At 41.7% G+C, this 72,089-nt stretch overlaps 1 long non-coding RNA gene across 2 annotated transcripts; it reads left to right on the top strand.

Moving 5' to 3' along the window:
• The first annotated feature begins 39,970 nt into the window (after positions 1-39,970).
• Positions 39,971-63,306, top strand: LOC119259828 (uncharacterized). 2 transcript variants are annotated; one of them, XR_008554246.1, is made up of 5 exons: positions 39,971-40,022; positions 40,942-41,080; positions 41,551-41,656; positions 62,284-62,354; positions 63,036-63,306. It is a non-coding gene; the product is annotated as an uncharacterized LOC119259828 (long non-coding RNA). The 2 variants fall into 2 exon arrangements; XR_005128578.2 differs by having other exon boundaries at positions 62,284-62,449.
• The last annotated feature ends 8,783 nt before the right edge of the window (positions 63,307-72,089 follow it).

The raw sequence follows: 72,089 nt of genomic DNA, 5'->3' as shown, positions 1-72,089 counted from the left end.
AAGGCCATCTTTCTCCTTCTTTCTTTTGAGTGAAGGCCTTTGTAAAATTCTTTAAATCCCAATCCAGAGGGATTGTCTCCAGGGACCAGAGGATGCTTAACTTTGTTCTGTGAAGCCAATTGTGCTACCAATGAAGATAGCAATTAGCATTCATCATCCTCTGTGATTTTTATCTCCCTCTCTGGGTTGACGTAGTGCTTATCACTGCGGTACCTAAGTGTATTGACATGCTTGCTAACTTCTCATGAAACAATACTGGGAGGAGAATAGTCCCTTCCTCTGAGCTGTTCAATACCTAGCTCACAGATAACCATTTAATTTTCTCAATATTGCGAATCCTCCATCTTCTAAACTCCTGAGTTGTTTATACTTGCCCAACATTTATACAATGGAATTCTTATGTGATGGAGAGCATCCCTTTGAACCACAACAGTATACTGAAAAGTCTATGCCACCCTACTGTCTACATACTGTTTATCATGTGCTCTAGGAACTGTTTGGTATAAGGAAGAGGACCTGCTTGCATAAACTTTTAAAAACAGTAGGCATTTTTATAAATGTTCCATGGACATCTGAGGAAACCCAAATGTACTAATAGAGCTATGGAAATAGAAGTTGGCTGCTACTCATTCCTATCTCTCACCCTATCATTTCTCCTCTCAGCTTCTCTTGGTTTCTGTGTTTTATTTTCATCCCTCTGAGGACTGGTTTCTATTTACATCTATGCTTACACATGATCCATCATGGCCGCCTTCAAATGGTGGCTTTAACCTACAAACCTACATGACCAGTCAGCTCAGATTCCTCACATCAAAGTACTCTGTGGATCCTAGTTTCTTTATTTCAAATTCCTGGGAGAAAGAATCTTTTGTAGCCTGGGTCACATGCCTCCTGGTCTAAAAGTTGTGCTGGGTGTCTGTGGCTGGAGGAAAGAGGTCGTGCATACTGAGCTGTTACTTTCAGGATTTTCTAGGTCTCAGAGCAGGTCTCCTAACAAATGGATTGGGGGTAGAGAGGTTTGTGCTCTAGAATTAAGTTTGGTAAGGATTTTCTGTGGGGAATTAAAGTGGATTTGTACAATGATGGATTTTTGTCACCAAGAGTGTTTCTTTGGAAGTTTCATTTATATTTCCACATACAAACTCATTTGTTAGAATCCAGAAAAAAAGAATAAGTTGAATTGCATCAAATGTTCTCCCCCTATAGCTATCACCAGGTACTGTAGTAGATCTTACGCATCAGACCCCAGAAGTCTTGAATACCCCCTGAAAAGTTGAGTTAACTATTCAGATATTTCTGCCAGACTGTATATCATAGTGAGAGTTTCTAATAAGTAGCTCAAAACTCCACAATAGTAGATGGTTTTGGAAGCGTTATCTTTTGAGGCCTGAGGAAGAGGATTTAGGTATGATTGGAAGGGAATGATCACAAGGGGAGGACACCTCGATCACATCCTTTGAATATTCACTTTACAATTGACTGGGTGGATTCATATGCAGGAGGCAAGTAGATTTCTGTGATTTATTGAGGAATGTTGAAATCATAATCAATTCCTGAGGAAGGTTTGCTTTGGAGATGCCCTCCTTCCATGCCTGGGAGCTCTCTCCTTTTTCTCTTGGCAGAACCATTATGGTCTGGGCTTATATAACCACTTCATGCAGTTCAATTGCTGTTTTTCCAGACTTGAGTTGTACCAATGCAGCCAATCCACTCAGGTAAAATGAATGCATCTGTATTTGAACAGACTGAGATATCAATTTCTTTCTAGCATTCGAAGGCTCTAAGCAGAAGTGTTACACAATCATAGCATGGCCAATATGGCCTATTAGGTAACAAAGGTGATCCCACTTCTAATATCCTATTTGCATATTCCCTTTTCAAAACAGCACTTTTTGCACAGGTAGCTGGCCTTGAAGTGTATGGTTAAGGGTTTATGAGGGGAAGATTTCTATCCAGTAGTGTTTCGCCCTCCGATTGGAGACAGACATTCCTATAGGAGCTTGCAGTGCAGTGTTTTAGTTATGCTGAAAGGAGGGCCCTAACAAAAACACTTTTGTGTTTTCTGCATCTTCTGAAAAGTGTTGAAGAACATTAAATTTTGTCCCTACTACTTCAGTTCTTAGCCTCTCTAACGGATTTAACCCTGGGGTGACGCTGAGAGATTTTCATGCATGCTCTCAAATGGCTCCACTAAGTAAAATATAAAAATGTAATGAACCCAAGCTTGAATGTAATCGTACATCGGAATCACTTGGAAGAGCCACTAACTTCCATTTACTTTTGTTTGAAGCCTTGTTGTGCATGGACAAAAGAGACCAACAGCCCTGAGTCGCAGCCCCTTTCAGGACCATGTAAACAATAACAAAAACATTTTATAGTAAGCACTTTACTAGTCAGTGTTACCTGGGTCATCTCAGTTAATTCTAAAAACCACTTTTACAGGTAAGTATTTCATTTCCCCAATTTTATTGATGACTAAATTGAAGCCCAGAGAGGTTAAGTAACTTTCCTAGAGTCACAGAGCATGAAAGGACTAGGTTAGGATTTGAACTCAGTGTGAGTCCAGACCACTATCTTGCCTTCTGCATATGAATCCACCCAGTCAATTATAAAGTGAATGTGTCCTCCCCTTGTGATCATTTCCCTCCAATCACACTTAAACTCTCCTCCTCAGGCTTTAAACTGATAATGCTTCCAAAACCATCTACAATTGTGGAGTTTTGATGACAAAGGGAAAACAATATCAAAGAAGAGAAGAAAAAGCTAGGAGGAATTGGAGGTGATTAATATTAGGAACACAGAGGATTTTAGGGCAGTGAAACTATTCTTTTTGATACTATATGATCTCCACATATCATTGTACATTTCTCTAAGCCTGAAGTATATACAATACCAAGAGTGAATTTTAATATAAACTACGGACCTTGGTTGATAATGATGTTTATGTAGGCTCATCAGTTGGAACGAATGTACCCCGTGATGGGGGATGTTGATAATGGAGGAGGCTATGTGTGTGGGGGGGTGGGTGAAAGTATATGGGAAATCTCCGTACCTTCTCTTCAATTTTGCTGTGAACCTAAATCTTTAAAAAAAAAATCAATGAGGAGGAGAATGGCAAGAGGAGTGCTGGGAGCACTTTTATGATCATTTGAAAAAGGTGATAGGAAGAGAGGGTGCACACTGCTTCCCTGTTTGGGAATACACACCTGTTTTTTTTTTTAAGATATATTTATGTATGCATGCAAGAACTGGGGTGTAAGCCAAAGGTGTGTGTGGGGTGTGTGTGAGAGGATTCACCAGAGACAAAGTGGGGAGCAGAACAGGCAGATCTACTGAAATACACTGCTGAGGGGACCAGTGGGTAAGACAGGAGAGATGTGCTGCACCATGAGGGTTGTTTCCTAGCCCACTGGGGATTGGGGATCTAACTTCTGCTGTAGTGGCTGCAATAGCTTGATAGTGCTGTCTTTAACTCCTACGCCACCAGGGAGGTCCCACACCTGTTTTAATGACTTCTTTAGCTGTGAAAGCAGTGCCACAGCAGAAAATGCAATAGGTCATCTGAGAATAGGCACTATGAGAGACCCAGGGGATAGGCTTTTCTGGAGGTGCTGAGATACGTTTTGCACTGGAGTTGCTCAGGTTAAAGGAGTTATCCCCACCGGAGAGTGTGAGAAACTGAGTCTGATCCTTCAGGGAGGAATCAAATATCAAAACCTGTGTTTCCATCTTTCCTTCTCTAAACAAGACAATGGGGCCAGTGGCAGAGGAGAGTCAAGGTAGGACTTTGGCCTTGGAGAATTTTAGTGAAAATACTTGAGTAAAAGCTAGTAGCTTAAACAGAAACAGATTCATTGGGCACAAGCCCTGCTCTGTTGGTTATGGGGCATGAATTGTGACCAATGCCCATCACAGCACCCCTGCACCCACACACTTCCTAACTCTCGGCCTATTTCTCCTCTTGAGTCCTTGGTTTCATTGAACACAATGTTCAGTGATATTTTACTTTTTGAGATTATTCATTATTTGTTTTTTTCTTTTATGGAATGTAAGCTCCAGAGGGGCAGGTAATTTTGAATGTTTTCATCATAGTTTAGTCATCTGATATGCTCAATAAATATTGTTGAATGAAAGAATGCTATTGTTGAACATCCGCTAGGATGGTATGGCTGGGAGACCATGCCTTTGATTTCTTGTCCACAATAGTCATTCTGTCTCCTCTCTCATTGTCTCAGCTATTTTATGGCCAGGTGACTGACTAAATTGTTTTTTTTGAGCAACCTGCTGTATTTCTGCTCTGGCTCCCCAAATCTTGATAAAAGATGAGGATGACACCTTAGGTTGTAACAACAATCTAAAGGTAGACAAGGTGACTAGTAATTTGTTCTAGGAGAAAAGTGGTTGGAGAGCATCTTGGTGTCAGGAAAGCAGATCCAAATGGGTACATCCATCCTTCTCTGGGTTCATAGGACTGAGTTACCCAGAGAGAGAATGAAACATTAGCCCACATCCACACTGAGCTATGGGTCAATAGCTTGCCAGTATCAAGCCATCAAGATGAAATGTTTTCCTTTTCATGAGAAAGAAGATTTCAAAACCTCTCTTGATAGCACTTCCTAGACAGCATTTCCTAATGTGTGTATTTATTTAATGAACACCTCTGTAGGGATTATTGTGTGCCAGGCACTGTTTGAAGTCTTTGAAAAATAAATAGTAATATATCTAATAGAAAATATTATTCTATTACCTCCCTCTCCTTATTTTTTACGTGAAGGATTGTATAAAATAAAAGAAACAGTAAGAAGGAAAGTGACTCACTTGAGATTAAGAGATAATAGTGCGAACAGAAATGCATACCTGTGTACTCAGATCTGGCTCCAGACTCAGCACTTACCCATTAACTCGGCTACCTCTCCAATATTGACTAATACTTTTAAAGTATTGGTCTTGGTCTCATTAAAAATATTCCCTAATACTCTAGATCCTTACAAAGGGGAGGGCAAAAACAAAGTTATTTTAACTTTAAAGAAAATAAATTTTTGAATCTGGTCTGATTTGCATTGTTTTAATATATTGATTATCTAGTGTTTGTGTACACAGATATATTAAATATATAAACATACATAGATCAGAATATGTACATGTACATACATATATATTCAAATGCTACATGAATATATTTTGCCTAATCCATTCAGAGCTTCATCAATATTTCTTCTTTATTCTCTTTTATGCCAGCAGCTTTCTTTATGCATTTCCATTTTCCACATTTTTCAGAGTGATTGGATTAGGTTGCATACACTTCCTCTGAAATATTAAGTGCATACAATCCGCATCCACACGCACTGGTTCTATAGTTATGATCTATCATTTCAAAATCCACATGTTAAAAAAGAGCAGAACAGGCCTTGAGTGCTATGAAGTATTAGGTCCAAAGAACCCCCTGCCATTCATCTTCTCACTAATACAGGCACTAACAAGACCCCAGAGTTTCTGTCTCATTGGCTGTTCTTTTGTCCTAAAGCCACTGATGCCACACACACACACACACACACACACACACTCACACTCTCTCACACACACACAAACACACATGTATGCAAACCTATACTCACTTGAACACATTCACTTTGTATGTCTAAGAGAATTTATCCCTTTTGTAATGAGTATGTGTTTTACAGTCATGCAGAAGGGGACTGGGTAGCATGCCATTCCTGAAATTTTTAGAGGGGCTGGATTAACACTTGTTAATCCAGATGTTGAGCTTTGTCCCCAGGATGATTTAGGGGAAAACTAGATACAGAAATGGTTGGACAAGACATCGTCTTCAGCTCTTCATTTCTCTCACCTGATGTTGTTTCTCCCTCCATGCTCATTCTTCCTGTGATCTTTATCATTAAACACCCACAGGGTCTAAGATCTTTTCCCTTTATTTTTTCCTCTCATTTCTTAAAACATTTGATAAGGTAGACTTGCTTGTTTCCCTGTCTTACTGTTTTGGAGTCAAGCTGTGCTTGTTACAGTATAATTTCCTGGCTGGTGAGAGCTCACTGGACACCCCCATGGCCTGCGTTGGGTCCACAAATTCATTTTTCCCCTTTTATCCCAGTAGGTTTCTACTGTGCACATGCTCACACCTCTGAGCATCTGCCTGCTTTACTTGTGCCTTTCCTTGAAGTCCCCTATTCAGAACTTCCAAGTCCCTGTTGGCCGCCTTGTGTGATTTTATGACTGGCCTCAGGCCAAATCTACAAGTGGAACAAATCCACTGACCCCTTCAGTATGCTTTTAGATAAATTCATGAGAAAAAAATCAATTTGATTGAATTAGTTTGCTTCAGATGGAGAAATCTTGTGTCCTGTATAGACATGATGTTATTTGCTGAGTAGCTCAGTAACTAGTTATTTATGCCAATAAAGTTTACAAAGCCCAAACACCCAGATTTGGTCAGTCAGTCTCTATTTTGTGTAATTCTCCAAATGAGGATACTCTTAAATGTGCAAATGATGGCTAATCCTGATGGCTAATATTATAGACCCAGAATCCTGATTATTTTGTGAATTTTTCACAGTTTAGCTGGCTATTTTGGCTCCATGAAGACAGAGTGCTTCCCAATAGGTTTCCCTTTGAATCTGCTTTATTGATGTAGAACAAAGTTTCATTTGCTCACAGGTTTTAATTTTAAAAAAGAAGAGCTAATGAATGTTGGATGCATTCTTCAGTGAAGGTAATATGCCTCATGTATATATACAAAAAGCTACTGCCCTCTGATTGTCAAAGTTTACTTCTTTCTTTTCAGATTCTTCTTTGTATTGTTTTACAATCTAGGTATATCTGTTTAACATGAAATGCAGAAAATGACAGGGCTCAGACAGCTACTGCATCCAGTGACAAAGATTACTGTCATCCTGGCTCATCAGTTAATTCATCATTGGCAATGGTCCATTCCATTTCCTGGTAGCCTAGCAACAGCCAATGATGGGGAGGGCTGTTTGCCATGTGACAATGGTATGTGGTACTTTCCAGAATGCTTTTACATAAAAATAGGATGATAATTTATAAATTTACATTTTTATTTTAATAAATGGGAATATTTGGTTTTAGGGTTTGACATTCAAAAGGGAGACAATTTTATTTTGCAGACCATGACTTTAAAGTGCTGGACTAGTGACTTGATAACAGAAATGGAGCTATCAATTTCACACATAAACAGGGTTTAAAGTTGAGCCTGTGAATGCCTTACTTTACCTTAGAATGGATGCTATTCCCCCAGAGTAACTAAAAAAAATATATATAACTAAATGAGCTGTTCTTATATCATTCAGTGTGTATACACAGACATAGGCACATACAACATAGAATTTTAAGTCTGAACTTTGCCTCCTAATTTTCTTTATCACTAGATAGAAAAGAAAGCAAAGAGATTTCATGAGCAACAGCAATTATTGTTGTTCTCAATGTTAAAAAAAATATCTTTCTGTTTTTCAAAATCCTCCTAACTCTCTATTGATGATTCATGGTTCGACAACTCATTTGAAAATCTGCTCATTTGTTTTCACTGATTGAATTCCCTGATTGTTGGTGTGCATAAATGTATTAGCTACTTTTGAAGCTATCCTCTATTAAAGAATTGATAGAAAATCCTATTTAAATGTCATAATGCTTTTTCTCTTGTTATGACAGTATCATTGAGTAAATAGTTTTATTTTAGTGTTATATTTAAGAAAATCTATGATCACTTCTTCATAAATCCTTTCCCCCCCAATCTATATTTAGTCCCATCTGCAGAGACAGGAGTGGAAATAGGCGACTACCTAAGACATGAATTCTGTTAAATATTAAAGAGATCTCATCAATGATTTTATTAGTCTCCAAGCTCAGGAAAGGCCTCCCTGACATCTAAAGCCTAATGATTTTTTTTTAAATATATTTAAGCCTTGCACTGCACCTTTAAATATTGAACAATATTGAAAAATATTGAAGCCCTTTTTTTTGTATATTAGCTTTAGGCAGAACTGTTGTATGATTTCCACTCCTTTCATGACATTGTAATGATGTTACCACATACAACTTTATCTTGCATGAAAAGGTGAAGTCATGAGTGATTTCTCCAATTTAAAAGCACTCAACCCTCACAGTGCTAGAAATGAATATTTTGCATATATTCATGCAACAATGATTCAATTTAAGATTTCTATTTTCAAACATTGCTTGAAACCTTCACTATGTTAGTAGTAAAATTGCCAAAATGTGTAATAAGATTTATTATAGATGAGTAGCATTTTATTTAGTATTTCATGTTAACACGCTTTTAGGGTTACCTGGTTTAGCAGGAGGATTCATCTTTCTTTTCTAATCAGAGATAACATTTTATTGTATTTTAAAAAATACTCTTCCCGTCCCCATATATATTGTGGCACAAACTGAATTTTCTCTTGCTGGCGACACAAACCCAAACATTCCTCATGTCAGAGCTCAGTGCACCCTCATACAGAGCTGCTCTGATTTAAAAAAAAAAAAAAAAAAGACTGCCATTTCTCCTTTGTAATCCTGTCCCTTCTCTCCAGGATAGCTGTTAAGCCCTTTTGCTTTACATCCTTAAAATGGGTGCAGACTTTCCCCTTTAGAATCTACTTACGCTCTTGTTTATGCTGTGTAGATGTTTCATGCTGAAACAACATAAAAAAACACACAGGTTGTAAGTTTCCTGGACGCCATGTCAAGGCCTAGGTTTCAAGCACAAAAAGTCTAGGTTGGTGGGAACTCTGAGGGGCCATATTTCTGTAAGAGGCTTGCACAGTAGGAGGAAGAGATGTGTCTAAACATGGTTACATGTGGGCTTGGATGGGAAAGAGAGGACTTGTGTAACCATTTCGTGACTGCACCTGTAATTATCACGGGTAGACTCTTGCTCCTTCTGTGTTGGCAATCATCTGTAGGCTCTTCATTAAGTTTTTCTTTCCTTTCTAAATTTTCAGTCATTTCAACAATAAAAAGGAAAGCCTTCCAAATGTGGCTCCACTGTGTGTTTATGGAACATGCAAGGACATACAAACACAATCACATAAACTCATACACAAGAAAAGCTGTGTATATAACGGCCAGTTTATACCACAAATAAATAAACAAAAAAGCTTACACCCAAAGCACACTCTCCCCTTCCAGAAAGTTACTATGAGCTTGATTTTCATTAAAGGAGGAGTCCTATAATGGCTTACAACCAATCCCATATCTCCTTTGTAGATAACACATCCATAATAATGCGATTTGGGGGAGGGGGTATTACCTTAAATTTGATAAGAGAAAAAAAGGTATTGGAAACTGGAGACTAAATATGCTGGCTAGTAGCTTGTTCTGGGTTTGGGGGAGGGAAAAGGAGCAGCAATCTTATTAGGCCTCTGAGTGGGCCAAATTTTCCTAATTACATGGAAATCAGAACCAGCCCCTAGACCTGCTTACCTGCATGGAGTAAACACTCCCCCACTGTCACTAATGTCCTATAAATCATGTTAAAGAGAAGCATAATTAACATTTTTGATCAAATCAGGCTTCAAAATCATGAGGTGCTTGAGTGAATAAAGTCACATCTTAGCATTGGTGGTGAATTGATTCTCTTGAGAAAGCGACTCAGGTCAGTACTGTGCTCCCTTATCCTAGCCTAGCTGTCACCCTCCATCTTTAGACTCCCAGATGAGGCAGTGGGAGTTTGGGTGAGGAAATCTCACCTACCTACCACATGTAGTTTTATGGTTCTCATCTCCTCAGGAGGTAGAGGGTGTGGAATACCGAGAGGATGAGGAATCCCATGTCTGAAGAGAATGAGAGTTTATTTTCTCTATCTGGTGAAAGCATATTCTTCCTCAGCCTGGCCAAATTAGTTCTGCTTGTCTTTCACATCATAAAAAGGACAATGTTCATGGTTAAAGGACAAGTAGTTTTGCACAAATCATTTCCATCTTTACTTTTCATCTATCCTGAGAAAATTTCCATTCCATTGCCAAGGGCTAATTGGACTCCAGCTCATCTGGAGGTGGGTGCCCAAGTGGAATAGTTGAAATATATTTCAAAGGTTTCTAGCCCCCAGGACAATATCCACATCAAACCTGGAACTCCTATCATGGGAGACAGTGATTTTCTTTCTTTCAATGACAGAAGGGACTTTTGTCTGAAATTTTTCCTAGAAGTTACAGGTAAACTTTCATTCCCTCCACTGTGCAAGTGGTTGATAACACAGCCTTGCTGAAGGAGTAGATGGAGGGTGGAGAGAAAAAGGGGGCCCTTGGATGTCTGATCTGACCACTAAAAGGAAGGAGAGAGAAGTGAAATAGAGGGGGCGAGATATGACATGGAATCCTCTTCCTAAACATCACAGGTTTTTAAAATAGTATTATTTTTATTTTAAATTATACTATTTATTTAAGTACTATTAGGCATTGTTGACCTCATCATCATATATGACTTAGGGATATAGGTCCACACCTCTTTAGATATACATTACCACTCCGTGCCCATATGGAATCACTATAAGTCCTCCACTGTGCTTCATTGATGAAGTTCCCACTCCCCCTTTACTCCCACCCTTCCCTCTGCTAGCCTCAATTCTGCCATCCGTTTCTAGGGTTTGTTTTGGTTCAGTCTTGTCTCTTTGATAAACATCACAGTTTTAGTCTAGTTTTGATTCTAGTTCTGAGAAGGTCTCAGTAGGGACCAATGACAACAAAAACAGGTGGTAATGGAGATTTCACTCCCAACATGTCTAGTGTTACTGGAAAAGAAATTTGTCCTCAGTCCCTCCTTTGGCTTGACTGGGGAGGAAGGTGCATTGGCTTCATATGATGCCTGGAGCCTGGGATCAGTGCTTCTCCTGTTCCTCTGACTCCTCCTCAGCACTGTGGGTGGACTTGCCTCCTCCCAACTTCCCATCAGTTTGTGCTGACATTATTCCTCTCACATTGGGTTGGGTAAAGTGATCCACACCACTTCTTGCTCCATTGCCTCGTGTGTGTGTGTGTGTGTGTGTGGTGGGATTAGAGGGATGTTCCTGGTGCTAGGTTATCTAAGACTTGCTTAAATACTTGTCCCCAAGTACAATTCCTGCTAGAGTAATACAGACATTTTGAAATATATTATGGAGCCATAAATTCCAGGTTTCTGGAGACTTTTCCCATTCTAAAATTTCAAATTTAGTGATAGAGATTTTACGTGTGTGTATGTATGCATTTCGGTGAAGTGTATATTTTTAGTTATGTAACTATATTTTCAAGAAAGTCATTTTAAGCTATATCTTTTTAAGAAAGTCCTTTTAAGAAAGTGGTTTAAATTTTATAACTTTGAATGTCTTTTAAATAAATGAATTCATAAATCAGAAAAAGAATTCTTTATTGGGTCCTGAGTTCTAAATTATGACTCAGAAAATGTGCAGACTGCCCTTCTTTCTAACGTCTATGCTTGCTAAGGAAGTTGGTTAAACAAACCAACAAAAGTTGGTTAAACAAAAAAAAGCAGCCAAATTGGTTTTTGACCACTGAGATCACATTCTCCTTCCATTTCCTGCCTGCCTCTCCCTTGTCTCCCCCATCCCCCATAGGGTGAGTCCATCACAATTTAGCTCGTCATTTACTGTATGTTGTGTTGTGATGAATTTAGACAAACTGATCTGTGTTTATAGTGAATGAGAGAAAGATAGCTTGAATTATTCTGAGAAAAGGTGTTTCCTTCCTCTTTGTAAAGATTTTTTTAAATGATTTATTTATTTACGCATACAAAACCTGGGGTACAGGCCAGAAATGTGGGAGGTGAGAGGATTCACCAGAGACAGAGTGGGGAGCAGAACAGGCAGACTGACTGAAATATACTGCTGAGGGAGCAGTGGGCGAGACAGGCGAGGTCTGCTGCACCATGTGGCCATGTGGGTCACCTCCCTGGCCAGGGGTCAAACTCATGCTGCAGTGGCTGTGGCTAGCTTCATAGGTTGCGTCTTAACCCCTTGCACCACCAGGAAGGCCCATAAAGATTTTGTTAACTTGAACTCACACAATTGCCCTGGAACTTCAGTCCATGCACATTTTTCTTGGAATCCCTTGCATTATTTCCTGGGGTTATGCTTTTAAGTGGTTGCTGGATCAGTTGATCATCTTTGCCCAAAAAAGAAAAACAGGAAAAGTAAAGGTCACTCAAATAGATGATTTGACTAAGTTTTTATCTAAATAGGTCCATGGTCTTTACTCAAATATTACCCTCTCAGGAAGGTCTTTGCTGACCAATCTTTTAAAAATTGCACGACACTTTCCCACTCTGTGTACACTTTCTGCCCTCTTTTCTGTGCTTTTTGTCTCCAAGGTCTGTACCACCATCTGACCTACTTATATATTTTAATTACTGTTGTTGTCTATCTCCGGCCCACACTCCCCCCACCTGCTCTTCACACATAATGTAAGGTCTTTGACAGCAGGGATCTTATCTATTTTGTTTGCTGATCCCAGGTCCTAAAATAGTTTCTGATGCATAGTAAGCACTCTAGAAATATTTGTCAAATAAAAAAATGGAATAAATTGGCTTTGATTTATCAAGGCAACTGGTTAAATGTACATAACAAAAAACTTAAATTTGATTAATTTGTCAAGTCTGTTTTTCTTTTTGCTTTCTGTCTCTTCCTGTCCTTACCATTTTGGTCATTTTCTTTTCTATGTCTTGTTCCTTTGACAATTTATATGACACCAACATGTGGGGAAAAGAAACAAAAAATTCATCATTCAAGTTATTTTACCTCATGTAGGCCAGGAAAACTGGTTAATGTCAGCAAATTTTTCACCTTCCAACTGGTTGTTTTGACACTTTGAGGACACCGCTTCTGTTTTATGCATTGTCATTTAGTGTTCATAGCTTGAGACTTTGATCATAGGACACTTGACACATTCCCTAAAGTAAAAGAACCGACGTGGGTAGCTTGAGGCTGCCATGCTGGAGTGTTGCAGGCTCAAGTTTGAAAGTGCTGAATTTTACAGCTTTCTGTCTTTTGACCCTCAGTAGTACAAATACAATTCATATTATACTTAATGATTGACCACACAGTCATTAAAGACCTAGTCACCTTGTCTTATCCTTCTTTCATTTCTGGGAACGGATATAGAGATAGAAGTAGAGATACAGAGATGATGTAATAGAATGTTAACATTATATATAAATTATATATTAATATTATAATAGAATGTTAACATTATATATAAATGTGTATCCAGAAATTACATAGTATGCAGGTAGATATGTTTGTAATATGCATACAGTGTCTGATGTATAGTAGGTACTCAAAAATAATTATCAAATAAATATATCAGTGAGATATAGAGAGAGGAAGCAGGAGGGAGAATATGAAGAAATGATACACCAACTACCACTTGAATCAGCGTGACGGAGCACAGTTCTGCTATTTTGCTCGAGGCTGCTTTTACACTGCATGGCGACTCCATACCTTTTTACTTTCTGTCCCTGTTTGCTTGCTTCTGGATGAGGAAATGTGCCTATACCTGCTGGTGTGTTTTTATGAGATGTTTGGGATTTTCTGGGGTCTTCCCCACAGGTGACTGTGTTTCTCAGTGGTGAGAGAATAATGCAAAACAGTCTAGAGGCAGCAGGCACGAAGTATTCACTGGGAGTTCTTCAAAACAATCTCAGGTTGGTAAAATTTTCTACAGAAAATAATAATAACGGTAACAATAGCAGCAGCAACAACAATAAACAAGATATGCCCTGTATGCTTCCACCCAATTATTAGCTAATAATGCATAATTATGATAAATTCCACTCTTTAAATGCAGCTTCTAAATAGCAATAACCATTTATTTTATGTTTTCGCGTTATTTTCCTGCACGTCCTTCATGTCAATTATGTGTTTTCAGGCACATCTGATTGTACTCTGCTGTGGTTTCGATGGTTTGGTAATTGTACATTAAAAAAATAACAACACGTGTTTAGTATAAAAATTAATTACGTTAAGCATTCCTACTAATTTTGCCAAGCAAAAAATGGCATCCCACAAATTTTCAGCATAAAGCGGGTGGCCAGCCCACTTAGGAGCTTTATGATCTGTGGCTGGGTTTTGCCAATGAGCTCTGTCAGGGCAGTTTTCTCAGAGCTGGCGAGAGGGTGCAGTGGACGGCAGCATGCCCCAGCTCTGGTCCTGGGGTTCCTTTAAAATTCATCTCTGGCCTCCATCTAATAACCACTTCTCAATTACAATTATAACAACAGCGTCAAAAATATCATTTTGATACATCGCTGCCATCCAAATTGACAGAGCTTCTGCCAGCAAGCCGGATGGTCAGGGATGTAGTTTCCTTCTTTTGGTTTGGTCCTATTTGTAAGAAGCTGATCCTGGTAATAAGGAAGAATACCATTAGCTATAATGTAAAAAAAAAAAAAAATCTACCCAGAAAATCCCTAGGAGCAGGCTTGGGGGGTTGGGGGCGTAGGCAGTAGCCGAGGGGAGAAAGAAAAGGAGAGGCATAACCAGAAGGAATTGGATCAAAAGTCTGCTCGATATTGCAATCATTTGGGAATATTTTCTTGTGATGCATTAAAAATATCTGATTCTTAAAACAATTTTCTGCTTCTGTAGCTCAAAATAGCGTTCAGTAAGGGGGAGAGGGAAATGTAGCAATTAGTTGGCTTTATTTCTGAGGTTTTATTACTTTGATTCTTTTTGATTTAATCAGCCACAAACACAGCTACCAGCAGACGGTGACTTTTCCCTGAAATGTGCTTCCTGCCCAGAACAGTGGCTTGTGATTGTAGGTTAATGTTAATGAAACATGAAAAGGCAGACCCTTCTTAGGAAAATTTGTTATTAACAAATAAAGGCTTGGTAACATTTAGAATCACACCAGAAATCACACCATTGAAAATATGGCTGGAGCAGATTCTGGAGCCAGCCTGCCATGCTCAAGTGATAAATTTGTTTACATCCTTTAAAAGTTCTAACTCAGTACAGGCGAGGTGACGTCCTACTTTTCACATTCATGTTCAATTCACAAACATAAAGAGACTCTGAGCCATTAGGGAAGCTTTCATTTTGGCTGGGGAAGGATGAAATGATAGTGATAGTGGCTTTCATAGCAGAAAATAATTGTATACTTTTCTTATTATTATTTTTGGCAAGGCGCGCACATTTCGGCTTTCCGGTGTATTACATCATTACATTGTATAATGCATCATAATGATAGAGTGAATAGAGATGAAGAAATGCCAGCGTCTGCTGCAAGTTAAAAGAGAGAGAGACATTGCATGCATTTTCAGCTGGGAAGGCTGCTGTTCAGCGAAGTGTTCTCTGAGATGAAACAAAGCTGCCTTCCCATTTGGCATTCACATTAATTGTGGACTTGCCAACCGGCCAGTTTCATTGGTGTATAAATTAGTGGGGAATAATTCCACTTGTCTCAAAAACCAGAATATCTGAGGAATGCTTCCTGAGAGGGTGACTTATTTATTTTTCTGTGGTGTGCACCCAGCTCCCAGAAAGCCTCCAGGATCTGCTAAACACACAAAAGCGCAGTGTTCCACCCGGCATACCTGGGTGAGAAGTAATGGCGGTCATTAGGACAAATAGAAGTTTTATTATTTTCAGCGGCATATTTTTCAGATGTATTAAAATAAATCATTTTTCAAGTTCTCATTATTGAAAAATGGAAACCCATTGACGTCTTCTGAGAGGATATTTAAATGTGCTGATTGTTATTAATAGTAATACCAGTAAATGCTAATTGAGAGTCGATGATGGTCCAGGAGCCGCCAGTCACGATGTGTCCAAGGAAGCTAACATAACCAGCTACAAAGGAAGAGGAAATTGTTGTCAGTATATTTATTATTTGCTTGCCATTGTATTGCAAGATAAATGCCTTTTCAGTGACTAAAATATTTTTTTCCATCATCCAAATTTAGCCAAACCTACTTGACTTGCTGCCTTCCAAAAGTGCCCTGTGTTTCTTAGTTGTGCAACAGATAATTATAGTGACAATAAATATAGGGCCCATGGCTTTAACCTTTTACAATTAAAATGAACTGAATCTTAAAAGCCACTCTCATTCCATATTGTGAGTGGATTGTGTACTTTGCATTGTTCTGGCACAAGGGATACAAAGGTGAAAAGAAAAAAAAGAACAAAACAGACATGCACTCTCTCTACTCTGAGTGTGGGGTCTTGAGGTCTACATTTATTTACATTACACCAGAGCCGCTTGGCTATTCCGGCCATAACAGGGTTTGCACACTTGCATCAGGTCTGTTCAAGAGTCACTTTTATTTGAACCAATTAGCCTTGAACTGATTGAGAAAACCAGTGTTTGTCTTAATTTTATTGCTTTAAGCTTTAGCAAAAAAGAGGAGAAAAAAGTGTTGTACCAGTAAGTTGGTGACAAAGTGTGTGTATGTTTCCACTATCACCTGTTTATTGGGGCATCAAGGAGAAGTAGAGAGTAGAGTCTGGATTTTCACCAGTCATATAATGTGAGACTTACAGTACCCAGTAAAAGAGAGGTGTATTTAGTTACTGTGAAAGTAGAACCCCTTAAAAATTAGTGACCTAGTTAGTTAACTAGTCAGTCTGTTGTTTGGATGTCTGACTGTGTCTTCCTATACCCGCACACATTACATCTGCCCAGTGCCTCATTATTTACAAACTGTGTTGTGAATACAGTACCTTGTTTGATTAATAGTGAACATAATGGCTTTGGAGTCATCTGGATGAATAGGCCAGGATTCAAATAGTGGCCTTGCCATAGACTTACTAAGAACTTAAATTCGGCAAACTTCAGTTCCTTTGTAATAAAATAAAGTTAATAGCTATTCCATAGGATTGCTCTGAGAGTGCATGATAATCCATTAAATCTAGCTTATAGGAAACCCTCAATTCATGGTAGCTATTATTTTTGTTGTTTTGTAATACTTTCTAATCCTTACTGTAACCGAATGAAGCAGCCTGCTAGTGATCCTGTTTATTTTCATCTCTGTGGCTGCACAGGTGGACTCCCCTTTACTGAGATCCAGGGAAACTTCCCTTTTCCTCATTTAAGAAGTTCCTACTTGATCCTTAGGGCTCAGTTAACTAGAGGTCTTTTTCCTGACTTCAGCACTTCAGTTCATTGCTCCACAAATATTTACCCTCACAGTATGCAAAGTCGTTGTGTTAAGTGCTGCAAATCCAGCGATAAAAGTGGGAGAGGCTATTGTCCCTGCCACCATGGCACTTTGGTTCCATCAGCGGAAGTAGCCTTTCAACAAATGTTGCAAAGATAAGTGTTTACTGTGAGTTGATGAGCGCTTCCAAGGTGAAGTACAGGATGTTAAGAACATATATCCCTGGAGACTGACATACTCTGGGGTTGGAAAGATTTCCTCATATTGGGCAGAGATCTACAAGATGATGCAAATTAATCTAAGGGAAATAGTTTGGGCTAGGTATGGAGAGAACCTAACTTGTTCTCCACCTGTGCAAATAGGAAATCCAGTGAGATCCCAAGAATAGAAATGTCATGTTTTTCAGGCATTTATTTAACCAGCTATCTCTAGGTTATGTTTTTGTAACTCTAGATCTGGTTCATCAGTTTATACATGAGAGCCCTGAGTGTAGGGATGTGTCTCTCATCACTTGCTGTCCCATCAGTGACTTGCACACCGAGGACACACAGTAGATGCTGATGACCCCATGTGACCCCTGTGCTCATCTCTCACATGGCTATTATCTGCCATATACTTTTTAAATCCCTGGCAACATCCTGTGATGTTGAATGTTTCTAGCTTAACAAAAACCATAATTAGGAAGGTAAATCTGCTGAAGCTGAAACAAATCATTTAATTCATTCCACAAGCCAAATGGAAAATGATTTTGAGATTATCCACTGTATTGGGTTATCTGCTCTACTGCTCCGTACCATTAGCTCAGGCAGTTGGGAATTGCTTGCAATTCACAAAGAAGCAAATTGTGTTTGGTTTGCATTGGCTGTGTACCCTCCTCTGAAGTGGCTGTAAGTCCTCTCCAATTCAGTGAAAGCAGCTGGTCAGGGTGGCCAATGAACCAAGTAGGTATCCCCCACGTTGGAGCTCCCATGGAGTGTGGAGTGTGCGTGTCTTCCTTTCCCCTGCTACACCATCAGCTGAAGGTGGTGCCTGGTAGATCTTAGTCATCCAGATTTCTAGGTGAAATGGTTATAAGGGAAGAAAGCTCCTCTGTCGCTGTCATGCAGAAGTTTCTCTTGCCCCTGTAGATGTTGGGGTGCTGAGCATTTTAGCAGTTAAATTCATATGTCTGCTTTAAAGTAGTCCTACTTCTTTTAGATCACTTCCTGATTCTCTGGCTTTTGAAAGCTCCCCTGTCTGGCCAGGCAGAGTTGGGTATTCCTGTCCTGAGATACCGCAGGCTTGAGGGGAACCAATCTTTAGACCAACTTGTTTTATTCAAGGACAACACTAAAAGAGAAAAGCTGATAAAATCTGTGTTTGTGAAAGGTGCAGTTTTTAGGTGTGCAGCCCTAAGGTGACTGGGGCCTCATGCTGGAGTTGTAAAGATCTATTCCCCAAACCTGGGGATGGGTGCTTCAGTGACACATGGACCTTGCAGGTGATGGGGAAACATAAGAGAGGGCAGACAGGTAGATAGACAGATGATTATTAGACAAATAAACTGCTATTTCCTTTATGAACTCGATCTCAGGTGGCTAAGGATTTACTTAGTCTTGAGTTTTCCTTTAAAAGAAATATAATCAAGAAGATGTGGTATATATACAATGGAATATTACTCAGCAATCAAAAAGATAAACTCATGCAATTTGCAGCAACATGGATGGAGCTAGAAGGGATCATGCTCAGTGAAATAAGCCAGAAAGAAAAAGAAAAATACCAGATGGTCTCACTTATAGAAGGAATTTAGAAAACCTAAATAAGGGACCAGGAAAAAAACTAATTATAATAGAGTAAAATTCAAAATCAACAAGCAACTATAAACCAGAGACACACTATGGGGGGGGAAGGGAAAGAGGGATTAGGGTCAGAATAAGAGGGGTGGGAATTGTATGGGGAATATAACCAAGATGAAAATGCATACATTGTGCAAAAATGAAAAATGATGTAAAAAATAAATAAAATTTAAAAAAAGACAATAAAAAAACCAGAAATAATAGATGCCAAAAAAAGTTTTTTCTTCCATCACTTTTGCTCAGTGGATCTGAGTTCCCTTCCCATTCTTTGGAGCTGAGAAGAGTGGCTGTGCCACTGGTGCTTTGCAGGCTTAGATGATCCTGCAGGGCCACTGAGGGCCTTTCTGGCAAGGTTCCTGTCAGGCCAAGAGTGACAGACCCAGGCATTGGCAGCTGTCATGCTTTATTAGGAAGGCTGCTTATGAGTTTGGCTTCATGCTTTCAGAATGTAGGAAAGCTGAGTCTGGGGGGAAATAAGTTAATAAAAAGAAAACACCTGACTCAAAGCAGGTTACTTAAATAGATTAGGCAATTTGCTAATATCACATTAGAACTGATGCTTTTCTTATGCTCACCCAGATAGAATAAATGACAACTGAGAAGTGTCTCATAAAACGTATCAAAACTTTTATATCAAAAGTATTGGGGTAATCTAAATGCAGCTTGATTCCACCCTCATTAGCATAAGAAAGGCCACAGGCCTATAAACCCAGCATGATGATAGAAAAGTACTTGACAATGAGACCTTTGCCTAGACTTTTTGCTCAGGAACCTTCTAAGCTATTTTTTTTTTTTTTTTTTAAGACAAGCTCCTCTGAATCTCTAATAGCACCCAAGCACCCTGGCTGCATGGGCTAGGCCAGCGACCCACTCTGGATCTCCCGCCCATGTGTGTTCTCGTTCCCTATGCCTCTAATTGGAAGTTGGCTATAAAGATAAACCAGGGCATGATTCTTATGATGACAGCTAGCAAGATGTCATGTCCTCAGTCATACAACCATGAGGAAATGAATTCTGCCAACAACCACGTGAGTTTCAAAGAGGATCCTGAGCTCCAGAAAGGATTACATCCCGACCAAAATGGAGAATGCAGCCATGTGAGCCCACGTAGCGAACCCAGCTAAGTCTCCTGACCTGCAGAACCCTGAGGTAAGTAATGGTTGCTTTTGTAAGCAACAGAAAACCAATATGATGATTCTCTATAAAATATTCTATCATAAAACTTTTCAGTGGGAGTAATGGGGTCTTTTCACAAGGCTCAAGCTACGCATTACAATGGACACACAGTTTCTGGCCCACAAACATTGCAATTACATGCCAGGCGCATCTGTACTCCTGTTGCCACTCCTCTGCTTCAGCCTCCAAGGGCAGAGTGTTGGTGGCAGGGCCGAGTGCTGCCTCCGTACCTGTGACACATCAGGCCTGTCCCACGGCGCCCCTGCTGTTGCAGTTGTTTTCAGTTGTCTTGGCACAGCTACATTTGATCCAAGTAGGGATTATTAGTCCTGAGGGACCTGGGAGGAGGTGTCGATGCTGACAAGTCTCCTTTCTCTGCTAACAGCCCTAACCCTCCTGGAATTTCAACTGAAGCTGTATATTGAGAATCCACAGGGTTATCCAGACAGACTTCCGTGCGGGTCCTTTTCTATTTTGCCCCGGGGAAAATCTGGCCAACTAGATATTCATTGCTATTTTCCCCATTATTTATTACCTAGACAGAATAGCATGATTAATTATTGATCATAGACCAGTAACTGATTAAAGTGTGGTTCTGATCAGCAGTCAGGAGTCATTTGTTTCCAGGCATTCGTAGTTGCTGCATAGAGTGGCAGAACAATACCCTCTTTTCAGTGCATAAAATATGACACCTGTAGGCAGGCTGTAGTTATAAGGCAGCAACAGAGCCCTTCAACCATAGTTTGTCTTAATAAATGGGAAATAATGATTTGCCAAAAGAGAGAAACTGTTTGGAAGATTTACATGTAGAGAGTATGATGTGAAATATAATAGGAGGATTCTAATTAGAATTGTTTCTCATGGACTCAATGCCCTGCTGAAGAGAGACTCCCTCGGAATAGCTCTCTACCATCTGGGAAGCATATCAAATTTTGCCTCATTCTTACTTTATTTCTGGGTTTATTCTCCCTCTTCACCTTTTCCTCAATCTCTCCTTCTCTCTCCCCACAACTTCCTTTCTTGTTTTCCTCCATCACTTTCTTCTTTACATTTTTCACTGGATAGTCTGCTAGGATTTGGTAAGCTGTGACCCAAGAGTCAAATCTAGTCCACTACCTGTTTTTATAAGGTTTTATTTTTTTAATTTATTTTTATTTATTTATGCATACAAGATCTAGGTTGTAGGACAGAGGTGCGGGGGGTGAAAGGATTTACCAGAGATTGAATGGGGAGCATAATGGACTGATCTACTGAAATATACTGCTGGAGGTAGCAGCGGGTGAGACAGGAGAGGTCTGCTGTGCTATGTGTGTTTAGCTCCTGGGCCTGGGATTAAAGTCATGCCACAGTGGCTGGTGATAGCTTGCTAGTGCTAAAGCTATAATCCTTGCGCCACCAGGGAGGCCCCCTGTTTTTATGATTTCAAGCACAACCAGACTCTCATTTTCACATTGTCTCTGGGTAACTTTGCGCTAAATGCCAGCTGTGCAGTGACAACAGAGACCATATCGTCCATCAAGCTTAAAATATTTACTACCTGACCCTTTACAAAAGAAAGCCTGCTGACCCCTATTCTTTATGCCAGGGTCAGGTTACCTCAGTGACTTCAGAGTTATGTGAACAGATACTTTTATTACATTGTAGAGGGTGGGATGATGGACATCTGAATGATGTATCATGGTAACCAATGGGCAAATAGTATGTATTTAAAAGTGGGATTAGAGGATAATATCTCAGTGAAGCTAATATTTGAGTTGGGAGATTTATGACATTTTGAAAGTGGAAAAAAAATTAGGACTTGAATACTGTAGTTTAAAAATATCTTATTTCAGCTCCCACAAAATGCCCAATTCGAAGTCATAATTCCTGCACTGAAGGACATTCTTTTTTTTTTTTTTTTTTCCCCTAGCGAGTACCATTTGTCCTTAGCTGTCTACTTAGAAACATTTTCCTACATGGGCAACTTTGTGGATTCTAACTCTTCTCTTGGATGTCGGAACCTTCCAAACTGGTGAAGATTTGGGAGTGACAAGAGATCTTGATTGGCCAAACTCTCTCTGATCTCCAGGGTGATGCTTCAGAAGTTACTGCATTTGTCTTGAAAAATATAAGATCTTTGCCCCTTTGCTCTGATCCTTGCAAATGGGAGTCAGTCAGCACCACCTCACCTGCCCAGAGAATGGTCTTAGGATTTCCAGCAATTCTGATGCAAGAGAGAGTGGTCCGTGAAGTTGTGGCAGGAAGCCTCCCTCCCTTTGAAGTTGTCTGGAAGCTAAGCTCATTTCAGAACAAACATTGCTGCTTTCCTCTCTTCTAAAAAAAATGTTAAAACTCAAAGTGGACAGTTCATTTTAAGAACCTAGTTTTGGTTCACCTCAGATACATTCCAGTTCTGACAAAGAAGAAACCCAATTGTCAAAAATCAAGTAAAGACCAGAAGCCAACTGTATCAGACTTATGAACTCTCTTTTCATCAGAGCAGAGATTAGAATTGGTAGCAATTTACTTTCTAGAAAGGGGGAAATATAGGAGGAAACCAGGGGAAAATTAGTTTTTAAAAAAATTGGGCAGCAAGAGCTTAGCAAAAAAAAAAAAAAGTTTACCAGAATAGGTGAAACCATCCCAATTCATCTCTTAGTTATCAAGATGTCAATTCATCTGTGAGAGTATTTAGTTCAGAAATTCTAAGGCAAAAGGAACTTCCCTTTTTTGAAGGCGGCCAGTTGAGTGAGCTGGCTCATTTTGACTTTTAGACTTTCACATAAAAATCTGGAATCCAAAATGTTCCTGGAATACCTAGGAAAGGTAAGGTGTCAGGTTATGAACCTAAGACTGGAGCCATCTGAGCCTGTGCTTCAATCCTTGTTCTCCATTCCTTAGCTTTGATCAAGTTACCTCACTTCTATGAACCCTGGCTTATTCATCTGTAAATTGAGGATAATAATAGATATGTGATGTGACATTTGTGAGATTTTCATGAAATAATATATACATAAAACAGTACCTTGCCTAACACAGTTGGTGATTAAGAAATTTTTGCAATTTTTATTTTTAGTTAAATGTTATAAGTAATTTGATTTCCCTTGAGGCTTGGGAATGTTACAGAATAACTTTGATTTCCACTTTCGGCCACACACATTTAGAGTGTGCTCACTCAGTCAATAAAAATTAGAAGGGTGCTTACTGAGCAATTTGTGAGCACAAATTTCTGAATGTCTGCTTAAAGAATGGACAACAGAAAGGACAATAGATCTTTAGGAGACAAGTCTATTTACTCAACATCCAGTGAATAAGCATTATGTGTTAGACACTAGGCATTGGCTTGGGAGACAAAAATGAATAAAATATTGTTCTTGGCTCAAGATTTTATAGTTTACTTACTCTGTGGACTTGTTAACAGAAGATTATAATTCTGTGTGAAAAGTCCCATAGTGGAGTCTGTGGGATTCACATGGCAGCAAGGGCACTGGAAGGGCCTATGGAAGAAGAAACTTTTGAGCTGAAATTCAGAGAACAGGCAGGTGTTTTTTCAAGCAGGCAGGCAGGCAGGCGAAGGGAGAACATGCCAGACAGAGGGAACCATGCAGAAGGACACTGAGACATGGAAGACTGTAGTAATTCAGCACTGCTGGATCTTAAATTACAGACAGAGAATGGAGGAAATGCAGCTGGACAGGTTGGCTGAGTCCATTCTGCCTAAAAGGCATTTGTTTTTAACTTGGTAGGTGAGCGGGACTCATTGGAGGAAGAGAGTCAGGGACATAGATCAGTTAAGAGGCTGTTGCAAATACCCAGGCAGGAGATGATGAGGTTCTGAACCAGAGTTGTGGCAATGAAAAGGAAGAGGAGGAAAAATTGTGAGTGACATCAAGGAGGTAGGGACTGAAATATTGACCAGTTGAGTGAAGTCTTGTTTAGGTGTGCAGATTACTCATAGCATTGTCAGAACTATTCTGCAGTCTAAGATGGTATTTAGTTCCCAGTATGGACTCTTGCTGGTGTCATCTGGGAGACCAATGCTGGCCTACTCATATTAGTTCCTTGAAGCTCTAAATAGGACCAAAGACTCATTCTTTCAAATCAATTCTTGTTGATTGAAATGTGGTTCCATATTCTGTGGAGGGTCAGCCTAAGTCATAGTTACACTGTGTCCACAATCTATTGACATTAGTTTCTCATGAAAAAGAAATAGCTTACCAACAAAAAAGGACAATTCACATTTTTTCCCTACAAATTCTGGTTTCTTGGAAATGCTAAATAAAAATTCTGATCTCTCAGAGATCATATCTAAATACTCTGCTCAGTGCCTCTCCATTCATCCTTATGTCTGTTCATCCATCATTGATTATCTTTGACTAACCACAAAAACTACCTTTGAGTTTTAACAGGTACTATGAATCAACTTACCAACCACAGCCATCATAAAAGAATCAGGAAAATTTGAGATATAGATTTGGAAACATCTTTTGACAAATTTAAAATCCACAAAGCCCGCTTGTTTGCTTGCTCTCATAATGCAAATTTTGTGTTTGTTAATATCTGGTATGCAATTTCATAAATGTGACATAAGCATATAAGATAGTGGGTGTATGTATGAATAGAATGCTCCTTTTTAAAAATAACTTGCTAAGGCAGTCTGTAGTAGAGACATCTTTTTGGTATGGGTGTGTGTATGTGAATATGTATATATGTATACACATATAAACATACCACACACACATATATTCCAACCAGTCCTTAAAATATGCTAATCTACATAACACATGTAATATTAAAAGAAAATTTGGTAATACTTTAGATTTCCTATCGGTTTGAATTCATTTTATATTCATTGTAATAGCATTGATCAAAATGAATTCATTTGGTATTCATGTAGATGTCACATGTACTTCCATAGGTGTTTCATTGTAAATTAGCATTTCTCAGAGGACACTTAAAATAAGTGTTACTGAAAGTCCTCATTACACATATTGCCGAGATTAGTACATTAAGGATCATGTACTTACATAGTACTAATGCATTTCTGCCACTTAAAATACTACATTACCCATTTCTGATATCTAGCAAATATCTAAGGCAATTTTGAGAATTACTGACATCCAAGGGAAGTGGTACTTTTATGATTAAACAGGTTGCCTATATTTTGGTCTGGATTTTTAAAAAACGAACATTCTGTTAGATACAAAGAGGAGGATTAAAAATGAAATTTATATGATGACAACAGCCATTTTAAAATGACTATTATAGTCAGGCACTCTAAGAAAGTAGAACCTTATCTAATTTATTTCTGACCAATTACCTTGTTAAAGTAAATCAAGTGAAGTGGAGAATTTGTGGACCAGACGATACATTTGCCAAGAAAATACTAAATTTCTGGATGTACCAATTTTGAGGTTAACTTATCTCAGCAGAAACAAACACACAAGCAAATGAAGGATCATTCATCTTTGTGACTTATGCTGTCCTTGTAACATACCCATTACTATTTGGGACATAATTTTTGTCATGATCATTGTGGATAGCCATTATAGGAGGGAACAGTAGTGACACAACTGGATAGGAGCTATTGCATGTGAATTCATGAGTAAGTCAAAAAATAGTGTTGTTGGGGCTTCTCAACTTCCTGAGAGTTCTGACAAAGAAAGGGGAGTGTTTTGATGAGATGTATGATGGTAACAATGGGCTGTTGGATCAGTCAGGTGTAACTTTGGGATTTATTAGGCTAGTTTGAGTGCTTGTGTGCTAGATGTCTGTCCTAGAGTTGTACTTCCAAAAGAAAAAAATACTTTGAAGAATGAAGTTTGCCAATATGCTGTTGCAAAATGGTGCCGCTGTTATGGAAAGCAGAATGGGGGTTTCTCAGAAAATTAAAAATAGGATTACTGTGTCTTCAGCAATCTCACTTCTGGGTATTTATACAAAAGAGTTAAAATCAGGGTCTCAAAGAGATCATAACAGTCCCATATTTATTACTGACACACTAATGAAAATAACTAAGACATGGCAGGACCTAAATCTTCATTAACGGATGAATAGATAAAGAAAATGTGGCAACACACAATGGAATATTATTCAGTCCTGAAAAAGAAGGAAATGCTGCAATCTTTGACAATAAGGACAAATCTTGGGAACATGATACTAAGTGAAATAAGCCATTCACAGAAGGACAAGTACTGCATGATTCGTGTGTATGTATCTAAAACTGTCAAATTCATAGAATCAAGAGTGAATGGCAGTTACCAGATAAGTTCTAGAGTTCTGCTATACAGTTCCGAACCTGCAGTTAACAGTACAGTGGTGTTGAAAACTTGTTAAGGTAAATTTCATGTTGAATTCTAAGAGAGAGAGAGAGAGAGAGACGGGGTGGGGGTGCAGGAGGGGGAGAGAAAGAGAGAGGGAGAGAGAGAGAATGAATATATAGGAAATATAATGTATTTTGTATATAGGAAATACAAAATATAGGATTTTGTATATAGGAAATACAAAATATAGGATTTTGTATATAGGAAATGCAAAATCCCTTCAGTATTCAGTCTAGGAATACTGAAGGGATAAACTGTCTCACAAAGGAAAACCCCTAGTGTTTCTAGAACATGACCAGTCATCAACAATGTGTCCAAAGTTGTTTTTACTTTCTACTTTCACATGTTTTTACCCTCTTGTCTGCATGGCCTTTTGTCTGCTGTCTACACCTGGTACTGAATGGAAGGGCTGTCGCTGTGAAGAACTTTCTCTTCTCAGTGGCTCTGTCAGGAGACAACACCTTATTTGGCACTGACTCAGTGGGAACCAAGTTTCCAGCATGCTACCAACTCACACCTGCAGAATTTGCCGGCATATCCGTTTTGCAAACACACAAAATGGGTAATTGGGCACACAAATGCCTATTTGCATTGCAATTTGGCATTTGTATACACAGTGATGGATTTTTTTTCATGTGCAAATGTGGGGGATGCAAGTGCAAAATGAATGTCCTCAAGAAGGAGGGATGCCTTTTAAAACATATATATCTTTTCAGAAACCTGCTTGAAATTTGAGTGCCAGGAAAATAGCTAGGTACGTGGATATATTTTACTTTTCATGCTCATTCAGGGAAAATCCTGATGAAACACAGTTCATTTGTTACTTTTGTGGGAAGGCTGCTTTTCCCCATATAGGTAAAGGAGCATCCCAGGTTTTTCTCACCCTAATAAAGGACTTATTTAAGATATCATGTAGTCACCTAGTAAAGATGAATACTTCAGCTCTAATGAAATGTGAGGAGTTTTTACATTCTTAGAATTTGGTGTTTTATAATGAGTGTCACACACTGTTTTTGAGGTGCATTGTTTTATTTAGTGTGAATGCTATAAACAGGGAAACATGCAGAACCATAGATATTTTTTATAACTAATTGGAATGATGTAGAAAATTAATGATGGCCTTTGTGCAGGAAATGGGTGTAGAAGGTTGAGCTTTTCTTTGGTTTCCAGCTTATTCTCTGATTTCTTTGTCCCTCTGTCTGCCCTTGGCATGTTAACCCTCCGTGGTGCTCACTCAAATCTCATTTTATCCAAAGGGGCTCAGGAAAGGTAACTATAAGCACCCACCTGAAGGGGCCTTGGTCCACACCTTCCTTTGCTCATCATTGGCTCACGTCTTCCTGTTGTGTCTGGCTCTGGCCCCTGGTCCCATAGCAGAGCCTGTGTCTGATCCCTTTACTCCTGGGAAATTTATAGGCCCTCCTCTTGGCTGTTTTAGACACTGGGTTCTAGCTCTGTTGTGGCTCCATTTCCTCCTTTGTTTTGGCAGTGCTTGTGAAGCTCATTGAAATCTGAGTCTGGTCAAGAGTCCCATCTCATTGGCCAAGAGTCTGAACAACTACGGGTATTAATCAGGGTTTGTTCCTGACTCTCGTTCTGAGCAATCTTCCTTTTTCTATTCTTAGACACACCCATGACTTCTAATATCAGCTGTAGTCTTATCTGCATTTCCAACCTATTGTTTGCACATTATTTATTCCACAGGCAAAGACTCCAATTCAGTGTAAAATGAAAACTTGGGCACCATCACTTTCTGTTGACCCCTTCATATTGTTGTGTGTTCATGCCTGTGTGATAAATTTTGCCCAGTTTCGTGCTACCATTATCCCTACTGTAACATGCCTACCACCAAATCTGGTTTTCTCTTTGCGGTTTTTGCCTTCCAGCATTTGACTTGTCCCAATCTTCTCTCCTCTCTCACCCTTCCTTTGCATTCTCACTGGTGCCTTCCTTTGCTCTTCCACTCTCATCCTGAAGACTCTCAGGTTTTGTGGAGACTTCTGTTGAAATATCACTCAGGTTGTCAACCTTTTTCCCTTTACTGCAGCTGTCACCTTCCTGGATTCAGTGTTTGAGGGGTCTCCTTGCTGACTATTATTTCATAAACTGCCCTTCTCACTGTCCCATTCATCTGATTATGCATTAACAATATTCCATATTATCAGATCAGGTTCAAGTTCTCCATCACAGCCTTCAGGTATTCAAAATTATTTTCCACAGAAAGAGTAGGAAATTCTTCAACAGATACTTTACTCTGGAACTTTCATTTGCCTCATAGTCTTCTCTTCTACCTGCTTCTGTCCTTTAACATGTAGATTCCCCAACCTGGAAAGTTTCCCCCCTTCTCATATTTGTCTAGGCCCCCACACCACACATGAGGTTCCCATAAGCCCTCTACCCTTTAAAGAAACTACTTTAAATTATCCCAGCCAAAGACAAATTTTGCCCAGTCTGACCCCTCTGGCTTGGAGAGCCTCATCCCAGGGCCCTTCCATGGAGGGAAGGGTATCTCCCAGTATTATTTTCTCAGGTCTTTCATTGGACTGGAAATTCCTGAAATATGATCTTTATGCTTTATAATTTTATGTCATTTACAAATACTCAGTACATTGGTAGTCATATGGAAAATGCTTGTTTAATACTTCTTGACTTTGTTTGTCTTCACATCTCTGAGGGTTGGAGGTTAGAAGACTGAAGAATAAGTGGTAGGAGAAAGTCATGAAGCTCCATTAAGTATTCCCTATTTACAGTGCTGCAAGCACACCAGGTTATTATTATTGTTTTATATTTAAACTCCAGTTCCTCCCCTCTCCTCCTCCTCCAGAGTAACAAGGGACTAATAGGCTTCATGTATAAGTGCCTATTTTTATTAAAGACAAGTGTAATCTTTTGTAGACCAAATGTCCCTATCATAAATGCTAACGGAGAAAAATATTAGGACTCATTTATTTATGAACCTGTTAATAATGAGGTGCAGTTATGAAAAAAAGGCTTCCTCAGCAAAAGCTCCTGAACAAACAATGCACACTGGGGAAAAAGAAGCTAGTTAGCCTTCTTGACTTAGATAAAGCTATGGAGAAATGACAAGTGCCAGTAATTAGCACAGCCTCTTCAACAAGATAACCCTATACATCTCTGTCTATTTCAATCACCAAAGACTCCGATTCAGTGTAAAATTAAACCTTGGATGCCATCAATTTCTGTTAACCTCTTTATATTGTTCTGTGTTCGTGCCTATGTGATAGATAGATTTTGTCATTTTATTAAATGGTGACATCTCTACAGACACGTGACCTAAAAATCTGTTTGCTCCTTGTAAAGTATTCTTAAGCATCTTCTGGTGTGTTTCTCAATTGGGAACTAGATTTATCCCCAGATCCCACTGGTGAGCCCCTAGTCTTTAAGAATGTGATACTTATTTACTTGAACTACCTTACATGTGAGTTTTGGCTGCTTACTCCAAACCAACTTTTCCTAAGCGATCTCGATAGGACAGAGGTCAAAGTCAATTCCGGATCAGACTGTTTGTTATATTCATACATCTATTACGAAACCTGTGATTTGAAGCATCTTCTTCCATGTTTATTTCCTTCTTCCCACTCAATACTGCCCTCTAGCCTATTCTAAAGTTTCCTCAGTATCTGCAATTTGAGGTTAGTTTTAATCTGGGCTGGTCTGAAATTTTACTATTTAATATTTGCTGCCAATAGGTTTTTATTAATTAATTCATTCATTATTACAAGAAATAAGAACAGAAGTTATCATCCAAACTGGGAAATAATTGGAAATTATAATCGCAATTAAACTTCAGGGTCCAGGTTTGTCTGTAGTAAATCTTGTGTAGACTTGTGATGAAGCCAGCAGAACAAGGAGCATGTGTGTTTTAAGCTCTGCTCCCAGGTACCAGCCCAGGCCAGTGTGCTGATGATGTCTGAGGCAACCCTGTGAGTGGGGTGCTGAGGAATGTGAACCAGCTTGGGAGAAAACTATCCAGAGCTGCTTCCTTCTCAATGTGTTCTCAGTTCCTTATTTCCCTTCACAAGCTTCCTTTAAGATTTTATTTCATCATGGGCCTCCCTGGTGGCACAAGGGGTTAAGACGCAACCTATGAAGCTATCTGCAGCCACTATAGCACGAGTTCGATCCCTGGCCAGGGAGCTACCCACATGGCACAGCAGATCTCTCCTGACTCGCCCACTGCTCCCCTCAGCAGTGTATTTCAGTAGTTCTGCTCACCACCTCTGGCCAGTAACCCAGTTCTTGTATACATCAAATATCCCTACCATTTAATTTTGCCTAGGTGTAGTTCCTCTTATCCTCTTCCGAGCAACTTCACTACTCTGGATGAACAGCAATTTTTGTTCCAATGTGCTCTCCCTGCCTTTTCTTAAGTATGGGTCTCCTCCCCTCCCCCATTCAGGAGATGGTATCACATGTATAGTCCCTCATGATGAGAACGATGCCCCGATTCAGCTTCTGTAAACTTCTTTTCACTCTGAGCCCTGATTACAATGGGTCCCTGGGAAATATGACAAGCATTTAAATATGTATTTATACAATATTTTAAGACCCACATTTTCTAGCTAAAAAAGCAAAGGAGTTCACAAGTCCATGGAATAAAGCACATTTAGATAGTGTTTTTAAAGCATAGGTTGCTGTGTGGTAAATGGCGAGGGAGTCCTTGAGACAGATGTTCAGGACTCTGTCTGGAGTCTTCACCTTCTTGTTGCGATTGTTTCCACGACCTGCAACTTTGCTCTGTGGGGTAGGGAGAAAGGGCTACTCCCAAGTGAAACTCATGATGATCTTTCAATTTGTGACATTTTTGGTACTTGAGGGCAAAGCTAGTGCTGGAGAGGGGAGAGGCAGAAAGAAAATTGGAAAATAGGCAAAAGGAAAAGACATTGATACTTTAGAAGCAAAGAAAACCCACCTTGGCAGCTATACTGAGCTCAAAAAGAGAAGATTTCCTTGGGAAAGACACACAATAATGTGTTCTTTGCTTGTAAGTGCCTGCGACGGGGTACTTCGATTCTTAGCCAGTCCCTGAGAGCCATGCCAACCAAAAGCATGAAAGGAAACCCTGACCCAGCACAGATAGGAGTTTTCTTTCTGAAAACAACAACAAAACAGTATTAACAGTAAGAGTAACTTTTAGAGGGAATTGTTACCCAATATCTAACTGCTATTAAAACGTTACAGAATTCAACACTTCAAGTCATATTTATGTTTTCCTCTTCTCGGTTCAGGTATTTCCCACTTCATATGATTTTCTCTGTCTCACATTTTAAGCCTGCAGTGCTGGCTCCGTGATGTAACTGTCTCTCCTGCCCAGCTACCTACATTCACTCTCATGTTTTCTGCTCTGTGTTCTGAACCTCAACTTTCTTCTCCAGACACTTCCAACTTCTCAGATGTTTTAAGTATCCCTTTCCTGTTTAGAAAAAAAAAAAAAAAGAAAGGAAGAAAGAAAATCTCATGTGGTTTAATTTTCATTATTTTTAGGTGTTAAGTTTTAGATTAGCACACTATGTCTTAAACTACTGTATTAGAATGCTGCTTGACTCACTTCCAAATTGAAGACCTTTTAAAAAAATTGAAGCAGTCCAATAATTTTAAATCACTCTACACTGTGCATTGCAATTTAAAATTATTGGAGTGCTTCAAATTTTTATAAGCCCTTGAATTTGGAAGTGATCAAGGTTCTAGGCATACTCAGTGTAGAGCAATTTAAAATTATAAGAGCTGTCAAATTTTTATATAAGCACTTCAGTTAGAAAAGGGATTTGGGTTCTGGGCATGTGCAGAGAAGAGCCATTTAAATTATTAAAGGTACTTCAATTTTTTTTTCCCCAAGCACCTGATTTTGGAAGAGTTTTGGTTTGTGCAGCCCAACTTCCTTTGAGAGAGTCTGTGTAAAGAGACTTTCAATCTTGCCAACAGGGAACGCATTCTGGGGATAGGAAGCAGGCAGCCGTAGCTGGCTTTCTGGGGTAAGTGGGAAGACACCTGATGAGTGTGTTACCCCTGAACGTGTCCTCTGAGGTTTGGCATCTTTTCACCTTTACTGTTCTTTTGGGGTAAAGGCATTTCCAGGAGTCCTGATGAAAATGCTAATTTCTCCTCTGAATCCCTGAGGAATGAAGACTCACATGTTTTGGTGGTGAGCAGCGGAGAGTGTCCTGGGGGATAGGTGTGGGCCTGGGCTAACAGCTGCAGCCTCTTGGTTCCTAAGGATGCAACTGAGACTGTTCCAGATATTCGCATACTAAGAAGTGAGCAAAAGCATAAAATTCACTTTGTGTATCAAGGTTTTACTGAGCATGATGCCCTCCCCAACTAGAACTAATCATTAAAAAAGGTAGATTCTCTGATACTTATAATGCTCATTTGCATTATGATTTGCCTGGGATATCAATAGTGAAATATTATTCATCTAAAGCATTGAAAGGAAGGTAGAATCGATAAGTTCATCTTTAAAGGTTGATTTTCCTTATTTCATCTTTTGGTTGGGAGATTCAAGAGTGTGGAAGAAAAAGAAGGGGCATATCTAAAAAAATGAGAATAATGTTACCCTTTCAAAGGGAAAGGGAGGAAAACAATGTAAAATTTAGACACTTTACAATTGTAATTTGTCTTAATTTCTCACCTCAACAACACTTTAGGTAGTCATTTCAATTATTTGCCATTGTATCATTTGGAAAATGTTTGTGGGTCCTTGAATTTCTCACTGGGGAAATGGCTTTAAGTTAGGAAATGTAAACATGGAAAAAAAATGATTCTTTCCTCTGAACTTCTTGAGAGTGATGTTTCTTGAAAGTTGAAGTCCACATTGTTGTGCGTTTGCAGCACTGAGTTCATCCAATGTCTCCATCTAGATGCGAGGTGAACCTTCCCAGAGATCCCCATGTATTTATCGTTCTCTATCCCAAAAACACACAGCCAAATGGGCACCAGACACCTTGACCTCCCAGAGAAGCCAGCTGCTTTGGGTGTCCCTTCGCTCGCCTTCAAGTGAAATGCGCTCCTTGTCCTTGCCTTTTCCTTGGAACTGGGGGTAGGCGGTTGGGCGGGGGCTGAAAATGGAAACCGCTTCACTCTGTAAACTGTTCATACTTCCTTAAATAGTAACGGGAGTGTAGCTTGTGTCAGTGCCTTTGTTAGAAGCCAGCAAACTCATCTGGGGCTGTGGAGGTTTGATTCAGAGGTCAGAAGACTCTCCTCTGCCCAGGCCATGGGAACAGGCCATTATCTAGGCGCGCCAGTCTTTATCAGCAAACCAAAGACAATGTCCTGTGTCTTTCAGGCCAGATGAATTTGACGTTAAAATGTCATTCCGTCACATTAATCCAAAAGTTAACACATTAATAAATATATTAATTAGTTAAATTACCATCTGTTTGTTGACTATGAGTCATTGTGTTAGGTACTAAAAAATACAAAGATAAATGAGAAATAGTCATTCTGAAGCATAGAAGTAGAAAGATGTATATAAATGACTAGAATAAAAGGTATCATGTTATATTGTAATGCATTTTTATAATAGATTATAAAACATGATAAAATATCTAATCCATACTCCCCATTATTATTACATGTTATATTGGGTCTGACTTGTAGTATTTCTACACAGAGCACTCTTGTACATGGTGTATCTGCTCAATAAATAAACACTAATGAAATGTGAAAACTAGAAAAGAAGCAAACCCAGCCCATGAGCAGGGTTTCTCAAACTTGGGTAATCTGAAAATAACCTAGGACCCTCCTAAATAAAGCAGATTCCCAGGCCTCATTCCCAGTTTTTTGATTTAATTAGAACAGGAATTCAGCATTTTTAAAAGTTTTGAGAAGCACCTTTTGGGGGGATCTTGGGGTGAACAATGAACTGCATTTGAGGGTGGTAGAGGCTGTTTTTCAGAGGCAGTTATGTGGGAGTATGATGGATGGGTATGATTTAGACAGGGTTTGATGGAGGCTGGGAGGAAAGAAACTGTGTTCTCAGGAGAAGGAGCAAGGGTAGAAACAGAAAGTGTATAGTATGTTCTGAAAGTCAAAGTCTGGGCTGACCCCTCCATCGGCTTTGTGAGAGGGTGTAGTTGAAAAAGAGAAGAGCCTGAAATCCTGTAAGGTCAGGAAGACCACAGGGCAGGTTTTCTTTGATCCCATGCAGACCTGGTAAAGGAGGAGTCAGAGTCCTCAGTGGTTTTTTTGCAGGTCTTTTATTGGTATTACCAGGTACACGGCAGGCAGGGGTGCTGGGGGACAGGAGGCTGGCAGGCCTCCCAGCCCCCAGCAAGTCTTCACTCTATCTGGGCTCTCTGGCGTTCTCGGCTTCTCTCTCGGCTTCTGCTACTTCTTTCTCAGCTTCTTGGCTTCTACTGGCGTCCCCGTGACACCACCCTTAAAAGCACAGTCTTAGCACAGGTGTACCCACTTCAGGTGCCCGCCATCAGGCATGCATTCTGGATCACAGGGTTCCCTCATCTATCCTGATGGCGGGAGGGCAGAAAAGCCTGATTTTTTACCTTATTCTACAAATCCTTAGCTGGCTGGTCACATGTGAGGAACAAGTATGCGTCTCCAAAGAGTTGGGAATCATTCTACATGTGCTATGGAACCATCACGGTCTGAAAGTCAGCAAGGGCCATGGTCATGTGTTTGTTTTAGGAAATCACCTGCCCATCATAGAGAATAAACTGGAGATAGGGAAATCCAGAGGAAAGGAAACCACTTTGGAAGCTAAGGCCTCTGGAAGACCAGGTGAGGGAGGGGAGGTCTGCATTAGACCAGTTTGAATGGGATGGAGAGAGGAGAGTGGATCTGGGAGACATTTATGACACAACCTTGAGTAGGCTTGTTGGATAGTTGTGTATTGAGGTTGACAACCAGGGTGCTGTTAATGACTGCAGGGGGAACACGAAGGGAGGGATAGTTTCTGAAGGAGACAATGGTATAGGAGGGGTTACCTGTACAAAAGCCTAAGGAACATTGGATTGGTGATGGTAGTTCAGGAGCGAGGTTCTTTCTAATACACAGAAGTCATGACCCAGAACTGTTCTCTCATCATGTAGCTTTTGGTTTCCTTCTGTCCACATTACTCATAACAGGTACACATCCTTCATAACCGTGTGCAGCAAGTACAGTTCTCTATTTTTGATCACTAGAGCTGTGGTTAACTCGGGGCTTCTAGAAGGCCATTTGCAGCTCTTACACCTTCCTCAAAAATGAAAGTTTTGAATAAAAACAAGTCATAGAATTAAGCCAGGGCAAAGTGGTGTCAGGGGTGAAATTCAAAAGACAATATGTAATAATTGGTTTTAAAACAGGAGCTAGCTGAATCTTAAGGTCAGACATATGAAAGGAAAAAGCTTTCTCAGGAAGACTTTGGGGCTAAGGCAACAAGAGGCTGTTAGAAAACAAAGTGGCAACAATTGTGGCCCAGCCTCCAAATGAGACCGGCCCAGGAAGCCACTCAGCTTCTCCAAAGTGTCTGAAAATACTTGGTGAGAAGAAAGAGATGGGCATTTTCTAACTTGTTATTGAGTCCATAGCAAGCTGTTTTGACTATGTCCACCATCATTGCTGCTTTATCCAGAGAGCCCACCTGCCAGGAAAGTAGCAGATGGTGCCCTGGGAAGTCAGAACCTCCACCTGACTGCCCGAGCTGCTGCTCACCAAAGGGAACAACCACAGGACCCGGGTGTGGGGGCTTTGAGAGACACACAGGTTTAAAGCTCAGAGGCAGATGAGATATTTCTCCAGGTGTGGGTGCTGAGGCCAATATGTGTAGTGACATGCTCAGAGTCAGATAACTAAATAGCAGAGGCATCAGAGTGGATACAAGAACTCCCCTTCCCCCCAGGTTCCAGGCCAGAGTGAGCCCATCACGCCACTACCCCAAAGGGAGGCTGCCTCAGCACCGCATCCACTCAAAACTCATTTTTTGTTCTTTATTCTTTCATCCGACCCACTCCTCATTAGCTTTTACTCTCTGTTCTTTGACCCGAAGTGTAAATTTCGGACAGCCTTTTGGAGTTGAGTGCAGGAGGCAGAAATGAGATTTTCCTATAAGAAACAAGTCCAGGGCCTCCCTGGTGGCGCAGGTGGTTGAGTGCCGCACTGTGAAGCTGTCCACAGCCTCTGCAGTGCGGGTTTGATCCCGGCTGGCTGGCGAGAGTCCCACATGATGCGGCAGACCTCTCCTGTCTCACCCGCTGCTCCCCTGAGCAGTGTATTTCAGTCAGTCTGCCTGTTCTGTTCCCCGCCATGTCTCTGGTGAATCCTCTCACTCTCCCGCGCATCTGGCCTGTACCCCAGCTCTTGTATAAATAAATAAATTAAAAAAAAAAGGAAACACGTCCATTATTGCCCAGTCATGGGTTGCTCCAGTCCTATAGTTACCCAAAATTTACTTGTTGAGCACTATTTGTTATATTAGTAAGGTCCAAATTTGAAAGACTTTTCTATGAAAATATTTGCATAAATATTACATATCTCTTAGGCTCTTCCCACTATCCCCACCCTCTTCTGGTTTCCACCTGCGGCATTGCATACAACCTGGCTAGTCACCCCTAACTGTGGCTAAGGGTGTCAGCTGGCTTGCAAGCTTCCCCATTTAGTTCCACCTGGAAATTTGCAGCTGGGACACAGACTCTCCTTAGCAGATCTAGAAGGCCTTGGCACCTTGTGGGTTCTGGGTAGTCTGACTTAGTGACTAAGTACACAGCTCTGGGGCTAGTCTGCTAGCAGTTTTGTGCATTCACCAGTCTGCCTCAGTTTCCATAGCTGAAATATGGAGATAGTAATTAGTAATGATAAAAAAAGAAATAATGTATAGTGATGAATAAAATTAGAAAAGATGAAAGTAGTAAGGTTCTTAAGTAAGTTAGTATGTGTCATATGGTCAGAACAATACTTGTAGCACTTCACAGGCTCGATGCTATTATTGTTACTATTGGCAGTGTTGGTACCACCTTCTTTATGGGGCCTTCAGGATGGTCTGTGAGGAAAACCAGCAAAGGAAAGGGGTTGCAGAGTGACAGAGGAAATATGCAGATATCAGGAGAGAAGCAGGGACAAAATCTCATGTGCTACCCAAGGTAGCAAATCTCATGTGCTACCCAAGAAATATAAATACACAGAAAATAGGAGTTTGGAGTTTGATGCCTTTCTAGGCCACTATTCTGTTATCTCTTGAGACCCAAATATACTTCTCCCTCTTGGGTCCTCTGAGCTCCTTCTGTAATAAAACTTCTCCCTTGAGTTTCTTTGAACAAAGGTTTGTTCCATGTGACCAAAGGATTCCTAAATAAGAACAAAGTTAAATCATGCAGGGATAAAAGAAGACAGACGCCTTTCCTCTGGATCTTTCGCCTTCCCAAGGGCAGCACCCTGGCTTAGTTCTCTCTCCATGCTCAGGTACATCTGTGGCAAAACTCCATTTTGGGAAATTCTGTTTAAAACAGCAAGGCCTGATCTCACAGTGGCAAAGTGCTGCCCTGGCCCTCAAGGAGAGGGCTGTGTGCTGTGAGACATGGCCACAAGGAGCTGGTCACAACCTGGAAAGTGATACCAGCTCCCCCAAAGAAAGTGTGACCCTTGTTCAATTTTGTAACCTCATTACCTGGCAGAGTGTTCGCACATAGGAGGACTTGAGGAATAGTGATTTTGGAATACATAAAGGGTGTGGCAGGGCAGTTAGGACATAGGAGTTAGAGAAGGAAGGGGTGGTCCCGAGGCTGGGGGTGTAAGTGTCCCTGATGGAGGTGTCTTGTGGTATCACTTTCAGAGTGTAAATTTGGTCCATTTTAATCTCCATTCCTAGATATCCTTCAGTCTCCCGGTCATTTGCCATTTCAAAAATTTCCAAAATAATAAAAAATGGGAAAATCACATGAGCACACTTTAAATTTCATTTAATCATTTATTTTTAAATTGGTTAGTTATAGTTTTAGTTTCACCCTGGTTTGAGGTTTTACTATATTCTCTGTAGTGTTTGGGAACCTTCTAAGCTTTTCATGAAATGAGGTTCATTTTATTTTTTTAAAGATTTATTTTTATTTATGTATGCATACAAGAGCTGGGGTACAGGCCAGATATGCAGGGGGTGAGAGGATTCACCAGAGATGGAGCGGGGAGCAGAATAGGCAGATCTACTGAAATCCACTGCAGAGGGGAGCAGTGGGCGAGGCAGGAGAGGTCTGCTGTGCCATGTGGGTAACTCCCTGGCCGGGGATTGAACTCGTGCCACAGTGGTGATAACTTGATAGCTGAGACTTTAACCCCTGTGCCACCAGGGAGGTCCCGAAATGAGGTTCATTTTATTCCCCTTCCCTTCACACTCTGCTGAGGAGTGAGGGAGCAGGTGTGGAGAAAAACCTCCATCTGGACATGAGACTTCATCTCTGAGGACTTGTTCCAAAGGGATGATATTTAAAATATTTAGCCCCCAGTGCATACAGGCCTTAACGAATGGAAACAGGTAGCTCCAAATGAGAAGGGGAGTAGATATTAGCACCCTGGTCAGAGAGTGCCATCGAACGTCAACTTTGCTGACTCCAGATTTGGTTTCCGAGATGGTTTTCTTTTAAAAGCTGGTCTGTGCAGTGCTGGGCTCCCAAGCATGAGATGAACTGGGAGGCACAGAGCCTATTCCTAGTACTTTGTGCCTCTTCCAGTCAGGAAAGGAAGGTGCTTTTCAACACTTGTTTTCATTTCATTACTTCAAAAGTGCATTTATTCAAAAAGAAAAAAACTCGGAGCAGAGATTTTTGTAATGCAGCCCCTGGCCTTTCAGAGGTCACTCACTGGCACAGATGTGTAGATAGAGTTGTTGACTTAGGGGAGGGTCCCCGGCCCCTCCAGAGCCCATTTCTAGCATGAGGAAGAGGGTGACCGCTGCCTGTCCCCACCTCACGCCACGGCTTCACAGGGAGACACGCAGTAGCAGTCGTCTCCTTTTCCCCTTTAACTGAAACTTCGCTCCTTGATGATTTCACTTCAGACTCTGCTTTCCCTAAACCTTTGCTTGACTAGAATCATGCTAATGTTGACAGTTCTTCCCCCGCCCCCACCCCTTTGTTACATCTGCGACCCAGAGAGAATGTGAGGTGAGCTTGTCGGAGAAGGAGATGAAAGATGGCAAGAAATGGGTGTTTGGGGACCAGTTCTTTGGTGACATCGACTCTGCAATCCTTTTTTCACTCTCAGTACCTTCCTCCCTCTCTTGCCTTCTCCCTCTCCCTCTCCCCCTGCCTGCTCTCCCTCTCATTCTCTCTGAAATGGTGTGTGCCTCCAGTAATTTACATAATACTCTTCTGACACCTTTACTTTAGTCATCAATCACGGTACCTTCTCTCAGTCTATCTTTTGTCTGAGCATGTCTCTTCTTTATCAGGCCATGCACAAAAGATTAATTTCACAGTTTTTCTCCCTTCTTTCTTTCCTTGCAAGATACAAAGCTCATGAAATGACAGAAGCAAGATAATGAAAACAACAATGCAAGCAATTTTTTTTTGTTCTTGCAGGTTGGATCTCCAGATACTTTTTCTAACCTCATTGTGTGCCATCTGTCTTAGAAAAGGTCTGCTCTGTATTTTTTAATACCTTTCTGATGCTGCTCGGTAGACTACCTTGCAGAGGGGGATGGGGAGATTACATATTTAAATCAGGTCAGAGGCTTTGGTTTTCAAAATCTTTGGGACAATTAGAGCAAGGGGCCCATCTCTAATGGAGGCATGGACTACTGCACAATGCCCACGCCCCAATTAATATTAATGAGATCTTATGCATAGCCAATTTATGACATTTGATTGACTCACCCAACCACCCTTCAACCTGTCTTATAAAGTGAAATATATGGCAAAGAGGACCTTATTTGCATATGCATATGTTCTTAATATTAATTAGGCTAATGGATCTAAGGACTTGCAGATAATTTGGGCACTGGAAAAGAGGGAAAAAAAATCTACCACCCACAAAACAGAAAAGTGTTCTAAGTCCCGTCTCTGCACTTGAACAAAAGAAGTTGAACTGAAAGATAAAAATCACCTAGGCCAGTATTTCCGCCTTTCCTTGTGTTCCACAGGATTCATAGTTTTAAAACATAAAAATATTTACCACTATCATTAGTATTATTTATGTTTGTTCTTTCATTTAAATTGGGAAAGACAGATAGATGAGGGAATAACATAAAAATAAAAACCTATTCAACTTCACGGCTGGCCACAGGGCAGGTCGTGCCCAGCAGGTCCATGCTGTGGCTGCAGGGCAAAGCAGGTCTCAGGGGACACGTGTGGGCTACAGGATCGGGGCGATGGCAGAAGGAAGTGTCCCCAAAAACATCTGCATTAGCAGGGTCACTAATGGAATTTGCCCCCACCGCGCAGAGTGCCTGGGAAGAGCCCCTCTGATGTACTCTAATTATGCCAGGAGAAGAGAATTGCAACTTCGGGTTTGTTGCTGGGACTGGAGGTGAGACATACTCTGATGTTTTCTTTCAGACCATCCTTTAAAGCTGACTGATAGCCGCTGATGCCAAAGATATGAAGAAAAGTATTTCTGAAATCAGCCTGCCCTGCAGATGTTAAGGGACATTAGATGCAAGTCACTAGCAAGCCTTGGGCAGCAGAACAATGCACGGTACTAGTGACTTGCTTTGTGGCCCAGTGACAATTGTCATCAATATTGAAAGCGGCCCTTACTTGAGTGCTTATTCTTTACCCATTATTATGAATGCAAAATCCGTATTCTTTTTTTTTTTAAGATTAATTTTTTAAAGACATATTTTATTGATTTATGCATACAAGAACTGGGGTGTAGGCCAAAATTATAGCAGGGAGTGGGGTGTGTGAGAGAGGATTCACCAGAGACAGAGTGGGGAGCAGAACAGGCGGATCTACTGAAATAACACTGTCGAGGGAGCAGTGGACAAGACAGGAGAGGTCTGCTGTGCCATGTGGGTCAGCTCCCTGGCCGGGGATCAAAATCATGCCACAGTGGCTGGCAAGAGCTTCATAGTGCTGAGACTTTACCTCTGCACCACCAGGGAGGCCCTTCCCCAGTCTATCTTATGCTACCTCTGTAAATTATAGATTTAATTCTAATTCCAGGAATCCCTACTTCAGTGAATTGAACCCTGAAGAGATTATGTCCAAGGTCACACATCTGGGAATGGGGAGGCCAGGATTCACACCCAGGAGCCTGTGACTCTGAAGGGTAATTATTTTCCTTGGTATTTCAAGGGCAGGGCCTATCAAGGGTATTGTAGACTGGAAATATTTCAGCCTAGAGTCAATAAAAATAGCAATAGACACTCCAGGAAGAGGAACACACCGTGCTTCCTATTAAGATAGTCGGTGACTTGCCCAACTCCATGATCCCCAGGCAGCTAGTTACATTTCACAGTAGAAATGATTTCTTGTTGTCACAGGGTTGAAGAAACAAGTAAACTAAGGAAAGGAATCTGGTTAATGTCAGGTCAGTAAAATGCTTTGAAACAAAAAATACTTTTTTGGTTTTAACATTTGAGTGAAAACTCATGCATAGGATAAAGTCTATCAAATAGAAGTGATCCAGAGCCCTCTGGAATGGTCACACATACAGAAAGGAGACTGGGATGAGCCGGTGGGTTCCCTGTGAGGTCTGTACTGAGGGGAAATCCAAAATGGTAACTTTGGGACAAGTTGGGAATGGACACCCCCACAGCCAGTTCTCCCCAGGGATTCTTCTCCCAACTCCCTAACTCCCTGTCCCTTCTCTGAAATCTTGTGGCTCGGACGGGTGGATATTAGAACTTTGCTGGGGATTTTATCTTCTGATAAAATTCCTCATGAGTTTTATTAGCTGCCACAGCCACAGCTCTCATCTAGCTCTCTAGCCAAAGCAGTGTGTGCGCGTCTCATGCGAACATGGAGTTTGTGGGAGGGAGGAAGGCGGAACAGGAAATGGGGAGAAGACACCTTTTGCCCAAAGGTGCCAGGACTGAGTGCGGCATTTACAGGGCCATTAGGGACTAACAGGGTGAGTCCTCGGTCATAACCATTTATTCTGCCCAAACTTGTTTTTTTTTTTTTTTTTTTAATCTTAAATTTTATTTTTATATTCCCCCATACAATTGCAAACGCCCCATTCTGACCCCAATCCTTCCCCTCCCGCCCCCCACCCCCCCAAAAAGTGTCTCTGGTTCATAGTTTTTTGTTGATTTTGATTTTCACTTTCCTATAGTTATTCATTTTCCTGGTCCCTTATTTAAGTTTTCTAGATTCCTGCTATGAGTGAGACCATCCGGTATTTTTCTTTTTCTTTTTGGCTTATTTCGCTGAGCATGATCCCTTCCAGCGCCATCCATGTTGCTGCAAATTGCATGTGTTTATCTTTTTTGAATGCTGAGTAATATTCCATGGTATATATGTACCACATCTTCTTGATCCAGTCATCTACTTTTGGGCATTTGGGTTGTTTCCAAAGCTTAGCTATTGTAAATAGTGCTGCTATAAACATAGGGGTGCAGGTGCTCTTTGGAATTGATGTTTCTGTGTCCTTTGGGTAAATACCTAGGAGTGGAATTGCTGGATCATATGGAAGCTCTATGTTTAGTAGGTCCAGAAATCTCCACACAGCTCTCCATAGTGGTTGGACCAGTTTGCACTCCCACCAACAGTGCACAAGAGTTCCTTTTTCTCCACATCCTCGCCAACATTTGTTGTTGCTAGTTTTTTTAATATGTGCCATTCTCACTGGTGTGAGATGGTATCTCATGGTAGTTTTGATTTGCATTTCCCTGATTGCAAGTGATGTTGAACATTTTTTCATATGTCTGTTGGCCATTTGCATTTCCTCTTCAGAGAAGTTTCTTTTTAGCTCTTCTGCCCATTTTTTGACTGGATTATTTTCTTTGTTGTTGCTGAGTCTCATCAGCTCTTTGCAGATTTTTGTGATCAGTCCTTTATCATTAGTGTTGTGTGCAAAAATGTTCTCCCAGTTGGTGGGGTTTCTCTTTGATTTTGTTATTGTCTCTTTTGCTGTGCAGAAGCTCTTTAATTTGATGTAGTCCCAGCTGTTTATCTTTGTCTTCACTATCACTGCTTTGGGTGATGTGTCTGTAAAGATGTCTTTGATGTGCAAATCCCGTAGTGTTTCGCCTATATTTCCTTCTATGTATTTTATGGTTTCAGGTCTTATGTCTAGTTCTTTAATCCATTTTGAGTTGATTTTTGTGTATGGTGTGAGGTAGTGGTCAAGCTTCATTCTTTTGCATGTAGCGACCCAGTTTTCCCAGCACCATTTATTGAACAAACTTTCTTTGCTCCAATGCATAGTCTTTGCTCCTTTGTCAAAGATTAGTTGACCATAAATCTGGGGGTTTATTTCTGGATTTTCTATTCGATTCCATTGGTCTGTATGTCTGTTCTTGTTCCAATACCATGCAGTTTTGATGATTATGGCTTTGTAGTATAGTTTGAAGTCTGGGAGTTTGATGCCTCCATTCCCTTCTTTTTTTTTCAGTAGAGCTTTGGCTATTCGGGGTTTTTGGTGATTCCATATGAATTTCATCAATAATTGTTCTATTTCTTTGAAGAATGCCATTGAGATTTTGATTGGAATAGCATTGAATCTGTATATCGCTTTTGGTAGGATGGCCATTTTAATAATGTTTATTCTTCCAATCCATGAGCAGGGGATGTCTTTCCATTTCTTTGTGTCTTCTTCTATTTCTTTTAACAGTGTTTTATAGTTTTCTTTATATAGGTCCTTTACCTCTTTTGTTAGATTTATTCCCAAATATTTGATTTTTTTTGTTTCAATAATAAAAGGGGTGGTTTTTTTGATTTCTTCTTCTTCAGATTTATTGTTTGTGTATAGGAAGGCTACTGACTTTTGCGTGTTGATTTTGTATCCTGCCACTTTACTGAACTGACTGATGAGTTGAATTAGTTTTTCTGTGGAGATTTTGGGGTTCTCTATGTATATTATCATATCATCTGCAAATAGTGATAGTTTGACTTCTTCTTTTCCTATTTGGATTCCTTGGATGTCTTTCTCTTGTCTTATTGCTCTGGCTAGGACTTCCAGTATTATATTGAAAAGCAGTGGTGAGAGTGGACATCCTTGTCTTGTTCCAGATCTTAATGGAATTGCTTTCAGCTTTTCACCATTGAGAATGATACTGGCTGTTGGCTTGTCATAGATGGCCTTTATGATGTTGAGGTATGTTCCTTGTATCCCAAGAATTTCAAGGGCTTTTATCATGAATGGGTGTTGCACTTTGTCGAAAGCTTTCTCAGCATCTATTGATATTATCATATGGTTTTTATATTTCTTTTTGTTGATGTGTTGGATAACGTTGATTGATTTTCGGATGTTAAACCATCCTTGTGCCCCTGGAATGAATCCAACTTGGTCGTGGTGAATTATCTTATGGATACATTGTTGGATTCTGATAGCTAAAATTTTATTGAGGATTTTTGCATCAGTGTTCATTAGGAGATTGGCCTATAGTTTTCCTTTTTTGTGTTGTCCTTATTCGGTTTTGGCATTAGTGTAATATTGGCTTCATAGAACGTGTTTGGTATTGTCCCTTCCTTCTCAATTTTTTGGAAGAGTTTGTGAAGGATAGGCACTAATTCGTCTCTGAATGTTTGGTAGAATTCATTTGTAAATCCATCAGGTCCTGGGCTTTTGTTTTTGGGGAGGTTTTTGATTACCATTTCAATTTCGCTGCTTGTAATTGGTCTGTTTAGGTGTTCTATTTCTTCTTTATCTAGCTTTTCTGCCCAAACTTGTTAACCTTCCTTCCTTCCTTCCTTCCTTCCTTCCTTCCTTCCTTCCTTCCTTCCTTCCTTCCTTCCTTCCTTCCTTCCTTCCTTCCTTCCTTCCTTCCTTCCTTCCTTCCTTCCTTCCTTCCTTCCTTTCTTCCTTTCTCTCTCTCTCTCTCTCTCTCTCTCTCTCTCTCTTTCTCTCTCTCTCTCTCTCTCTCTCTCCTTCGCACTCAGTACATACTAACTCTCATCACTTCTCTCAGGTTTCTCCAAACTGCCTACATTTCCATCTAAGCAGTCCTGGAGTCCATTCAAGAGCATTCTCCTTCAAGAAACATCATCTAATCATTGCTAATCACTTTAGTAGCTGCAGGGGATGAACTGGACCAATGTGAATACAGCCCTCACAGTGCTTACTGTCCAGAGAGCCAAGAGATATTTCATAACTGAATCCAATAGAGTGTGATGAGTGTTAATGGTTTATGTAATGCATGTGAGGAGGACATGCTTAGGGCAAATGTGTTTTTGTCCTTTCCTGTCATGCCACTACCACTCTTGCCAGATGTGTAAGGAACTTCACCCACAATCACCAGTTCTGCAACACTAGTGGGGTGTGCTAAAATTTAACTCAAATCTGGCACTGTTGTCCCGGAGAGAGAAAGCAGCAGGTCCTCCAATGCTGGCATCAGTCTCATGAGACTCCCCCACGTCAGATGTCAATGGCAAGGCCAGGTTGTCCCTCATGCTTCTGACTGATTGCATAGAACAACCCCCTTCTCAGTTCACTTAGTTGGCTGGATGGCTCACGGAACTCAGGACAATAGTTTGCTCACTGTTCACCAGTTTATTAGAAAAGGATCAGTTAAAGGACAGTGATGAATATCCAGATGGAAGCTGCTTGGGAAAGGGATGTAGGAAGGGGTGGAGAGCTTCCCTGCCCTCTGGCATGCCAATGGCCGCATCTCTACAAAGTCAGCCATCTGAAAGCTTTCTGAACCTTGTCCTTTTGGGGTTTTTATGGGGACCTCATCAGGTAAGTACGGGTAACCTGTCTATCCTGGAGTGGAGGGTGAAGCCCATGCTTCCAGGTCCTTTCCCTCTCTGCAGAACAGGGGGTAGGCCTGAGGGTGGTGGCTTGGTTTTCTGATGATCAGACCCTGTCCAGAAGCCCTCCAGAGTGTCACCTCATCGAACAAAAGACTGTGGTCTCACCCAGGAAATTACAATTCAGTTAGGAACTCCGTGTCAGGAATTGGGAGGAAAGACCAAATATTAGAATTAAAGATATTCCTAGTTCTTTTATCAAATAGGATTGGCAAGGGTTTTAGGAGCTCTGTGCCAGGTACCAGGGGGCATCTAGCTAGCTAACTAGCTAGATACATTTCTATATTTCTCTCTCATTTCATAGGGCCAGAACAGAGAACTGCTGAGTCCAGATGTCAGGCAAGATCCCTGAGCTGGGATCTGAACGACAGGTCAGAGAATGCCACAGTAAAGAGGTCAGGAAGGAGTAGTGTGGGGGAGGTGGCAAGTGCAGCATAAGTAACTCCTGGAGGAGAGAAGGGGCAGATGTAGGGTCAAGTAACTAAAAGAAGACCATAATGTCTTAACCTTAAAAAATCAGGCAAGAAAATATCAGAGGGATGGTGGGAGCAGCAGACAGAGCCCAGCCATGGGAGGTGTGAGTAGGAGGTGGGATTTAAACCACGAGTCCTTAGAAGCCCACTGGTGGATTTATGTGTGATGAAATGTACATTTTGAAAAGATTCCTAAACTGGAAGGGTAAGAGGCAGAGAGGGGCTGGCTGCTCAGGAGCCAGCAACTGCTCTAGGATTAAAGAAAGGGATAGGAATGAACAAGCTCAGGGGTAAATTTTCCTCCAACGTCTATTGGTTGAACAGCTGTCTCGAATAATTGCTAGGGCACTTGTTGAGTGAGTCCAAGGGGGACTGGTCTTGTGCTTCTGTAGATGGGATCTTCCCCCAACTACAAATCATTGCTACGCTCCAGCAGCAAGCTGCAAGGGCGTTTTCACATCACCCCTCCAGTTCTCCGTTCCTGCCCCCACCTACTGAAAGGAAAATGTTTCAGGAGCACTTTAGGATAAATCACACACTGCTGTTTCTCTTCTTTTACCTTTTCTATCTCTGACTCTCCTGACAGTGAAAAGGCTGAGCTCTGGAATTCTTTGTAGTAGTGAAAGCATGCAGTAGAAATGCCAACCTCTCTGTTGCCGACTGTGCCATCCTCAGGGCTACATATAGAGTGGCTTCTCCCTCAGTGCACGCCACATCCCCCCAGACCCATTTCTCTCCTCCGGATGAGGGGCCAGGGTCTGGAGACAATGATGCTGCTGTTATTGCCAAATTCCCTTTTCCATCTGCCAGTATTTATCTCGGTAATAGAGTGGGGTTTCCATGGAGGAGAGGGCATTGCAAGAGGAAGGCCGACTGAGTAGTCCAAATTGCTCCATTGCAGTCTGAGGACAAGTGTGAAGTTTAATTTCATTTCCAAGCTTGTCATTCAGCTCAACTGCTTTGTCAAGCATTCTCAGACCTGCAGACTGCCATTTGGGCCAACATTTGGGGAGCAGGATGCTTATGGAATCCATTTTGGGTTTGGCAGCCAGAACAAAGAACTGTGCTGGAATGGAGCAAAGAGGTGTAAATGCAGCCCAGAGCAGGGCGCTATCTGGTGTCTCCTAGCTGACCCTTTGGCAGCAGGCAAGAGGTGAGTGTTTTGGGAGCCTATGTAAGGAGACCATCTAAACTCTCCCCACAAACCCAAAGAGGGGGAGCCACATTACAGATGAGGTCCCTCAGGTGGCAGCCTCCCAGAGATGGGCCTCCCAGTCTTTGCATGTTCACCTCCAGAGGTCAGTGATTTCTTTTTCTACACCTTGTGGGAGGTGCCTTTGGTATTTTGCAGATCTATGGAAGTCAGCACAATCTCTCAGCCTCTACTGGTAGGGGTCCCGCTTCCTGGGAGGCAGAGCAAGCTTTCTGACTTGTGGGTCTGGCACCTGCATCCTGAAGAATGTTGGGCACTTGCCGCAGATCTCTGGGTCCCATCTATCCAGCCCCTACACCACACGTACACACACACACACACACACACACACACACACACACACACACACATCAGTGAGTCCTGTTCTGCTTGAAAACATTCTAAAATATTCTCCGTCCTTCATCTGTGGGGTGGGGGGGGGAATGCTTTAGGCGTTAGATACTGCAGTAATTACTATATAATGGAGTAAATACTATACTATAATAATTAACTTGTAAACCTTGAAATAACATTTACTGTAATTTAGACCAAATATGAACTGTGAGTAATGAAGCTCGATCCAATGTGAAATCATTTGCCGAGCACTTTAACCAGATGCCTGGGAAAGAGAAAGCAGCGGTTTCCCGTCGTTAGCGAAATGGGCCCAAGCTAGACCCTCACATACTGGAAGAGCGTGCAGCTGCCATTATTTTGAAATATCTTGTTAGCATTTTTTCCCTTTTTAATAAATTGCTTCCCTCTAGCCTTTTCCTAAACTGTCCTTTCAGACTGTCAAAAGGAACCCAGGGTTTGGTTTTGTTTTGAATTTAGTTTTTATCCAAATGATTGCAAATGCTCTATGCAAAGCTAACATTTAAAGCCTGGGCAAGAGTCTTGAAATTGGGCAGAGGGCAAGAAGGTTCTTGGGCTGCCTACCTCAGCAGTAAATTGTGAATGCTTCTCGATGTGTGAGACGAAGTTGTTCTGACCCCTCTGGTATCAGGGGCTGGGACACCCAGCAAGTGACAGTCTTTTGTTAACTCAACATTGTCTTGCCTGTTCTTCCAGATCTTTTTACATCGCCTCCTTAATATGCATCTGAGTGACACTAGGGGTGTGTGTGTGGAGTGGGGGATGCTGCAGAGGGCAGATTTGTCTCCTCTCCAGCTACTCATCTGATGCATTAAAAGTAAGGAAGGGACTTGCATTAGGTTGACCAGCTGCAATTGCCATTTTTTCTAGCTCAAAGCAACTTAAGATGGGTCATACCATGTGGCCTCATCCTGCGCATTGTAAGTCATCAGTTCCCAGTACTTCCCTCCCAGACACCCCTGAGGCTCCAGATATGGTTCAAAATGTGCTTTTGTTGATCACATATTGCCTGGCTCCCAAACTTCCTTCTCAGAATCATTTTCCTTCGGAAAACACCGTGTGTCCTTAACCTTTCTAGCTTCTTCTCTTTCTGACCTGTAATCCTTGCATGCTTAGGCTGGACCATGTCATGTTTTCTGTCGGCGTTTCCAAATCTGACACTTCATGCTCTCACGTCCCCTTTGGTCTGACTTGAAGTCTGTCCATCTCAAAGACAGTCAGCTTCTACCATTTCTTTAAGGTTTTACTTGAACAAATAATATTTGAATTGGAATAATAATAGCAAGCTTTCATGAAACACTTAGAATGTGTTGTCAGACGCTGACTAGGGCCATCTAAGGGATTCTTTGATCTTCACAAAACCCAGATGGGACATACTATTTTCCACTCTATTGTAGTGATGAGACTCGGCGCATAGGGCAGGTTTACCAGTGTGCCCAAGGTCAGACGGCAGCCTGCCAAAGGATTGTTCTTTGGCGGACTTAGCTTGGACCTGACAACCATATCCTTGCAGAAACTAGTCCACTTCAAGCGCTCTCTCCAGAATTGCAAAGGATTGAGCAGAGAAAAGGGGTGAGATGTCTGCATCAATTGCAGAGAGACCCAGCACCACTCCGAGGCCTCAATTTATCATTAATCCATGTCTTTAAGAATGGACTACCTTACTACTAAAATTGGAATGGATTTTACATCATGGGCATGAGTAGGATGCTTGTCACTGGAGATACTGAAGTAGAGATGGTGGCTGTGGGGTTCACATACAGACAGTCTATTAGGCAGGACAGCTGTGTGGCTAAGAGCATGGGCTCTGGAGTAAACTAGATGTGTCCTAGTGTCCTACTTGTATGGAATCTCAAGTCCACTTCTATGTCAGATTTTCACACTTTTTCCCCAAATCACACCACCTCAAATACATCAACATCTCCCTTTGCCCTCTGCCCCCCAACACTGACTTTTAGTTTTTTTTAAATCACGAATCCTTCTTATGCTTCTGCAGTCTTAATAAAGTATGAACCACTGTGCCCTGGGGACTTGGTTAAAATGCACATTGAGATTCGGTAAGTCTGGGAGGGGACCTGGGAGCCTGCATTTCTAACAGGTTCCCCGAGTGCTGCTGAGATGCTTTGGTACTGGCCCCACTTTGGGTGGCAAGACTGTATATCATTTGCCTTATCTCTACCTCTAAAAAATTATTAACCAAAAAAAAATTCACTATTCTTTTTTTTAGGTAAATAATAATGATTGATTCATTGGATATGTTCTCTAGTCCAAAAGACAGTTTCAATGATAAGAACCATCGTCTTTCAAATGCCCACACCCCAACAGGGCCTACCCATAGCACTCTTTGCCTTCATGCCAACTAATGCATTGCTAATGACTCTCTCCTTTTACTCTCTTGTGGAAATTGCCCTGACTTCTCTCATAGCATTTTCTAGCAGAGATTTTAATTGGGACATGGATAGGTTTCGAGCAAATGGCAGAGTGGAAATTTACATCCGTTAGACCAGCAGTTTCAATGATAGGTGTCTCTACACAGATAAATTATTGTCGGAAATATACATATTCAAATCCATCAAATTATCCTGATTCATTTGATCAGTTTTTGTTTTCAAATACCACGGTGCTGAGGTAGAAGATGCTTTCTCACCTTGTGTGTTTTGAGCGAGTGACCACTGCACCCCAGCTTCTCCAGGGACCTGAAAGTGTTAATGCTCTTCTTTCTGCCTATTGTAAGTTGCTGGCATCACAGATGGGTTTTTGCTCAATGCTGGATCCCAGAGACTTCTGTGTGTGCATCCTGATATTAACACAATGGATTGAAATCATATTTATTGTTTGCTTTTTCAGAGAAGGATCAGAGATGGGGGAGTTGAATGCTTTTAAGCAGTTTTTCAAGAAACAAAAGGCTACATTTTTGAAATGCCAGCTATTACCCGTCCACAGTTCAGACTCTAGAAAGACTCGTTAGCACTAGCAGGGATCCCTCCCTCCCTGGAAGCAGTACAGGAATTACACTCTGAGATGTGACCGTTGAAATAGACTCAAAGTCAATGTGCATAATTACTTACCACAACAGTGGTTAATGTGCCCTGAAATACTCCTAGCTCCCCTCGGCCTGGGGCATGATGGTTGATATTCGGATGTTCTTGATAAATGTCTTGGATGCTTTCCTTACACCATTTCCCAAAGTGCTTCTGGATTATAATGCAAGCGCTTTCCCTCTTCATCTAGATATTGGATGGAATGCAGAAAGGAAAACCTCAGAAAGGTTTCATATTATCGCTGTGATGGGGAGTAATGTCCTAGAATGTTAGAGCTAAAAAGGGGCATTGCAATCATCTCCCTCTACTTCAGCCGATTCATGTTATAAATGAGGAAATGGAGACCCAGAGAGGTAGAGTTATTTGCCTAAGGTCACACAGCTAATTAGTGATAACGTCAAACTGAAAGTATAGTTCTCCTGAATCAAAGTTCTGCGCTGTTTCTATAGCCAAGTGGACTGCTCCTCCTGTTTACCTCTGTGGCAGTGAGAGAGAGGGCTGCTTTCCTCTCTGCAATCCCTGAAGACCCCAGTTGCTTAACATCACCCCAGGCTATACCCAATTGCTTTAGTTTTTTACCCCAGGGAAGAGATTTTCCACTTTGAAGGGTTGATCTTCTACTCCAGGCCCTACCACAAGGAAGAGTGAATTCAAGGAAGCAGCTGTCATTGCCCTTCCTTTTTGGGAGAATTGTCTCTTTTCTGAATCTGTGCCTGGATAGCTACCCTGGGGGCTCTGAGAACTTCCAGGGTGGTGATCTCCACAGCCTGCTTTACTCCTCTGAGTTCGACATCATATTGCTTGATTATTTTTTGTTCCTTCTATCACAAGACTTCTCCCTTCTCTCTCATTCCCTCTGGGCCTTGCTTTCTGGATGGGCATGTTGTCTCCCACCTGGTCATGCACTTGCGCGTGAGCAGCACTTCTGGCCATAACCTCAGGAGCGAGCCCTCTGCCCATGGCCAGAGGGGGCCGGGTGAGGACTGAGCGGGTATGGATGTTCATGAATGTGCTGCCACTTCCGTTGCTGTGCAGGCCCACCCTGCCCTCTCACAGCTGCAGGCTTTCCTCTTGAGCAACACTGGCCTCCGTGGGGCTGCTGGCACCATGAGCCTCCTAGTAAGAAGATGTGGTCCCTGCCGTTAAGTGACAGAGAACACTGAAACAGAGTTTGAAGAGAAGGAAAGTAGTTTAATTTGTTGACAAACTGAGGAGGGGAGCAGACTCGTATCTGAAAGACCACCGTCCTGCTATCTGGAAGAGGGCAGGGGTGTTTATACAAAGGAGTATTTTTTCCTTTTTACTTCTTTTTGAAGGGGAGATGGTCAAGAGTTGGCCTGTTCTTTTGATGAAGGCATATGGAGCTTTCCAGCACCAGTTTGCATTGTTAACCAGTTTACTTTGTTAACACCTGCTGTTTAAGACAAACTTGTTAAATGCAGGAGATAGGAGTGCTTATGTGAGGAGGGTGGGGGATGGTGGGGGGGGGAGTAGGAAGAAAGACCTGTCCCAGTCCTTTTGTCACTGCATCATAAGAAGTTCAAGACGAGCAGGGCAACGTAGGGTCTTTCAGACTTGCAGGGGAAGTGGTGGTCAGATGACACCCTGAATGACAGTGAGGATCTTGTAGGTTGAGGAGGGGCTGGAGTTAGTAAAAATGGAAGAGGAATTACAGGGATGATACAGCATGGACAGAGCCAAGAGTTGGAAGGGCACATGATGCTTAGTCGGGGAGAGAATGATGCCCCATAGTTCTTACTTCAACGTGATTCTTGCCACGTACATCTGGCAAAGCAGCCTTTATGTGGAGCAGGCCTAAAGGCAAGTCCACACCTGCTGATCTTGGAGACACATCCCTTCACACCTTATCATGCCCCAGGCCTGATCCCCCATTCCAGCTCAGGCTGTTCTTGGTCTCCACTCAGACCTGCTTCCATCTTGTCCTCCTGGCCTGGCCCCTGCCTTGCACTACTGCATGCACCTGTCCTTCCTCTGCCTCTTTAGTGTGGCCCCTTCCTTTCAGCACCCAAGCCCCTCCCTCCTCTGTGAAATCTCAGACTCTCATATCAACTCATTTCTGCAAAAATGCCCCACGTCGGGCCTCCCTGGTGGCGCAAGGGGTTAAGCACAGGGGTGAAGCAATCTGCAGCCTCTGCAGCACGAGTTTGATCCCTGGCTGGCCAGGGAGTGACCCCACATGGTGCAGCAGACCTCTCCTGTCACCCCCACTGCTCCCCTCAGCAGTATGTTTCAGTCAGTCTGCCTGTTCTGTTCCCCACTGTGTCTCTGGCAAGTCCTCTCAATCCCCTACACCTATGGCCCCAGCTCTTGTATTCATAAATAAATAAATCTTAAAAAATATGCCCCATGTCATAATTTTCTTCAGATCAAATAAAATCTGACCCTAAGCCCAGCCTGTCCAGAATGATGGTGTATTCAGTCTCAGCGATTGTGAGGCCTTCCTGCTCCTTCCTGGGGTCACAAGCATTCCTGTGGCTGGAATATGGAGGGAGAGCATCTGGTTTCAATCCCTCATGCTTATTTCAGACCCCCTTTCTCTCCGAGCCATGTCCTCCCTGAAGGTGTGTCTCTGTCATGCTCAGGCTTTGCTGAGTGTGCAGATTATTGAGCTAGGCTGGAGGCCGTGTTACCTCAGTGACAGCTTCCTGAGAAGACCACGCTGCTGCTCCCGTGTGAGGTCCTGTTGTAGCAGGGAGTGAGGCCTGGGGCTCTCTGTCATGCCAGATCCTGCTAGTATCGTCCTTGGGGCCAGTCCAGTCTTGGAGACTTCTCTCGGCTCTCCAGCTCCTGCAAAATTCCTCGCCTCTCTGTGCCCGCAGGGCTGCTCCAGTGCACTTAGGCTTTTCTGGAAGAGAGGAAGAGGGGGATCTTCAGAATCTAGCTTTGAACCTGCTACACAGCTCTTCCAGGGCCAAGGGAACACCGAGGACTTGGCTTCCTTCTTAGGAGAGGGAAGATTCAATAGGAGGGAGGAGCAAATACATAATGACACACAAACTCAAATGAATGTGTCAATAAATTATCTGAATTACCATCTCATCCATCCCTTGAATTCTAGATTTAGATGAGTTTCCTGCCTAGACAAACTTTCCCTGCCCTGCTTTCATTGTCTATAAAGTGGTGATAATATTAATAATTACTTCCTAAGATTGTTATAAGAATTAAATTACTTAGTACCTTCAAGTTACATAGAACAGTACCTGGATCATAGCTAAACACTTAAAAACTGTGAGCTGCTTCATTAGTTATTATCCATTTGGCCATTAACATGCCAGAAAGGACTGTTTAATGATTTTATTCTGAGTATGGCAGGAAGCATGTACCCAGGATTAAAACCCTTTGCCCATTGCAGTGCTCAATACATTCTTGGTGATTCTGACTTGACAGAAGGAGCAAGGTTTGTCCCATGGATCCCAGAGGAGAGTCTGCGCCCTGAATAACTATTCCAACTATTGCTCACCATATGTCCACAGCCCCAAAAAATAATTTTGGAGGGCAGGAAATGAGCACACATGTGCGCGTCTGCAGAGAGTCGCCTGCTGAAATCGACACGTAAGACATATTTACCACAGAGGCAAATGCCTTCATGTGTTTGTAAGTGGCTATTTCCGAACACCCAAAAGGAGGGAAGAGAGAAGCCAAATTCAAATGGTATCATGTGTTTGTTATTTTGGAGCAAGGTTATGTGGAAGGAGAGCTTCCCTTATGCCTGGAACACTTTAAGAGGGAGAAATGAAGTATTTAAAGGTATTTTAATGATCATGAAAGGCACTGGCTTAATAGGGCAGGAAACTATGGTTCTCTTTTTAGTCCCAGAAGGAAAATAACAAGGCTGTAGCTTAGCCTTCCCTGAAGAGTCATAAACTGGACTGCAAAGAGGCAGCCCCTTGAGATACCCTCTCTGGGTCTCTGTGGCCCTTTAACTGTGGGTCTGTCTGCTTGGGTTTCCAGCGTGCTTATTAATTAATGATCATAGCACTGCTTAGGTAGCAACAACCTGCACGGATTCTGGGAGAAGCTGGGGCAAGGTGAGGAGCTTTCCTGAATGTGTCAGCCTATTTTGTCCCCAGTTTTCTGGTGGATTTCTAGCCCTCTGTGACTGGGTCTCCCTTTCCAGTCTGTCTTCTGTTCTTTCCTTGGGCAAGCACAGAAGTCCCCCATACTAGTTTCTAGTTCTACCATCACTATCACATGATTCTTATCATTAAAAATAGTGATGTTCTATAAAGTCACTGTGAACGCTGATGAGTGAATACTGAACCACTGTTCCTAAGGGAAAATCAGGGTCAGGTTCTTGTGAGTCTCTGGTCAAAATATTTTTGCCCAGGGACCAATACATGATCTGTTAAATGTGTTTTTGTTTAAAGACGCTTTAAAGCACTAACTAAGCACTCTGACTAAGCACTGGGGCTATCCAGAGATCAGGGGCTTAGTGGAAGAGACACCTTGGGATGGGCAGGTCCTGAGGCTCTCTCCCTCCTACTTTCCTCTTCTCTGTTCTGCTTTATGGTCCTGTGGATGTGAACTGAAAGCCCAGAACTTTTCCTGCTTGAAACTATGGGTGTTAAAATTTTACTTCCACTGAGTACATTTCCTCACACACCACACCTATCATTGCCCCCATATTGCTCATCTGATCCTCGCGTCTGGTGTTTGCTTTTGCTTGAGGTGTCTGCTGCCACTTGAGGTAACTGAGGTAACTGCTGCTGCTCTGACCTCTAACCTGAAGCCTGTTATGATAAACCCCGTCCATCATATTGCCCTAAGGCCTTCCTATTTACATCTTCCACTCTGCGATGGAATTATTTTTAAAAGTGTCAAGTGTGTATTTTTATCTCCTAAGTTATTTTCATTTCCAGAATCACCCGAGTCTCTTCTTTAAGCAGAAACTAGTGTTGGAAGTGTGGTAGGGCCCTCAAGCCAGCGCCTCAGGCTGCAGACTACCAATGAGGTCATCAGTGGGCCATGAGCCGAGCCTGCCTAACCCCAGCCTTCCTCCAGTGGCCTGAGTGGAATGGAAGGTGTTATGAGAGAGAGGAAGAACCCCAAAAGTAAAATTTTAAAGGAGATGTTGTAATTGTCAAAAACTAGAACATACTTGCAGAAGATGGGGCACCTCAAAGAAACTAGGACTTGAATTACAATCAGGACAGCATTTAGCAGATGAACAGAAAGCTGTAAATATGATTGTGTTATATCAGCCTTCACTTTTCATGGCAGCGTTTATCTCCAGATTCCAGTCACTTGTAGCTTTTCCAGGAGAAATTTGCGCGCTCCCAAGTCAGTTCTTCCACTCTGATTTCTTGAGTTTAATTTCACTTGTTTTAATTGACTTATTTCCAGCTAGCTTTCTTCTGTTTCCATTTACTCCAGCCTCCTCATCTTACTTTACAGTACCTTCCCCCTTCATTCCACTATGTCCCCCTCCTCTCTACTACATCCTTTCTCTCTTTCTCTGTGCACACAGAGGCCTATAGATGTGTTGGTTTATAACCCCAAGTTGATTATCCTCCCAATGTGTGAGAAATCAGCTGTCCACAAAGAACCGGGGTAGTACATTCTTTGAAGGCACACCTCTTTCTGAGAGGAAATACTGACGGGGAATGTAGCACTGTAACTCAGGAAAACACTCCATGTAAGAACGACACCTGCTTCACAGGGCAGTGTGAAAAATGTCCTCATAAATATCCCCAGAGAGGGAACTTAGAGGATAGACTTATTGGACAGAGAGAGAAAATGGAAGCACGGGGACATCCAGGGACTTCTCAGACCCGCTCAGCACAACAGCATCACACTAGGGGCCAGGAGGCCAATCTCGGAACCAGGGCCTGACCAAACACAGCTCAGTCTGCATGTGTCACTGGGCCATTGACCAGCTCCCTCCTGAATGAAGCTGCCTTTGACTTTCCCAAACCCAGGCTTCTAACTCTGCTCAGACACCTTCACACACTCCCTCTTGAGATGGTTCAAAGGCCCCCATGACCAAGAATGGCCCTTTTCCCAATGTTGGGGCCCCCACATAGATGCAGAAGTCAATTATGACTCAGACACTGAGCCTCAGCAAGTGCAGTGCCTTCTGGAAAGTCAGACTGTCAAAGGCCTAATGCAATTGGATTAGAGAATGTGCATCTTTTTAAGGTATATTACTGTAAATACAGTTTCATGCTGCAGGAAACCCTTTTTCTGACAAAAGTGCTTCCCTCATCCTATTTCCCTGCCAGCCTCTGTTTTCTTAATTTTACACTGAAGGATCAGTGTGTCTGGGATACATCCATCTCCCTTCTCCTTCCTCTGGCTCATATTCTCAAAGGCAATGAGTGTCCCCTCCTTCCCACAGGGGCGGTAGAGAGGGGAGGAAATACACAAACTTATTTATCTCCACCTGTCAGTTGTTTTGGGGATGTCAGCATTGGGAGTTGCCTGCTCTTCCTCGGTCATCATGGACTCTGAGCAGGAGCTCCGCCCTTCATTACAAGTGCACGCAGCACCCCTTGAGAAAGCCCACTGTGCTCCTTGGCTGCTCTCCAGTGTGACCCATAATGGGGCTGGAGCCTCTGCTTCCAGGCACCCTCCTATCAGAACTAAGCAGAAAGGCAGCTGAAAGCAAATCTTTCTCTTCTGGAAGGGTATATGGTGGTATTGGTGCCATACTGGAGAGGTTCATTGGGGGTATAAATGAGGAGCAAGCATTGCAAGTGACAGTTATAGCAAATCAGAGTACAGTGGATGGTCCCCACCTGTATTCACATTATGTGTCATAATAAACGTCTCTAGGAAATACAGCGTGTGCAGAGTCAGACAGAGTAGCCTGAGCTGCAGCTCTGCAAAGGAGCAGGAGGAATCACTCTTGTAAGAGCAGAGTGACTGGAGGATGAGCTCACACCTCCCACTGCCCAACCCCACCCCCAGATCCCCCTCTGTCCTCTAGGAAGCATGGCACATAACTTGACACTGGGTCCATTATTTCTAGCGTCAGAGATAAGGAAGATCAAGTTGCAAGCTGATTGTGACTTCAGAATAGAGCTGGAAGGGGAAGGCATTGCTGAGCTCCGATATGGTTTTTAGCATCTGTAGGATAAGAAGCTCAAGGTCATGGGACTAGAGTTTAGTTGGCCATCAGGAAAGCTGACCATATGTCATTTTAGTTTTGATAAAGCCAAACACAGGGGTTCCATTCCATGATATGTGTCAGGTTCTCAGAAAATGATGAGCAAAACCTGATTTATGGATCTTGGTCTACTCAGAAGAAAACTCTGGCTTCCTGCAAGTAGAATGTGCACTCTATATCAACATATACCTGCTCCTCACTCCCAAAGAGTTTATCCTCTGATTCCACTAATACATAAGCAGGAAGCAATTAGACCCAAACTTTCCTATTGTCTTTCTGGGACTGCTTAGCTCAGAAGAATGATTTGGGGATTGGGGAAATCTGTCAAATATCACAGACAAAAACTGTGATCTTGCATAGTTCTTTCAAGTTGCCTTGTGAATCTAAAGAAATTATCTCCAGGGTTCTAAGTGGGGCTCAGTTGTGGGTCCCCGGGACAGATTGCAAAGGGAGGATTGTTTGCACTGATGCAAGAAAGTACATCCTTAGCAATGACATGAGCCTTGCTTCTTCAGGAATTAAAAAGACGTGACTACAAGCTGGGCGATTATCGCTCATATCAACAGACTGAGAGATGCGAAGTAACTAGTCCAGAGTTCCAGGGTTAGCTCAGTTCAGCACCTCCTCTGAAAGTTAACATCATGCCTGAGGCATTCCCACTGGCCGGGGGGAATTGATACCTCCTCTACGCAAGACATGGGCCGTAGAAGAGAGAACCTCCCAGTAGCTTCCCAGGAATTTCTGCTACTGATCTTGAGCACACAGGACTCCAGCCCGTTGTTTCCATTTCAGCTTGAGTACAATGACTGGAGAGCAGGAGGCTGGACTATGCTGAAAGGGTTAGGCTGGTAGTAGGGGTGGTGGACATTACAGTTAAGGGCCAGATCGAGCAGTTCTATCTCTGTTGGAACTGCTCAACACTGCAGTTATGGGGCAAAAATGGTTTGCTGAATTTGGCCCATGGGCAGTAGTTGTCTGATACCTGTAAGGCTGAGATAATTCTCTGATTCTTTTCAAAAACAATATTCTTTCCACCATTGGATAGGAGTTCTGGGGTTTTCAGGTGAATTAAAGGAATAGGAAAGACAAGGTGAGACAGTTTCAGTACTAAGGAATAGCACTATTGCTTTGTACAAAATTACCTCCTCTAACTCTGATGACTGGAACTATACCTACACAAGTAGACACTTCCATCAACCCCTTTAAAAACTGGTGAGTGCAAACACAAATGCACACACAGATATACAGAGATTTGTGCAGCACCTGCTGTGCATTCTTTTTTCTTTAATTTAAATTTTATTTTTATATTCCCCATACAATTGCAACCCCCTTACAGCTGGGTAAACATGAGCACATACACATTAAAAACTTGAAGGAATCCAGCTACTTGTTTTCCAAGATGGTTAGTTCATCCATCTTTTTAAAATAATAACATGCCTAGAAATTTCTCAGGTACTCAAACTCTGTCACCTATGTCTTGCTGTAAGAAACTTCAGTGGTGACACCAGCAGTATAAAACAAGTAAGGATCTTTAGCATGCTCGCTCTGTTCCCTTCCGTCCCTCCCTTTCTTGCCAGCAGGCTGCCTTGAGTAATGGCCAAGAAGCAGCTGCTATTCCACTTCACCCTCTGTGCACAGGGCTGAGGTCCTGGCATGGAGAACCTTCCTTCTGTGGATGCGGAGGAAATTGATTTTCAGACTCCACCATGGACTATCTGCATTGTGTCCCATTTCCAGGGGAAGACCTGGTGCAAGCTGCAGAGTTCAAGATGAGCTTTCTGTTTCCAAACACATTTCACAGTTTACTTAGGGCAAGGAGCACAGGTTGCACTGAGAGTGTCTGTAGTTTCTCTTCTGGGCTCTGCAGATGAGGAGGCAGGGTTTAGGGGTTTGTGATTCCAGCATTCATTCAAGAGTTTGTCCCCTACTCCCAGGAATGCAGAATGTCAAAGTCTGGAAGATGTGGTTGGGTATGGTGATGTCCATGCAGGGTGGAGTTCCCTGGACTTAAAAGTGGGTGGTGGTGTGGGGATATAGTAGTTTCCTAGCAGAACTTTCCATGTTGTCCTTTTGTTGGGTGAGAAGAGCCATATGGAACCAGGCAGACACATCAGCAGAGACACATTGATTCCCAAATGACTCTTGGGGATGCAGGCAGAGGAGCAGAATGACCTTGCTGAGGGAGTCAGTGGCAAAGTTTTGTGAGCATAGAGGTATGGTTCATCCCCTTGTCCATTCTGGGTGAGGGCTGGGAAAAACTGAGAGCAACTCTCTGCCCGTGATTCTCATCCTTATAATACGCAATCTCCCCTGTCCATGTATACCTCAAAATAAAAATATTCTTAAAGTAGCTGGTTTTGAAAACTCTCAAATGTAGTTACGTGACCAGGCATCTAATATATTGGCCTTAAGCTAGTTACTAAACTGGGCTAAGCTTTAGGAAGTCTCTGAATTCCCTGACTAGTCTGGCAAATGAGAAGGAATATTTTCTATGTGCACATATGAATTTGTGTGAGGAGGTATGGGTAGGTGTAGTTTCATAGCTTTGATAAAACTCCCTGAGAGATCTGTGATGTCCACAATATTAAGAACTATTTACTGTGGGCCTCCCTGGTGGCCTAGGCGTTAAGTCTCAATGTTATCACTCCTGCTGCCTGAGTTCCATCCCCAACCAGGGAGCTGACCCACATATGGCACAGCAGACCTCTCCTGTCTCACCCACTGCTCCCCTCAGCAGTGTACTTCAGTCAATCCGCTGGTTTTTGTCTCTGGTGAATCCTCTCACCCCCCACATCTCTGGTCTGCACCCCCTCCTAGTTCTATGCATAAATGAATAAAATTAAAAAAAATACAAAAACTGCTTTCTGAAGCTGAGGAGATCTCACCCTCGTGGGCCATGGTGGGTTTAGAAGATGTTGCTCCTAGAGGTGTTTTGGACTTGGTGCTCCTCACTGTGTGGTGCAGAGCAAAGGCAGGAACAGGTACCCGAGTCACCACTAGGTGTGACACTTTGTAGCAAAGGAAGGACTGAGCTGTCTTTTCATGTCTTTGATCTGTGATGGCTAGGCCAAAATGAAAGGCATGTTCTGGTTGTTTATGAATGGCTTACCATTTTGCAATACATGGAAGCAATAGTCACTGCTCAAACTCTAGCATCTTGCATGTGTTGACTCACATTAAAGCCTCACTGGAGAAGTAAATTGTGTGTTAATTCCATATTTTTGCCGAAGGCAAGGGCAGTAGGTAACTTCCTCAAGTTCACTGCACTAGGAAAAAAGTCCCCTCTCCCATGGTTGGAAGTGCTGTTGGCACGAAAATGGCTTTTTACACAGGTCCTGGGCAGCCACTCCCCAGAAAGCCAGCCTCCGCCTCTGGCTCTGGAGTGCCAGGCTGGGCACACATTCCCACATGCCCAGCAGCCCATTCTCACCATGAATGTGCCTTTTAAGAGCACACAGCGACTCTTTCTCTGACCTTCCTGCCCATGGCTGCATCCCCGGTGGCTTGGCCCACCAGGTCTCTGGCCCAAATAATCTATCAGGAACACACTTGCCACTGCCTGCCAGCATCCCTGCCTGGACCTGCTGACTCCTGGTTTGGCCTGCCATGCAAAAGCTGGAACTTGGCTCACCCTGCACACTGCTTCTGCTTGGGCCTAGCCAGAGGGAGGGTGGTTATTTTTTCCCTTCACACAACTGCAGCATAAGGGGACATCTTTCCAATACTGTCTTCATTTGTGTTAGGTTTGCTTACTCCTCTTTTGTAACCCATAAGGAGATGTCGTAAGTGGAAGTTCGGGAGAAGACACTGCAGCCGTAAGCCTGAGGGCCATCATGTGCCTATGGGTATGGAGACCTCCTCCCCTCACTTGCCAGCTGTGTGATGTTGATGAGTTGCTTTACCTCTGTGAGCCTCAATTTCCATCTCTTTAAAAGGAAAAGTAAGAAGAAAAACAGTTACTTGATAGGTTGTTGGGGAGATTAAATGTGATCATGCAGATCAAAAACGATTGGCATGTCCATGCTTACTACAGTTCCTGGGCTATTTTCTGCACTTAGTGTAAGCTGGCTGTTTATTATTGAGGTGCAGAAAATAAGAGATCACTGTAGGCTGGAGAGTTAAGGGTGGAGAATGATAGGTCTTTATATTCATAAGGGTGGAGGAAAAGATTCCAGTACAGGGAAGTCAGAGGCAAAGCCATGGAGGGAGTGTGGACGGGATGCAGACGCTGCAGTGACCAGTTCATCCCGGCAGAGGGACGGATGTGATGGCAAGAATTGATTGGAAATTTTTTTTATTGCTGATGCAGTTTGGGTATTTATTAGGTAGATCATTGTGAATCATTCAAAATATTTTGAACAGAAAAAAAAATGTGGTAAAGTCTTGTTAAATGTTCTTTGAGAAAAGGTTAGCTCAGTAGGAGGACAGAGAGAAGATATGTGGTAGAGACTGACATCAATTCCCCAAAACCAGTTTGCTTTTCTTGTTGCACATACAATTCATATTTCCTGTGTCTTTTGTGACAGGGCGAGACGATGTGACTGAGTTCTGGGTCAGTTAACTGTCCATGGAAGAGATGTGTGCTGCTTTCAGGCTTGGTCCACAAAGTGAGATCCAACCCATTTCCTTCCCTGCCTGCAAGTCAGAGGCAGAAGATCTGACAGAGAACTTCAAAATTCAGGGGAGGGACAGCGTCTTGTGTGGTCAAGAGCCTGGGTCACAGAATGACTGAATGGATCAGATCCTCCTCCCCCTCCTTTAATGTGGGTAAGAAATAAACATGGGCTGTGTAAAGTTATGGATAATGTAGGATTATTTGTTATAGTAGTTATCTTACCCTGACTGATACAAATTGGAATAAAGAGAACAGGAGAATCAGGAGGTTGCTCAATGATTCAGCTGTGAAAAGGAAAACTCTAAATAATTTGATAAAGGTTGAAGTGAAAATAAGTGAAAGCTATTCCCTTGGGCAGATTCATCTGACTTAATGACTAATTAGATGGTGTGTGTGTTTGTGTGTGCAGAAATGATTTAAAAATGCTTGTGATTTTCTAATCTAGTGACTACGAGATAATAGAACCATTGGCATAAATTAAGATTTTAGAAGGTGACAACGGTTTGGGAAAAATTGCGTTGAAATGTATTCTATCTGGGTTGACTTTTATGGTGCAAAAGAAAGTATCTAGACCAGAATTTCAAAACTTGATACTGTTAAATTTGGGCCTATTAATTCTAATGCTGTTGGGGACTGCCTTGGGCCTTGGTGGGTGTTTAGTAGTAGCTTTGTAGAGGTCACCTAGTGACCTCTGCACACTAGGTGCTCTTTTCCATCCTGTTAGTTGTGATAAGCCATGATGTCATCATGTCTCTAGACATTGCCCAGCATCCAGGGTGGGCCCAATCCACCCTCTTTGAGAACCACTACTCTAGAAAGATTGGAGAAGAAGATGTGTCTGAATGGTCTGGGTTCTATAAAGAACCATATCTAAGGCAGGGCACTTTGGGGTCTACAAGGACCAGAACTTTCTACCAACAGCCAGACTGTGCAGCTTAGTACAGACCCCACTGGAGCTGACTCTAGAATCTCAGGCCACATTTAAGAAACCCTCCTCTGCTCAGTACTCTGGTGTCAGAGAGGACAGAGGGGGAGGAGACCTGGGGGGCATGTCTGGTCAGAGGGACTGGGGAGAGCCATGACAGGTTGGAACATGGCTTCACAACCTGCATTGCAAGGAAGGTGCAGCATGGCCTCTCTCAAACCCCAGAGTGGCCCAGGGTCTCTGAGGCATGAGTGCTTCAACTGAGCCTGTAACAAAGCTTTCCAAATGGCAGGGGCAAATCTCCCGGATAGCAGCAGGCAGCTTGATTTGGGAGGATTCCCTTTTCATTTCCTATGTTTTATGATATTTTTTTCTTCTGCTTTTCAAAGAGTACTTTTACAAGCTAGTATTCTATATTACTCTGCCTGTACTCCGAGAAAAGATAAATATTTTCAATGTGTTTTCTGAGGCATATGCTCCCATTGAGAAAATGTATCCCTTATGGACATAGTTACTCTGACCTCATTAGCTGGGTAGATCAGAGGGATTTTGACAAACAGGCCCAGATATGCCCAGGCAGCCTCAGACAGCTTCCAGGAGAGTTGGGGGGTTGGCACCACTGAGGGTGCACCTTTGGGTTCCCCAGAGGGCTGCAGCAGGAGCCTAGAGAACAGGTTCAGTAATGAAAGAGGCCTGGCCCAGCCACCTTGCTCCTGGTTCCCAGCCACAGAGTCCCACTTAGCTGAGCACTAAGGGGAGACTAGAGATGGTTCAGAATTCTACAGAGGCTTAGGGACCCCTAGGGAAGCTCACACAGGATGCAAAACCTCCAACATGTAACTATGCTGCTTTCTCCCTGACAGGGATTCAGTGGATGGAAGGTAACCGACTCATCATTTGACTGAGACTGTCCCGAACTTTGACACTGAAAACCCCACATCCCAGGAAACATTTCCTTCCCTGGGTGATGGGAATAGTTGGTCTCCCTAACTGAATGAATGGTCAGGCTGCTTGTGCCTTACGAGAAGAGGGCAAACTTACTGCTTCCTATCTCCTTTGCCCAGAAGTTAGGCATCTGTCCTGCTAAGTCTTTGGGCCACCCTGCATTATATTTTGGATCTAAAATACCAGTTTCAGACTGTTAGTTGGGTGACACCAAATATGTCACATAATCTTTCTGCACCAAAGTTTTCTTGTTTGTGATTTCTATTGTCCATAGTTGTTGGATGGACTGAATTGGATTGGTGTATTTAAAGTACTTGGCATATAAAGTCAGTCACAGGGTAGATAATAAGGGATGGTTATTATTACTATAATTAATATTTGGTTCCCAGGATCCCTTATTAATAGGCAGTAACTGCCAAGAAAGGTGCTCTGGTAAGCCAGCATTGGTGAACAAGCCAGGTCAGTTTGAATCATCATCCTATTTGAATCTCCAGCAGTTTTTGCACAGTTGATAAGATGTTACTCTCTCTGGTTTCTTCCTTTTCTGGTTTCCTTTAATAGATCCTCCTCAAATTCCAAAACTTGACATGTTTTTAATCCTCAGAACTTTTTAACCCTCAGAACTTCTTGTTTCTGTCCATTCTCATTCTTCAGATGATCCTAGTCCTCCTCCTGTCTTTGAATACAACACAGACACTGAAACTTCTGAATTTACATATTAATCCCCATACTTCCTCCTGCCATTCTGCCTTATTTCTTGGTTTGGGTGGGTTATTTTATTTTACTCTTGTCCTCAGTTTATTCTCACCAACAGAGTCCCCCTTGGCAACATTTAAATTGTGAGACTTGGGTTTCTCTCCCCTCTTGAGAGTGTGAAATGATTTTGTGTTATTTAGTCCTTGTCCACTGTTCTATCACCTAACCCTATATCTGGTCCTCAAAGGCATTCTCTCTCTCAAGCCTCCTTGTTAGAAAACTATCATGAATTGTTATGTTCAAGGCTCCAGGCTCCTTGGAGGCAACTTTGCAGTTTTCCCTTTAAACACAAAAGACTGAGGCAAGAAGAAACCAGTGTCTTCCTATTTAGAAGCCAGGACAGCAACCATTGTTTACTCCAGTTCTGTCCAGGGACAATATTTATCTTAATTTATTTATGTCTCCTTTGATTTATCTTCTAAAATCTAGTATGTGATTATAAAGTCATACATCTGACTTTTAAACCAATATAGAAAGATTTAGTCTAAATTGTGTGACGTTGCTCAAAATTGTATCATCATCATCATCATCATCATCATCATCATCATCATTTTGCAGGTCTTTTGCAAGTACCTTTCTGAGCTCTTATTTATGAAATTAAGTTGGTAATATTAATGATATGTAAATATTTTAATTTACCCTTGTGACCTGTTCTTTTTAATGACATTAGAAATAGCAAATATTATTTCTTTGCAGGTGAATATAATGTTTAGACATAACTAATGGATGACACATGAGTATTAGTTTAACTTGCTGTGTGACCTTGAATAAGTTGCTTAACCTCCCTGAGCCATTTTTTTGCTGATTTGTAAAATAAAGTGGTCAAGGTCTTTCGAACTCTTATATTCTATGTCTGGAGAACTATTTGGTTATCTGACACTCAGATAATACTGATCCCATTTGGGTATTACTTCAGTGGCTATGAAGTCTATTTGTTGTGTGAATAGATGTATATGTGTGAACAGAGATTGGGTATTCTGACTTGGACAACAACTTACTATGACTTTAAGATACCATCTTGTCTAGTCCCTGCCTTCAGACCGAAACATATCCAAAATCATCTACTTTGAATACACATCTTTGAACTCACCTTTGGTCTCTTTGGAGATGGGTATAAAATATGAAATGCAGTATAAAATATGCAGTATAAAATATGAAACTTAAAAATAAAATTTGCTTCCAAAATATACCCCTTTAAGAAGAGGGCAACACAAAACATTGATAGACATCTGACAAAAACCTTTCCTTGCAAAAGAAAAGTTTGTCATTTCCCGGCCACCAGCGAGAGTCCCACAAAAAAAAAAAAAAAAAAAAAAAAAAAAAGAAAAGTTTGTCTACTATCTATCACACAGGTAGGTAGGTATATGTCTATCCATCTGTTTGTCCATCCATCCATCCATGCATCCTTCCATCCATCCATGTCTGTCTATCTATCTATCTATCTATCTGTCTGTCTGTCTGTCTGTCTGTCTATCTATCTATCTATCTATCTATCTATCTATCTATCTATCTATCTAGCTTAGCTTAAAATAAGTGGTGTTCTCTTCTGGTGTATCTGCTCCCCCCCCCCCCATTTTTATGTTAGTGGTTCCTATCTTCAGAGGCAAAGAGATGTCAGAGGCAATCATCCATGCTAATATTAGACACAACACCAAACAAAAACTCACACAGAAGTATGAATTTGAGGACCATTTGACACTGTAAATTTCCCCTTGTATAACAATTACGGAAGCACGTCTTTTAATTGACAATGTACTGCAGCACTGTGAATGTGAGCAGTGTTCACTCGTCCTCATAATTCCTCTTTTTATGGCTGGTGGTGAGCCTGTCCAGAGGATGTTGTACCTAGCCCTCATATGCAGGACGCTTTCTCCTCGCTGGATAGACTCCAAGATTCCCTGAACTTGAACTTGTACTGTTTGGACCAGTGTCTGCTCATTGAGCCTCGCGCCTTGAATTTCAGCCTGCAGGCACATGCTGCCTTATTTCTTGGTTTGGGGTTGAGTTGTTATTTTATTTTACTCTCTCTATTTAGTTCTTCCCACCTGGGATAGTTAAGAGATATTATACTCAAAAGAGGAGCCAGGGGGCTTAAATTATTTGGCTCCCTAGCAATGGTGGGAATGAATTATATTTCTGTGAAAAAAAATCATTTAGCAGGGGTTGGAGTGGTGTCCACAAGGAAAGATTTTTTTTAATGTAAATTAATCTTATTTCTACTCAGTAGGATATTAATCCTAAAGAACTCTGCACTGTCTCTCTGGGAAGTCTAAAGAGAATTAAGTCTAAAAAGACTGGTCACTGCAGGCTGAGAGCCTGTGTCTAAATCCTGGCCCTGCCGTATAGCTAGATGTGTGAGCAAGGAATATGCACAATCACTTTGAAATTCACTTTCCTCATTTGTGAGATGGGGATTCAGGGAGAGTGGTTATGAGGATTGCAGGGTAGTCTACAAGGTGGTTGGCATATGTTGAACCCAGGAAGAATTTTAGTCATCTTGGCAATAATATGGAAAGTGAAAGGACTAAGGTTTGCCAGCTGGTACTGAAGTCCCAGCTCATAATAAATAGCAGGGATGCTTTCTCATTTGACCCTCAGTCATATCCACCATGTGAGGATGGACTCCCCCAAGCCCATGACACACAAGGCCTCCACCCTCCATCACCGGGGTGGTCCAAGCTGAGCTCCTGACATCCAAGCACAGGCATCCTGCTAGTGCCATGAAGTTGTTTTGAGATAAAGAAATAAAAAACAGAAGAGCATTTGAAAGCTTTAAGTGTTATTTAAATGACATTCATGTTTTAATCTAGGCAATTGCATCTTCTTTCCCTAAAGTCTCCAAAGGGTACACAATGTGGGCACTAACATTACCTGTATGAGCCCAGGTATGCGCAGGGCTTTGCACTAGAGCTCCTGGCTTTGTGCAGATGGGAAGAAAAAAATAATTAAAGATTTAAGTTTTGTCACTGGAGTATGAATCCTCTAGTAATTCTGCCTTTGACCTAGGACCACCCCCAAGACAATAACCTTATTAAGCAAATGACAACTTTTTTTTTTTAAAGACTGATTTCATATGGAAGAGAAAAATAAAGGAGGGCTGGGAATGTGAGGGAGAAGAAAAGGGGCAAAGAAACACTGTAATTGCTAGTGGTTTCAAACTGACTTTAGTTACTATTAAATTAAAGTTACAACTCTTAACTCCCATGACTGACAGTTTCTATTCCTTAAAGTGTTCTGGCACACAAGATAAATGCTGAATTTAGTAGATTGAGAAATTCTCAGTGACACATCATTAGTAGGCATGTGCTCATAGTCATGTGATCAAGGATGTGTGTGTGTGTGTGTGTGTGTGTGTGTGTCTGCATGCACATATTCCTCTATTGCATTTGGTGGGTTTTTTTTCCTTCCCTTGTATTTTATGCTTTTGTTTATTTGTTTTGTTTGTATAATCTCTCAAATCCAGCCACAGCCTATTCTTTTTAACATCAATCTTGCTTCTCTTCCACCCTATCTCCAATTCTCTTTTTTTGCACACTGAGGTCTCAAGGGGTGTGGAGGGTGGGGTACGGCAGAAAAAAAAGTATTAGATTAGAACATTTTATGGATTGTCAGGACTCTAATGACATTAGCCATCTAACTGCAAGGTAAAAACCTTTGTGATGTCATTTAATAGGTTGCCATGGGCTTGACAAACCTTTGTGAAATAAGCAAGAGAAAGGAGCTAAAAATGCCCACAACACGTATCTCTCCCCCACCCCTGAGAGCAGACCGCCACCCATGGACATTCCCTTCTTGCTTATTAGCCCCTGAAGGGCATTTTTAATATAAAATATATATAAAGTCTTCCCAAATCAGAAAGGTCTCCAAGTCTCCAATTTAATTGGAATGGAAAATGCTAACTAATTGGCATCAAAATTTGATTTGTGGGAGAAACCTCCTTTTTGTTGGAAACACAACAGTGTATCTGGGAACACAAGCCCAGTCCTTCAAAAATCATCCATGAGAGCCACCGAGGAATCAATTAAAGTTGATTTGGCATATCTGCTTTTGACAAATATAAAGAAATCTCTGATTAGGCAGAGAAGAAAAGCAGCTTTCCCTTTCTTGCTCTCTCTTCCTCTCTTTCCTCTGCTTCTTCCTCTCTTCTCCTCATTTCCCTTTAAAGGCTGTAGGTGTCAGAAGGGGGTGGGTAGTGATATGCAAAACACGGCCTCCATAACCAAAGTAGCCTGCAAAATTAGGTGTCAGCATGCAAAGCTTATTGATGTATGAATGCGGAAAATGAAAGGCGGCAGTAGACAGCCGGGGCTAAAGGTGAGACAGGCACAGCGAGAGCAGCTGTAGATCCACGTCAAGGTGTTGCTATATGAGCTCGGGTTTTTTCTGGAGGGCCACAGCCTAACAAGGTAAGCCTGGCCATGAAATGATGGAACAATACAATATAGGCACACACAGTGTGAATACCAAATAAGTTGACATGGTGTCTCACCCCCGCACCCACCACACACATACCCCTCCTCCTCCGGCACTGCACCCCCTTCAAAGTATGCCTGTGTATTCATTAATAAATTCATATTCTGAGTTTTCAATAAAAGAAGAAAATGCAGTGTAAACTGGAGTTACTTAGTGACACCCAGCTCATTGCTTTTTATTGTTGCTTGAAGCTACGAAGCCTTCACAGTGCACTAGTAGAATTTATTACTGTCTGTCTCTGTAGCAAGTTGGCGAAGTGCGCCTTTTGAAGAAAATTGACCCACACTTCATGAATATGATGAAAAATGCCAATAACACTACAAAGACGAAGCTCTTGACATTACTCTGCAAAGAGCTAAAAGACAGTAATGAAAGTATTGCAATTACAAATCATTACCTCCTTTTCAGCCAATCACCACCTTCCCCACTATTTATTTATTTATTTTTTTGGATCACTCTCCAGCTCCACGGGCTGCCCCAGGTGCTGTGCTGCATGGCATGATGGGAAATGGAAGGTGGGTAAAAGCTCCAGCTGAATTCTCATAGAAGGAAATGCAAGGGTCAGAGGGTCTCTGATAAAACTGCCTCTCCTTGACTCCTAGAAAAAGAAACTACAAATGAAAAGTTCTTAAAGTCAATGATCAGAAGGCCTTATTGTGTGACTTCTCCTATCTGTAAAGTGGGACTAGGAACACCCATCTACTTCTGGGCTAGAACTGTACTCTCCTGTCTGCATCCATTTGAGTCTGGCTTTGGGGAGAGCACCTTTAATCTTTTATTTTGTATTAGAACTCTGACTGAAACAGTGGCTAAGGAATTATAGAAAAGATATATAAGTGGGTTTCCAGTGTAAGAATCTGGAAATTTTTTCAATCGAATGTTGAAAAAATTAAGGCAATAGGAGGGAGGGTGGGAGAGAGAGAAAGAGAGAGGGAGAGGGAGAAGAGAATAGGGTTAGAAGAGGAGGAGGAGGAGATGACTAACTTTAGGCTGAAACTGTAGACGTTAATAGTCTCAAGGATGAGGGTCCTGACCCTTACTATTTGAACAACTTTCTGAGCCTGTGTGGCTCCTATGTTGTGTTTGCTTATGCTGTTGGTCATTAGAGTCTTGCTTTCCTTTTTGAAAACATTTGTTATGGTATGTGTATGGAAGGCATGTGTGAATGTATCCATTTCTTGACTCCTGTATGTCTTACCTACAAAGACAGGATTATCATCTGCTTATGATATGATAGAGGATATTAAAATTTGGAACCTTATGCAGAGTATATGAAGTCAGAATAAAAAGTAGGGAAAAAATGAAGAAAGTCGCAATCACAGAGTGCTGCCATGAGGAGAGTAGAAACAGAAGACTAGACAACATGGCATAGTTATCTGACTTTGAGGTTGTCCTCCTGCCTCCAGATACCCTTTCCAAGCATCTGCTGAAAGATTCATTTTTCTCTGTGATGCCGCTGAAAAGTCAACTATTTGGAGATTCAGTTTGATTTTATAATACTCCATTAGAAATGCAAATTCCTTTGGGGAGGCTAGACTATAAATCATTTACACATTAGTATGAAATTACTACATGAGATTTACTTTCTTCTAAAATCTAGCCAAACTTTTCATTGGTCATAGAATGGACAGTATTTTGCATCATGAAACACTCAATAAAAGAATCGTGGAGGTTAAGTTTAGGTGGATCTGGGGTGTGTGGGGCTTAAAATACCTATTCTAGAAGAATTGAGTTTTGGGGAGAGCAGCAAAGGGTAGAAGAAATATCCTCTGGGTGGTCATACCTGCCACACATTCAGGAAATTGAACATCCATGATCACTTAATCCATTGTCCTTTCAGTCAAGAAAATGCCTACATACCACCAA

Source organism: Talpa occidentalis, unplaced genomic scaffold (assembly GCF_014898055.3).
Source record: "Talpa occidentalis isolate TD23 unplaced genomic scaffold, MPIMG_talOcc4v2.1 talOcc4.5, whole genome shotgun sequence".
In the NCBI taxonomy this organism is placed as follows: Eukaryota; Metazoa; Chordata; class Mammalia; order Eulipotyphla; family Talpidae; genus Talpa; species Talpa occidentalis.
Note: the sequence above shows the minus strand (reverse complement) of the source record. Positions and strands in the feature narration are given on the sequence as shown.